The sequence below is a fragment of the Rattus rattus genome, chromosome 9 (genome assembly GCF_011064425.1).
Source record: "Rattus rattus isolate New Zealand chromosome 9, Rrattus_CSIRO_v1, whole genome shotgun sequence".
Taxonomy (NCBI): Eukaryota; Metazoa; Chordata; class Mammalia; order Rodentia; family Muridae; genus Rattus; species Rattus rattus.
Genome location: NC_046162.1, coordinates 39,538,739 through 39,610,827, shown reverse-complemented (window position 1 = coordinate 39,610,827; position 72,089 = coordinate 39,538,739). Strand labels below are relative to the sequence as shown.

At 40.3% G+C, this 72,089-nt stretch overlaps 5 protein-coding genes across 5 annotated transcripts; all 5 read right to left on the bottom strand.

Moving 5' to 3' along the window:
* Positions 1-6,320: 6,320 nt before the first annotated feature.
* On the bottom strand, positions 6,321-7,283 carry LOC116909526 (olfactory receptor 2T29-like). The gene has a single exon (XM_032913134.1). The coding sequence runs from the start codon at positions 7,281-7,283 to the stop codon at positions 6,321-6,323; it is 963 nt and encodes a 320-aa protein (XP_032769025.1).
* Positions 7,284-26,992: 19,709 nt separating this feature from the next.
* On the bottom strand, positions 26,993-27,955 carry LOC116909481 (olfactory receptor 2T29-like). The gene has a single exon (XM_032913077.1). The coding sequence runs from the start codon at positions 27,953-27,955 to the stop codon at positions 26,993-26,995; it is 963 nt and encodes a 320-aa protein (XP_032768968.1).
* Positions 27,956-44,635: 16,680 nt separating this feature from the next.
* On the bottom strand, positions 44,636-45,592 carry LOC116909477 (olfactory receptor 2T29-like). Its single transcript, XM_032913071.1, has one exon. It carries the CDS (start codon positions 45,590-45,592, stop codon positions 44,636-44,638), a length of 957 nt encoding a protein of 318 aa, XP_032768962.1.
* Positions 45,593-53,661: 8,069 nt separating this feature from the next.
* On the bottom strand, positions 53,662-54,624 carry LOC116909492 (olfactory receptor 2T29-like). The gene has a single exon (XM_032913090.1). The coding sequence runs from the start codon at positions 54,607-54,609 to the stop codon at positions 53,662-53,664; it is 948 nt and encodes a 315-aa protein (XP_032768981.1). The 5' UTR covers positions 54,610-54,624.
* Positions 54,625-70,833: 16,209 nt separating this feature from the next.
* LOC116909575 (olfactory receptor 2T29-like) lies at positions 70,834-71,787 on the bottom strand. The gene has a single exon (XM_032913195.1). It carries the CDS (start codon positions 71,776-71,778, stop codon positions 70,834-70,836), a length of 945 nt encoding a protein of 314 aa, XP_032769086.1. The 5' UTR covers positions 71,779-71,787.
* Between the last annotated feature and the right edge of the window lie 302 nt (positions 71,788-72,089).

The window sequence follows — 72,089 nt, the reverse complement described above, 5'->3', positions numbered from 1 at the left end:
AAATTCTGCACTAAACCCATCTGGTCCTTGGCTCCTTTTGGTTGGAAGACATTTAATAACTACTTCTATTTCTTTTGGAGTTATGGGTTTTTTAGATGGTTTGTCTGTTCCTGATTTAACTTTGGTACCTGGTATTTGTCTAGAATATTGTCTATTTTGTCTAGATTTTCCAGTTTTGTTGAATATAGTCTTTTGCAGTAGGATCTGATAATTTTTGGATTTCCTAAGATTCTGTTGTTTTGTCTTGCTTTTCATTTCTGAATTGTTAATTTCGATTCTCTCTCTGTGCCCTCTGGTTCGACTGGCTAAGGGTTTATGTATCTTGTTGATTTTCTGAAAGAACCAGTTCTTGGTTTTGTTGATCCTTTGTATAGTCCTATTTGTTTCTACTTGGTTTATTTCAGCCCTGAGTTTGATTATTTCCTGCTTTCTACTCCTCTTGGGTGTAATTTTTTTTTGTTCTAGAGGTTTTAGGTGTACTTTCAAGCTCCTCATGTATGCTCTCTCCTGTTTTTTTTTTTTTTTTTGCAGGCACTCAGAGCTATATGCTTTCCTCTTAACACATCTTTCATTGTGTCCCATAAGTTTGGGTATGTTGTATCTTAATTTTCATTAAATTCTAAAAAGTCTTTAATTTTTTTAATTTCTTTCTTGACCAAGTTGTCATTGAGTAGTGCGTTGTTCAACTTCCATGTATATGTGCGTGTTCTGTCATTATTGTTGTTATTGAAGACCAGCCTTAGTCCATGGTGATCTGATGGGATGCATAGAATTATTTCTATCTTCCTGTATCTGTTGAGGCCTGTTTTGTGACTGATTATATATTTATACTTAGAGAAGGTACCATGAGTTGCTGAGAAGAGGGTATATTCTTTTGTTATAGGATGGAATGTTCTATAAATCTGTTAACTCAATTTGGTTCATAACTTCTATGAGTTTCTCTATGTCTCTGGGTCCCTTTTATGTATCCAGTCTATGTGTTTTATTGTGGAATTCAGTGCATTGATGTTGAGAGATATTAAGAAATAATGATTGTTGCTTCCTGCTTTCTTATTTAGAGGTGGAATTATGTTCGTGTGTCTTTCTTCTTTTGGTTTCGTTCCAAAGAGATTACTTTCTTGCTTTTCCTGCAGGGGTAATTTCCCTCCTTGTGCTGGAGTTTTCCATCTATTTTCCTTATAGAGCTGTATTTGTACAAAGATATTATGTAAATTTGGTTTTGTTATGAAATATGTTGGTTTCTGCATCCATGTTCATTGAGAGTTTTGCTGGATATAGTAACTTAGATTGGCATTTGTGTTCTCTTAGGGTCTGTATGACAGGTCTGCCCAGGATCTTCTGGTTTTCTTAGTCTCTGGTGAGAAGTCTCTTGTAATTCTTATAGGTCTGCATTTACAGGTCTCTTGACCTATTAACTTACTGCTTTTAACATTCTTTCTTTGTTTCCTTCATTTGGTATTTTGACTATTATGTGACGGGAGGAATTTCTCTTCTGGTCCAATCTACTTGGAGTTCTGTAGGCTTCTTGTATGTTTATGGGCATCTCTTTCTTCAGGTTGGGGAAGTTTTCTTCTTTAATTTTGTTGAAGATATTTACTGGCCCTTTAACTTGGGAGTCTTCATTCTCTTCTTTACCTTTTAGCCTTAGATTTGATCTTCTCATTGTGTCCTAGATTTGCTGGATGTTTTGGGCTAGGAGCTTTTTGAGTCTTATATTATCTTTGATGGTTGTGTCAATGTTTTCTCTGGTATCTTCTGGCCCTGAGATTCTCTCTTCTATCTCCTCTATTTTGCTGGTGATGCTTCATCTATGACTCCTGGTTTCCTCCCTAAGTTTTCTATCTCCAGGGTTTTCTTCCTTTGTCCTTTCTTTATTGTTTCTATTTTCATTTTTACCTCCTGGACAGTTTTGCTCAATAACTTCACCTGTTTGGTTGTGTTTTCCTATAATTCTTTAAGGGTTTTTTTTTTGTGTGTGTGTGTGTGTTTCCTCTTTAACGGCTTCTACCTGTTTACTCTTGTTGTCCTCTATTTCTTTACAGGAGTTATTTATGTCCTTCTTAAGGTTCTCCATCATCATCAACATCATCATCATAAAATGTGATATTAAATCTAAATCTTGCTCTTCTGGTGTGCTTGGATGTCTAGCATTTGGTTTGGTGGGACAACTAGGCTCTGATGCTACCAAGTAGTCTTGGTTTCTGTTGCTTCAGTTCAGGTACTTGCGTCTCATCATCAGGTTGTCTCTGGTGTTAGCTTGTCTTCTGTTTCTGACAGTGGTTTATCCCTCCTGTAGGCCTGTGTGTCAGCATTCCTGTAGATCTCTTTTCATGTTTTCCCTTAGCCATTTTGGGAACAGAGTGCTCTGCTCTCAGGTGTGTAGGCGCTTCTGGTGACTGTCTTTCAGCTCTCCTCCCAGGCAGGAATCAGAAGGATCCTGCTCCTGACTGCTCTTAGGTCCCTGCACCTTGGGGGCACAGATGGCAGTAGGTGATTCCCTCGTGCGTTGGGAATTTGGGCAAAGGTTAGTCTTGTTTGTAAGGAGTGTCTGTACTTCTGAGGGTCCAGCTCTCTTCTTAACATCATTTTTATTCTTGTGTTTATTTATAAACCAGTTCACATATACACATTAACTATGTAGTAGTAACTAGTTACTATATTTATGGTAATATATATTTTTATGATTTCTATTGGCTATTTCACTTTTAAAGATGGCTTAAATATTTGGTATTTTTATTTAGTAGTGAGAAATCTAGATTTGTTTTCTTTTTCTTTCTTTTGGATTTTTCTTTATGGTTCTAAAGAAAATTTGAGTTCAGAGGTACATACTCTACTTCAGTTTTGGAATTTAAATTCCACTTAAGGCCACAGTTAGTATGATTTAGTAACAGCTATTGAAAGTATTGTAAACTCAACTCTTACTAATGTTTTTAGTGTATAGCATGCACGTTAACTAAATTTTTACCTTGAAAATCTATTTGGCAAAATCCAAGCCCTATAAAGCTAAGGTGTGCAAATAGAATTGGCAGGCATTATTCATAGGCAACATACACTTGTTTATTTCAAAGTTACAACAAGTTTGATGGTATGGTATACACGCAGTGCTTTCAAATAACACATACCTTTGTTCTTATAAGGTTTAAGTTTTCCATTGTGGATGTAGATCCCATTTTCTCTATTATCCATTGCCCTGTTGCTGGAGACCTAGGCTGGTCCCATGACTGAGCCAAAGTGAACAGCATCATGAGAAACACTGATGTACACTTATCTCTGTGCTGTGCTGACTTAGAGGCCAGCAGGGAAATGGGAAGAAGTTATCAAATGGTAGATCTTTAAATTCTATTCTTTTTGCTTTTGTGTGTATGGTGTGTATGTGTTTGCATATATGGGTGTGCACATGTATGTGAGGGTGTATGCATTCTTGTGTGTGTGGCTGCTCGAGATTCAGAGCTGGTATCTTTCTCAGCTCTTTGAGAAAGTCCACTGCTCATCTGAAACTGGGGCAATGACCGATGTGGCTTCCTTGTTGAATGGCGGTCCTGGCCTATGTTAAACAGAATAGGCAGAGAGCCAGCAATAGCCAGAACACATGATATTTTTTAAATGTCCAAAGTAAAGTCCACTAAAATTTCTGAATAGACTCACAGGAGCCTCCATCTACTGCACTCCTTTGTTCTCCATGGCTGGACATGAGAGTGATGGGCCCACTGTGATGTGGCTGTAGAACTATTGGTATTTATGATAGTTAAATATAAGAAGAAGTGGCAGTGTTAGTTTCTGGAAAGGATCTGACATAGAATTACCTTTCAGAAATGAAGTTTGTGATGAGACGGGGCCTTGACACTCTCACCAGGTCTTGAGGTTGGAAGCACTAAAATGGAATAGCACATCATTTTCAAGAGAGAATGTCCATTTCTGAAAGTGACATAAATGATTTATTTATGGCCACAATAATCTATGAGATCTGACTTCTCATGAATTTGCATTCTAATTTCTGTCCTTAGCCCTAGTAGTATTTGCTACATGGGAAAAGAACAGTTTTGTCAGGAAGGAAGTGAAGAAGATTCCATGTTGTTGTCTGACATCTTCTACAAGGTGGATTTTAATTTATAACTGTGGTCTGGTATAAAACCAATGCAAAAGATGGAATCAAACCACTATTAAGGAATAGGAGTTGCAAAGATAGAAACTGAAGAGCAATCTTCCTTAGCATCAGAACTATCCACTCCACATGAAATTACTGCTATGTAGCCTGACAGCCCAAGAGAATATAAAGTTAACAAGAAAGTAAATTATTTCAAATATTGTAAGTAGAAGAGCAGAGAAGAAACATGCAGGAAGCCTGGTTGAACGATGATTCCAGTTCTGGTTGATCCAGTGACCTGTTTCTCTCATTCGCTGCTATTACTTTCTTCAGTCTCACTGCCTTCTCTCTAATTTAGTTTCAGATATGACACTCATGTAACATGTCACATGTAAACCCAGTGTCAGAACAGAGAGTGGAATCAGGTCAGACCCAGATCAGAATGTCTGCGCTAGACACCACTCTTAAAGACTGCTGTCCTGCTCATCCAGACATCTATGAATGGGCTTCTTCACCACAGGTCATAAGACAGTACTTGGCCTCCTTATACACCAAGGTTTACGCTTGGCAAACACGGGACACTGCACTGAGGCTCTCAGAGAACAATGCCAAACATGTTAAAGATTCTGCACTTGGCAAACTGATTAGAGCTCCTGTGAACATGAAGCTTTGGAACATCACAGAGACAGAGCCCATATACCCTGGGCTGTCTATAATGTCCTGAGGAGTCATTCATTGCCCACTGTGGTTTCTGCCAGCATGCCTTTGACAAGCAGGTCACACCTTTGGAGTGTATTGGCTTCTTAGAATCCTAGTTTCCCTGATTCTTAGAGCTTTCCAAGTCACCAGACAGCATCTGAGAATCACAGCAGAGATTTTTCCACTTTGTTACAACCTGATTCCTGAGGTTTCCACAAGTGTAGTTGAAAATACCTTGAGTTATGGCTTAAGACTTGTTTGTGCTTTGTAACAGCTCATGAGACTTTGAAACAAATCATTGGGAGAAACGTGATCCCAAGTTCCTGGTCCGTAGTCACTCACATTTGGCTCAAGAATAAGTGATTCATCATTTCCATTGAATATACTGTGTGATTGGTTTTGGGGAATATCTTTACGTGCAAGTGCAGGTACCCTGACCATTTGAAACCCTTGGGGCAAATTGTACTGTCTAAATTTAAATCTCTTTAAAAATTATTTTAACTATACCACAATAAAGGAGGTGAAGGGATAAAACTGTATCTCATTCTTTATTTTTACATAATTTTAATTTTACATTAATTATCAAGAAGGTACACAGAATTCTTTAAATATGCCAATGATATCTAGTTACCCATGGTTAATGTTGTTAAACACTGTTCTTCTGTCCCACTCTATCTTTTATAAATTGAACACTTCATGATGATTCATTTTTCTTTTTTTTTTAGCTTTGACTTTCCTTTTTTTTTTTTTTATTAACTTGAGTATTTCTTATATACATTTCGAGTGTTATTCCTTTCGGTTTCTGGGCAAACATCCCCTCTCCTCCCCTTCTTTATGGGTGTTACCCTCCCCATCCTCCCCCTTTGCCGCCCTCCCCCCAACAATCTAGTTCACTGGGGGTTCAGTCTTAGCAGGACCCAGGGCTTCCCCTTCCACTGGTGCTCTTACTAGGATATTCATTGTTACCTATGAGGTCAGAGTCCAGGGTCAGTCCATGTATAGTCTTTAGGTAGTGGCTTAGTCCCTGGAAGCTCTGGTTGCTTGGCATTGTTGTACATATGGGGTCTCGAGCCCCTTCAAGCTCTTCCTGTTCTTTCTCTGATTCCTTCAACGGGGGTCCTGTTCTCACTTCAGTGGTTTGCTGCTGGCATTCGCCCCTGTATTTGCTGTATTCTGGCTGTGTCTCTCAGGAGAGATCTACATCCGGCTCCTGTCGGCCTGCACTTCTTTGCTTCATCCATCTTGTCTAATTGGATGTCTGAACATTTTTCAATATGACATAATGTCAAATGGTAAGACTTTTGTCCCACAAAATTAAACACACATTCTGAACTTTCATAAAATGTAACAGAGGCACAACTCAAATAAGATTTCTGAATGGGCAAGAAGTATATCAACAAAGAAAATTTAAGAATAGAGAAAGAGTTCTACAAAAAGTATGAATATGAAATGAGACATGATGGATCAGCCATAACCTCCGCATGAGACTGGGATCAACAGATGCATAGAGACAAGGAAAAGGAATATGCATTATGGGTTACTTTACAATTTCTTGGAAGAGGGAGCTCACACCCAGCCATTTCCTCATAGCCTCAGTGACATTCTTATTCCTAAAACTATATATTAATGGGTTCAACAGAGGTGTGAGTATGGTGTAAAACACAGACACTACCATGTCCTTCTCAGGGGTGTGGAGGGAAGCAGGGAGCATATAGTTATAGATAGCAGTGCCATAGAAGAGGATGACCACAGTCATGTGGGAGGAGCAGGTAGCAAGAGCCTTCTTCCTGCCCTCAGCTGAGTTCATCCTGAGAACAGTGAGGAGGATGGATGAGTAGGATCCTGAAATGACTGTCACAGGGATGAGAAGCATGAGCACACAGCACACATACATGAAGGTCTCATAGAGCCAGGTGTCTGTGCAGGAGAGCTTTGTCACAGCAAGAACCTCACAGAAGAAGTGATAGATCTCCCTCGACCCACAGAATGGGAAGGTCATGGTGACAGGGGTGAACATGAAGCCATCTAAGGATCCCAGGAGCCAACATGAAGATATCAGGAGAAGACACACCCTGTGGTTCATAAGGACATGATACCGGAGTGGATGGCAGATGGCCACATAGCGATCATAGGACATGGCAGCCAGAAGCAAGAATTCTGAACCTGCTAGTGTCAGGTAGAGAAACATCTGCATCCCACAGGCAGCAGCTGAGATCCTGTGGTTCCCCAGCACCTGGTCCATGAGCATGTTGGGGACAGTGACAGAAATGTACATCATGTCCATGAGGGACAGCTGGCTGATAAACAAGTACATGGGTGTGTGGAGGTGGGTGTCAGAGAGTATCAGCAGGATCAGGAGGGCATTCCCAGACAAGGCCATCAGGAAAACCACAAATATGACCACAGCAAGCAGGGCAGGGTGTTTGGATTGACTTACGAATCCTACCAGTGCGAAACCTGACTGTCCAGTGTAGTTGTTCATCCAGGTGTTGATGTCCATGTGTGTCTCCTAGGCAACCAAGAATGTTTATGGTTAGTGACTTCTTACTGGTATACATATAAGCCTACTGTGCTGAGAAAACTTCTGGGTCTGCAGATTTGAAAATGATAATCTACTTATAATATATGGATTTTAAAAAATTAATAATTCACATCTGTCTATGTTTGGAGCCATCAACACTCAGAGTATAGCTGACAGAGTTCATGATCATGATTTTTCCTCATGACAGATAGTGTCTTCTATCAACAAGTTTTTGATATTTGCAAGATAACTTTTTGCTCTCAACAAAAATAGTGAATTACATCAGAAAATGAACCAACAAAAACCAGTGTAAGTGAAATATAAACAAGTAAACAAATAGACATTTTGTTCAGATGTTAATGTGTGCAAAAGTTCTTCTTAAGAATCATTGTACAGCCTCTTCTCCTAGCATAATATTTCATATACTCCCCAGATTAGCATTCATTGAGGAATGTAGTTTTTAAAATAATGTGGTCCTTCTTTAAAAGGGGGAACAAGAATATCCTTGGCAGGGAAGAGAGGCAAAAGATTAAAACAGAGACAGAAGGAACACCCATTCAGAGCCTGCCCCACATGTGGCCCATACATATCAACCACCCAATTAGACAAGATGGATGAAGCAAAGAAGTGCAGACCGACAGGAGCGGATGTAGATCTCTCCTGAGAGACACAGCCAGAATACAGCAAATACATAGGCGAATGCCAGCAGCAAACCACTGAACTGAGAACAGGTCCCCCGTTGAAGGAATCAGAGAAAGGACTGGAAGAGCTTGAAGGGTCTCGAGACCCCATATGAACAACAATGCCAAGCAACCAGAGCTTCCAGGGACTAAGCCATTACCTAAAGACTATACATGGACTGACCCTGGACTGACCCCTAGTAAGAGCACCAGTGGAAGGGGAAGCCCTTGGTCCTGCTAAGACTGAACCCCCAGTGAACATGATTTTTGGGAGGAGGGTGGCAAGGGGGTAGGGTTGGGAGAGGAATACCCGTACGGAAGGGGAGGGGAAGGGATTAGGGGGATGTTTGCCCGGAAACCGGGAAAGGGAATAACATTCGAAATGTAAATAAGAAATACTCAAGTTAATAAAAAAAATAATGTGGTACTAGATTTAAGTTGAGTAATGCATACAGCCAACTTAAAATTGAATTTGAACTCTCATGCAACTTTGTTTTGATCGATGAATGGTCTCTCAATGTACATTCATATAAACATATTCACATGAAAATGTAGACAAAATAATATATTGTGTTTCTCATCCAACACTGGTTAGACAGACTTTTTTGGAAGTCCCACCTCTTCTGGTCTCTTCTTCTCTTAGTTCATCTCCTCACAGGTTGTCCATTTGCTTTAAGCTTCAGGTGACTGAGGGTTTAGCAGTCACTGCTGGTTTCCATGCCAGGGTGTGGCAGCAGCATCTCTGTGGCCTTTCAGCTGTTTCCTCATGGAGTCTGAGGACAAAGAACATAGCCCCAAGACATTCCTTCGTTGGAATGTCTTCGTTCACCATTCCTTATACCCTACACTCACAGCCTGCCTCTGTGTTAGGTGCTGAGAGAATTCCAGGGACACATTAATCTTGATTGCACTGAACAAGTTCAGTGTCCGCCAATGCTGGGAAAATAGTATATAAATTCCATTTAAGTTGGAAGGTTTAAATAGGTACAACACAGTGAGAAGTACGTTGCCACAGAATACATCCATCCTTTCTGACCAGGCCCATTGTACTTTAAAAGAGAGATTTTTATACATTTTTATTCTATTTATTCATTCTTTTATTTATTATTTCTTAACAAGTAGATAGTATATTTTGGTAAGTATAAGCAGTAGGAAGGAAATGAAATCTCCACTTTCTGAGATGCTAGCAATATTTTCAAGGGATGGGTTGTTGAGAGAGCTATCATAACTCTTAGGAACATTTTACATATGTGTCAAGATTCTAAAAATGAAAACATTAAAGCAAACCAAATCCTGAGGTCGTTGAAATATCCCGTACTGCCCGAGCTGCTGACGGAGCAGAGAAAGCAAGCTTCTTGATGCCTTCACATGGATGAAAGACATTTCTGAGACCACTGGAATGATATGGGCAGAGATACAGACAGGAAATAGACTGAGAGATAGGAAGAAATAAAGTAGATTTGCATTTTACAAATATATATTTGTGAAAGGAAACTCAGATCTATTCAATAATGTAAGCTTTTCAACACTCACCTTTGTTTATCTGCTGACTCAGTTTATGATGATGGACACAGTGAAGAAAGACAGGGAGGGAGCCACAGGCCCTTAGAAGCCTGGCACACTATCTGCTGGGTGAGTGGAGGTCAGGAGGCAGGTGAGGGGCAGGAGGTGTGCTAGGATGATCGGAGTTCTCTTTTAAGTGGGGACCACTGGCATCAGAGTGATCAGGAACAGGGTGTGAATTCAGCAACAGATTATCAGCTATCTTGTCCTTACTGCTGTGCCATTTGATGCCATGTGAACAGCTTTGTGCAATGTGAACCCTTTGCATTGCTAACAGTGAAGGCAGACCAACAACAGAGCAGCATCCCAAGACAGCAGCATCCCTGAGCCTCCCTGGTGCTTCCACAGGACTCAACACACGCTCCTCTTTTACAGAGGAGAAACTCAGGGTCTCAGGCATCTGCCTCATGTCATACAATCAGTGCCAGACTGAGTGCTTACCCTGTAAGTAGGCACAGCATGGGCACCTGCCTGGCTTCTATGGGAAACATTACTTCTGTAGAGAGGTATGGTTTTACTTTAGATCACTCACTGCATGCTTCATATGATGAAACTTGAATAAAATGAGGACAATTATTTTTGCATTATTGTAATTCTCTCTCTTATTTTTCTTTTCTTTCTTTCTTTTTTTTTTTTGGAGCTGAGAACTGAACCCAGGGCCTTGCACTTACTAGGCTAGCGCTCTACCACTGAGGTAAATCCCCAACCCCTATTGTAACTCTCAAAACTTATGCACACTTGAAATTAAACAACCCTCCCACAGACAGTTTTGAAATGAATGCATTGTCATATGAATGCTTAAGAATGCAGGAGGAAGGGTGGCTGTGGAAGAGATGACTAAAACAATCCTGGTACTTGTGAGACTGAGGCAGGAATCATCAACATACACAAGGCACACACACGTGTGTGTGTGTGTGTGTGTGTGTGTGTGTGTGTTTGTCTATGGAACACATACTGCTTCATTCATAATATAGAGAAAATTCTCAGTAAGGAAGCACTAAACAGAATCTTTAGGACCATCCTGGGTGTGCTAGTGTACACCTTTGATCCCAGCATTCGGAGGAAGAGGCATATAGATCTGTGTTTGACACCATCCTGGTCTACAGACTGAGTTCCAAGGCAGACAGAGTGACACAGACAAATGCTGTCTCACAAAACCAAGAATGATTAGGAGGAGGAGGAGGCTGATTTCTCTCCTGATAATAAAAAGACAGTAAAAATAGGGGATAAACAAGATTCTGTAAGGAAGGAACAGAGAGTCCAGTGCCCATGCTGTGCTGTGCTGTGCTGTGTTGTGCTGTCAGGTGGACTTACCGTCAGAGGCTGCTGCAGTCTGGGCCACAATGGGCAAGAGAAGGAAGCTACTTAAGTGTACAGGGAAAAGGAAGCAAGTGACGTCATTCTTGTCTGGACTAGGCTCACTGTCAGATAAAGATGTTTGTTGGCAACTCCCCTCTGGGACTTTAAAAAGAATGTTACTAGGAGAGCCAGGGATCCTACCAGAAACCTCTTCCAAAGCTTGATTTATCCTTCAATTTTGTTATAGTGAAAAATTATAAGCAGTATAAAAAATAACCCTGAATAACACCATCATAAATAAAATTCAGCCCTAACGTGAGTCAGTCATTATATGTCCAGAACTTTATTCAGTACACCATTCTCTCTCTGTCTCTCTCTGTCTCTGTCTCTGTCTCTGTCTCTCTCTGTCTCTCTGTTTCTCTCTCTCTGTCTCTCTCTCTCTGTCTCTCTCTCTCTGTCTCTCTCTCTTTCCTCTTACTCTTTGTGTTCATCCAACATTCAGGCAGCCTTCATAGGCATACACTTGGAAGCTTTGGTTTCAGCTGCTATATTGTAAGTGCAGGATAACCCGCGAACCCTCATCCTTCTTGTCCTCCTCCAAGTCCATCAGTCTATGTTCTGCTGTAAGTCACAACCCATATTCTTTAGAGCTGCCTTCAGTGTAAATGTTTGCTTCAATATAAACAGAGACCTGAAGGATACAGAACATTCTATAAATGCAAATGTCTTAGAAGAAAATGTAAATCTTGACATTGCCAACAGCTAAGCAAAAGTCCCAGGTTAAAAGTCACTCTCTGTCTTAAACTGTAGGTAATTGTGAAGGACACTGTGTAGTCGGAGCTAGTCTACACAGGGTGGAAGACAGACCCAACTCTGTACTCTTGACCTGCAGCCAAATTGTACTGAAATTTTTTCTGAATGTTAAAGGTTTCTAATCACTTTCCAACAACTTGCCACTGTTCCCATGCCATCCTCTGGTTCCACAGTATTCTGTGTTCACACGGGCCAGCTCCTGAGCTCTGCCCTCTTTGGTACCCATGGATTTAGCCTACAGATGGAAGAGTGTCTTGAATCCTTTCACATTGATTTGAGTGCATTCCTGGGTGGACATTGGCAGGGGATGGGGATAGGAATGGGGTCCTTCCCTACAACTGCTGGTCTTGGGCATCTGCATCAAATTTCATTGACAGAGGCTCTGTGGGACTGCAGGCTGTGTCCAGCACTTAAAGCGTCTAACTAGGCATTGTTAGGACACAGTTGTCTTGGGTCTTGCATGGTCTCAGTAAAGGACTGCCGGTAGTATCTGTGTATCCAGCATCTATTGCAGCTGTCAAGGTGATAATATTCAATCTCAATGCCACCAGCCTGCCCTATGCCCTACATTATGTTCTCCAGCTTGAAAATGGGAGGCTTTGTAGAGTCCAGGAAACTGATCCATGAGGATCTCTGTTAGAGAAGAGAAATAAAAATTAGTTATCATCAAACGAATCTTAAGTAATAGGAAAGTGATAAACCCATGCTGCAATCTGTTCATGTCATAGAAATGCAATAGAAAAAGAAATTTTTATAACAGACAAATTTTTATAAACAAACAAGTTTATAAAGCTTATACACAGCACAATCTGCCCACAAAAAGGGTCAGCCAGCAGATAATGGAAGTGACAAATCACAGGGAAGTTCCAAAGCTTTGCAAGGGACTCTGGGTAATTCTATGGGAGCCACAGTGTGGACACTGTGTTGATATGAGGAAATCTGCTTGACCATTGTCTCAGTGTGTGAGGTCATTTTAGCTATTACTTCCTCTGTAGGCCTAAAAGATAGTTCTCATAACCTGAGCCTTTCATATGGTTAGTCTGAAATCTAAAGAGTAAAATGTATATCTTCTTTTGACCCTGTTCTACCAGATTTTAACCTAGGTATCACCAGAAGTCCATCCCAGTGTGGGTGGAGATACCCTGCTCTACCAAGGGCCATACTGGCCAGAAGACCAGAGGGAAAACAGAAACTAAGAAACAAAACACACATCTAGCAAAGACAAACTCTGAAATCTGTGCCTCAACCTATTATCACCCCAAACCCAGATGCCTAGATGCCAGTAGAAGAACACAACCAACAGCAGTTAAGGCCATAGGTCATCACCCAAGTCCAGGTACACTACTCTTGCATGTCTGCCTATTTCAAGACAGGTGAACTCAGGAAAAATATCTTAAAATGAACTTTATGAAGATGATATAGGTTCTTAAAGAGGGAATGAATAAATTCCATAAAGAAAGCCAAGGCAGTTAAGGAAACAAACAAAATAGTTGAAGGATATTAATAAAACTACGTAAGACCTGAAAATGGAACATGGAACAATACAGAAATCACAGAGGGATTTGTGTAATTGAAAGATCTAGGTAAGTAAAGGGGAAGTACAGATGCAGACATCAGCAACAGAATACAAGAGATGGAGATGCAAGAGAGAATCTCAAGTGTTGAAGAAATTGATACATTAGTGACAGAAAATATTAAATCTAAAAAATTCCTGACACAAAATATCCAAGAAACACAACACCTAAGATTAATACTAATAGAAAAAGAATAATCCCTGTTCATATCCCAGATTATATTGTTAAATTCATAGAAGAAAGTTTTCCTAACCTAAAGAAAGAAATGCCTGTACAGGCACAAGAAGCTTTCAGAACGCCAACTCAATTGGACCAAAAAAGAAAATTCCCTGGACATGTAATAATCAAACATTAAACAGACAGAGCAAAGATATGATATTGAAAGCTATAAGGGAAAAGGTCCAAGTAACATATAAATGCAGACCAATGAGAATTACACCCGAGTTGTCAATGGTGAATCTCAGAATCAGAGTGCCTGGAAAGAAGCCCTCTATTCTACGAAACCAGTGATACTTCACCTGAGAGACTATGCTCACCATAGATGGAGAAAATAAAACATTCCACAGTAAGGTCTAATCACCTTTTAAGCACCATAGATGGAGAAAATAAAACATTCCACAATAAGGTCTAATTTAAACAATATCTGGACAGAAATCTGGCTGTATAGAAGGAGAAACCTAACCCAAGAAGGTTACCCATATGTATGAAAATACAAGAAATAAATGATCTCATATCAATAAAAACAAAATAAGGGAAGAACAGACACATCACCGCCACCACCAACACCTCCATCTCTACCACCATTATCACACCCATGATCACGACCATCACCACCACCAAAAACAGAAAGCAAACATCATTGGTCATTGAGACCTTTTTATATCAATATACTTAATTCCCTAACCATAGATACAGGCAAACAGAATGGATGCACAAACAGAAACATTTAATAGGTAACAATAAAGATTTCAAACCAAAATTAATCAAAAGAGACAGGGGAGGAACACTTACTGTCTGTCAAGGGAAAAAAGTATCAAAATGATCTTTTAAATTAGACATTGAACCCCACATATTGATTGTGGTAGGGTTCAATACCTAATGCTCACCCACAGCCTGGTCATCAAGGCAAAAAGAAAACAGGGAAATACTGGAGGCAACATTCAAAGCAAAGCAGTCAATCTTCCTGCAGTGTATTTTCCAATATGCACAGCATGCTATCTGCAGTTGAGGCAGGAGAAAATTTGTCCTGGTTGCTAGCTTGCCACATGTGAGCCAAACTCTACAAGAAGATTCTTCAATCCTCATCATGTTATTTGAGGAACAATGCGAATGCTTGTACCATACAGTCTCATTGACAAAAACCTCTAAAATTAATATTAATAAAAGAACTTTAAATGCCATATTCTGTTGAAGAGCTCTGAAGGTTTTTAAGACTGTCTGTCTATCTATCTATCTATCTATCTATCTATCTATCTATCTATCTATCTATCTATCTATCTATCACCATAAATTTGATTGTCTGACTACTAGCATTTCTTAATTGCATAAACAGTTTGTAATAACAGCTTTTAATAGAGCTAGAACTTCACATTGCATTGGTACAACACCTTAAAAAAAGAGTTGAACTATATATACATAGTATGTTGTAGTGAAATACAATCTTAAATCTATATCAATATACACAGTCCATACCAATGTAAAATTATTTGTCTTGTTGATGTTTTTTGATCTGAAATCAGATTTAATAATCTACTCATTTATCCTATTATTCCTGTATTAATCCTTTGTTCCCGCCTTTACCCCTAACACTACATAAGAGAGAAAGGACAGAGGAAAGAAAAGGAAAGAGAAAGAGAAACCCTCGAATGTGACCTCCCTTATTTTGCTTCCTCCCTGCCCAAGCATACTCTTCCCCTAAAATGGGGACAAACATCCACTGAACGACCAACCCCCCTTCACCCCCACATCTTGGGAATGGGGGTGTTGATCTCTTAACATCACTTCCTGCTGTCTGGGGTTTCATTTTCTCTTGGGGTGTCCAAAGACAATTGCCATATTGATTAGTTTTAAGAAGGCTAGCTGTAGCATGTATCGTCCAGTTTTTGCATGTTAAGAAAGTTCAGGGCTTGAATGAAGTCCTGCCTAAAACAGTCTGTGATGTTGTATGATCTAGCTAGCTGTTTAGTAATTGTCCTGGATGCAGATCTTTGAGGGAACAGAATTGAGGCCATCTGAGAATGCTGGAATAAATATGTCTCAGTATCATTTTCAGCATCCCTTTCTGCATCCCAGAGGGTGAGCCTTATTAGGACCTCTTTAAATTCACTGGTATCTGTTCATTGGTGTCTGTAAAGATATGAACTCTCACAGATAATATTCATTTCTGCATTAGCATATGTATAGAATGTGAAGTGTGGACAGAGTGGTTAAAGATGACTCTCTGCTCTCTGAGTAGATAAAGCATATATCTTTCTTTAAGAGTCAGTTTGGAATATATACCCAACAGTAAAGTAAACTTTTATCTATGCCAAAGGTTCACTTCGGCTCACACTTCCAAAGTGGATAAATTCTGTCACAGTAGGGAAGGTCTGAGGCTGGCCTGTCACATTGCATCTGCAGTCTGCAAACAGTTTGCATATGAAGTGAGGCCAGGCTATCAGATCTCGTTGGCTATTGGGGACATTTTACATTCAAAGTACAGCAGCAGAGTAGTGAACCTGTAAACCCAGTGCCCAGGAAACAGAGGAGAGACAGGAAGAAGTTGGCTAGGTAAACTAGCTCAGTCTTCAAGCTCTGCATTTATATGAAGGAACCTGCCTCAATGTGGGAGAGGAGAGCAACTGAGAGAGACACCTTTGTCAACATTTGACCTCCATATACCTAAGCACACACCAACACATATACCCACATGCAAGTGTATCCCCTACATGAACATACATATGCATAAAGAACCCAAACAAAAACAGACTCAGCATAAGACTGGTTATACCTTTTCTCACTGTTACCTGCAGGCTTCTAGTCAGAGAATCCTGGTGGCCGGGGCATGTCAGTGTCTACTGTAGCCCTGTTCACAAAAGCTATGGGGCCAATGCAGGTACCCAACACAGAATGGGCATACACAGTGGGGTTTTATTTCTGCCACAAAAAGGGAGAGACTGTTGTTACTTGCAGAAAAAAGGACACAACTGGAGATTATCCTATCAAATGAATTCAGCCAGTCTCAGAAACACTAATATCATGTTTTCAGTCATGTGCAGCTCCTGACTTGTATACAGACATGTGATATCATGTGTATATACATGTGACACATATAAAAGTAAAACCATCAAGGGGACAGATGGGACTAACAGGAGGGTAAGAGGTATGTTGATCAGAAAATGTTTTTAACTGAAAAAAAAAAAGAAAGAATTCTGATTTAGTATTCTTTTTGGCTTTGATTTTGATTTTTGAACCTGAACCTCTCTGTGTAGCCCTGGAACTCCCTATGTAGACCAGGCTGGCCCCAAACTCACAGAGATTCACTTGTCTCTGTCTCCCGAGTGCTGGGATTGATGGAGTGCAGCACCACATCTGACCATTCAAACACAAGTTTTTAAGCAACAATTCGATTTTTTTTGAAATTTTACATAACTGAGGACATTACTCAAGAACACCATTACTGTAATAACAGAGGAAAATTCATCATTGTGCATTTGATTATCATTTCTCCTGTTTCATGAATGTATTAGTGACATTTGATCTATTTGTTCTACTTACCATTTTTTTAGGTTCTTTTCTGCGTCTTAACATCATTTTTTTTATTGGATATATTTCTTTATTTACATTTCAAATGTTATTTCCCTTCCCAGTTTCCTGTCCATAAGCACCCATAAGCTCCTCATACCCCATAAGGGTGTTCCCCTCATCTACCCCCTCTTAACACCCCAGCCCTCCAACATTCCATGTCACTGGGGGTCTAACCTTGGCAGAACCAAGGGCTTCTCCTTCCACTGATGCCCAACAAGGCCACCCTTTGCTACATATGCAGTTGGAACTATGGTTCAGTCTATGTATATATAGTCTTTGGGTAGTGGTTTAGTCGTTGGAAGCTCTGGTTGGTTGGCATTGTTGTTCTTATGGGGTCTCAAGTCTCTTCAGCTCTTTCACTCCTTTTTCGGATTCCTTCAACTGGGGTCCTATTCTCAGTTCAGTGGTTTTCTGCTGGCATTTGCCTCCATATTTGACATGTTCTGGCTGTGTCTCTCAGGAGAGATCTATATCCCGTTCTTGTCAGCATGCACTTCTTAGCTTCATTCATCTTATCTAGTTTTGGTGGATACACACACACACACACACACACACACACACACACACACACACACACACACACACACACACGGCACATGAGCCACATGTGGGGCAGGCTCTGAATGGCATTCCTTCAGTCTCTGCTCTAAACTGTGCCTACATATCCCGTCTTATGGATATTTTTGTTCCCCCTTTTAAGAAGGAATGAAGCATTCTCATTTTGCTCATCATTCTTCTTGGGCATCTTGTGGTCTGTGGCTTGCATCTTGGGTAATTCACGCTTTTGGGATAATATCCACTTATCAAAGAGTGCATACCATGTGTGTTTTTCTGTGATTGGGTTACATCACTCAGTATGATATTTTCTAGTTCAATTCATTTGCCTATGAATTTCATGAAGCCATTGTTTTTGATAGCTGAGTAGCACTTCATTGTGTAGATGTATCACATTTTCTGAATCCATTCCTCTGTTGAAGGGCATCTGGGTTCTTTCCAGCTTCTGGCTATTATAAATAGGGCTGCTATGAACATAGTGGAGCATGTGTCTTTGTTGTATGTTGGAGCATCTTTTGGGTATATGCTCAAGAGAGGTATAGCTGGGTCCTCAGGTAGTGGAATGTCCAATGTTTTGAGAAATCTCCAGACTGATTTCCAGAGCAGTTGTACCAGTTTGCAATCCCACAAAAAATGGAGGGTGTTCCTCTTTCTCCACATCCTCTCCAGCATTTATTGCTGATTGACTCTTAGCCATTCTAACTGGTGTGAGTTGAAATCTCAGGGTCGTTTAGATTTGCATTTCCCTGATGACAAACATTTCTTTAGGTCCATCTCAGCCATTTGATATTCCTCAGCTGAGAATTCTTTGTTTATCTCTGTACCCCATTTTTAATAGGGTTATTTGGCTCTCTTGAGGCTAACTTCTTGAGTTCTTTGTATATTTTGGATATTATCCTATGGGATGTCAGATTGGTAAAGATCTTTTCCCAATCTGTTGGTTGCAGTTTTGTCCTAACAACAGTGTCCTCTGCCTTACAGAACCTTTGTAGTTTTATGAGGTCCCATTTGAGGTCGATTCTTGATCTTAGAGCATAACCATTGGTGTTTTGTTCAGGAAATTTTCCCCAGTGCCCATGTGTTCAAGACTCTTCCCCACTTTTCCTTCTATTAGTTTGAGTTTATCTGGTTTGATGTGGAGGTCCTTGATCCACTTGGACTTAAGCTTTGTACAGGGCAATAAGAATGGATCAATTTGCATTCTTTTTCATGTTGATCTCCAGTTGAACCAACACCATTTGTTGAAAATGCTATCTTTTTTCCCATTGGATTGTTTTAGCTCCTTTGTAAAAGATCAAGTGACCATAGGTGTGTGAGTTCATTTCTGGGTCTTCAATTCTGTTCCACTGATCTATCTGCCTGTCTCTGTATCAATACTATACAGTTTTTATGTCTATTGGTCTATAATACTGCTTGAGGTCAGGAATGGTGATTTCCTCAGAAATCTTTTGTTTTTGAGGATAGTTTTCGTTATTCTGGTTTTTTTTTTTTGTTATTCTGAATGAATTTGCAAATTGCTCTTTCTATCTCTATAAAGACTTGAGTTGGAAATTTGATGGGGATTGCATTGAATCTGTAGATTGCTTTTGGCAAAATGGCCATTTTTACTATATTAATCCTGACAATCCATGACCATGTAAGGTCTTTCCATTTTCTGAGATCTTCTTCAATTTTTTTCTTCAGAGACTAGAAGTTCTTATCAAATAGGTCTTTCATTTGCTTGGTTAAAGCCACACCGAGGTATTTTTTATTATTTGGGACTATTGTGCAGGGTGTGATTTCCCTAATTTCTTTCTCAGTCTGTTTATCCTTTGAGTAGAAAAAGGCTACTGATTTGTTTGAGTTAATTTTAACCTTGGCACTTTGCTGAAGTTGTTTATTAAGTTTAATAGTTCTCTGGTGGAACTTTTGGGGTCAGTTAAGTATACTATAATGTCTTCTGCAAATAGTGATATTTTGACATCTTCCCTTTCAATTTGTTTTCCTTTGACTTCCTCTCAATGTCTGATTGCTCTAGCTAGGACTTTGATTAGTATATTAAATACGTAAGGAGAGAGTGTGTAGCCTTGTCTAGTCCTGATTTTAGTTGGATTGCTTCAATTTTCTCTCCATTTTAGTTTGATGTTAGCTACTGGTTTGCTGTATATTGCTTTCACTATGTTTAGGTATGGGCCTTGAATTGCTTATCTTTCCAAGATTTTTTTTTTTATCATGAACAGGTATTGAATTTTGTCAAATGCTTTCTCAGCATCTAATGAAATGATCATGTGGTTTTTATCTTTGAGTTTGTTTATATAGGGGATTAAGTTGATGGATTTCGGTATATTGAACCATCCCTGTGTCCTTGGGATGAAGCCTACTTGATCGTGATGGATGATCACTATGATGTGTTCTTGGATTTGGTTTCCAAGAATTTTATTGAGTATTTTTGTGTTGATATTCATAAGAGAAATTGGTCTCAAGTTCTTTTTCTTTCTTTGGGTCTTTGTGTGGTTTAGATATAAGAGTAATTGTGGCTTCACAGATGGAATTTGGTCGTGATCTGTTTGTTTCTTTTTTTGTGCAATACTATTTGGACAGTATTAGTATGACGTCTTTTATGAAGGTCTGATAGAATTCTCCACTAAACCCATATGGTCCTAGACTCTTTTTGGTTTGGAGACTTTTAATTACTGCTTTTATTCCTTTAGGAGTTATGGGGTTGTGGTTTATTGTTCTTGATTTAACTTTGGTACCTTGTATCAGTCTAGAAAATTGTCCATTTTTCCAGGTTTTCCAGTTTTGTTGAATATAGGCTTTTATACTAGAATCTGATGATTTTTTTGAATTTCCTCAGATTCTGTTGTTATGTCTCCCTTTTTTGTTTATGATTTTGTTAATTTGGATACACTCTCTGTGACCTCTGGTTAGTCTGGCTAAGGATTTATCTATCTTGTTGATTTTCTCAAAGAACCATCTCTTGGTTTTGTCAATTCTTTGTATAGTCCTTTTTGTTTCTACTTGGTTGATTTTAGCCCTGAGTTTGATTATTTCCTGCTTTGTTTCCTTTGGGTTTATTTATTTCTTTTTTTTAAGATTTATTTATTTATTATATATAAGTACACTGTAGCTGTCTTCAGATACACCAGAAGAGGCATTTTCGGATCTCTTTACAGATGGGTTTGCAGGAATTGAATTTATTTCTTTTTTTCTCCAGCCCGGGTTTATTTATTTCTTTTTGTTCTAGAACTTTTAGGTTTGCTGTCAAGCTGCTGATGTATGCTCTCTCCCATTTCTTTTTGCATGCACTCAGATCTATGAGTTTTCGTCTTAGCACTGTTTTCATTGTGTTCCATAAGTTTGGGTATGTTGTATCTTCATTTTCATTAAATTCTAAGAAGTCTTTAATTTCTTCCTTTTCCAAGTTGTCATTGAGTAGCGTAGTTCAACTTCTATGTGTATGTGGGCGTTCTGTCATTATTGTTGTTATTGAACACCAGCCTTTGTCTGTGGTGATCTGATAGGATGTATGGGATTATTTCTATCTTCCTGTATCTGTTGAGGCCTGTTTTTGACTGAGTATATGGTCAATTTTGGAGAAGGTTCCATGAGTTGCTGAGAAGAATGTATATCCTTTTGTTTTAGGATGTAATGTCCTATAAATCTCTTAAATCCATTTGGTTCATAACTTCTTTTAGTTTCTCTATATCTCTGTTTAATTTCTGTTTCCATGATCTGTCCCTTGATGAGAGTGGGGGCTTGAAATTTCCTCCTATTATTGTGTGAGTTGCAATGTGTGATCTGATCTTTAGTAGGTTTCTTTTATGAATGTAGGTGCCCTTGCATTTGGAACATAGATATTTAGGATTGAGAGTTCATCTTGGTGTAATTTTCCTTTGATGAAAATGAAGTGTCTTTCTTTATCTTCTTTGATAACTTTTGCTTGATAGTCAATTTCATTCAATATTTGAATGGCTACTCCAGTTTGTTTCTTGGACCATTTGTTTGGAAAGTTGTTTTCCAGCCTTTTACTCTGAGGTAGTGTCTGTCCTTGTGTATGAGGTGTTTCCTGTATGTAGCAAATGCTGGGTCCTCTTTATGTATCCAGTCTGCTAGTCTATTTATTGGGGAATTGGGTCCATTCATGTTGAGAGATATTAAGGAATAGTGATTGTTGGTTACTGTTATTTTTGTAATTAGAGGTGGAATTATGTTTGTGTGTCTCTCTTCTTTTGGTTTTGTTGCAAGGAGATTAATTTCTTACTTTTTTCCTGAGGTAGTTTTCCTCCTTGTGTTGGGCTTTGCCATTTATTATCCTTTGTATGGCTGGATTTGGAGAAAGATATTATGTAAATTTGGTTTAGTCAGGGAATATGTTGGTTTCTCCATCTATGCTCATTTAGAGTTTTGCTGCATATAGTAGCCTAGGCCAGCATTTGTGTTCTCTTAGGGTCTGCATGACATCTGCCCAGGATCTTCTTGCTTTCATAGTCTCTGGTGAAAAGTCTTCTGTAATTCTTATAGATCTGCCTTTATATGTCTCTTGACCTTTTCCTTTTACTGCTTTTAACGTTCTTTCTTTGTTTTGTTCATTTGGTCTTTTGACTATTATGTGAGAGGACAAGTTTCTCTTCTGGGCCAATTTATTTGGACTTCAGTAGGCCTCTTGTATGTTTATGGGGATCTCTTTTATTAGGTTATGGAAGTTTTCATCTACAATTTTGTTGAAGATATTTACTGGCCCTTTAAATTGGGAGTCTTCCATCTCTTCTGTACCTATTATCCTTAGGTTTGATCTTTTCATTGTGTTCTGTATTTGCTGGATGTTTTGGGCTAGGAGTTTTTTTTGCATTTGAATTGTCTTTGAAGGTTGTGTCAATGTTTTCTCTGCTATCTTTTACCCTTGAGATTCTCTCTTTTATCTCTTGTATTCTATTGGTTATACTTGCATCCTGATCTCTTCCCTAGGTTTTCTATCTCCTGGGTTTCTCCCTTTGTGTTTTCTTTATTGTTTATATTTCCATTTTTAAACCTTGCATGGTTTGTTCAATACCTTCACCTGTTTGGTTGTGTTTTCTGTAATTCTTTAAGGGATTTTTGTGTTTCCTCTTTAAGGGCTTCTACTTGTTTACTTGTATTGTCCTGTATTTCTTTAAGGGAGTTATTTATATACTTTTTAAAGTCCTCCGTCATCATCAAAAAATGTGATTTTTAAATCTAAATCTTGCTTTTTCTGTGTAGTTGGGTATCCAGTATTTGCTTTGGTGGAAGAACTGGGCTCTGATGATGCCAAGTAGTCTTGGTTTCTGTTACTTTGGTTCATGTGCTTGCCTCTGACCATCAGGTTTTCTCTGGTGTTAGCTTGTCTTACTTTTTCTGACTGGTTTGACCCTCCTCTAGCCCTGTGTGTCAGCACTGCTGCAGAACTGTTTTCCTGTTTTCTTTTAGCCATTTCTGGGAACACAGTGCTTTGCTCTCAGGTGTATAGGTGCTCTAGGTGACTGTTTTACATCTCTGAGCACAGGCAGGAATTATAAGTGTCCTGCCCATGACTGCTCCTAAGTCCCTACACTGAGGGGTCTCAGTTGTTACTAGGCAATTTCTTCTTGGGTTGCTAATATGGGCAAAGGGTAGCCTCCTCTGATTTCTCAGGAGTGTCCCCACTTCTGAGGGTTCAGGTCTCCCCCTGCCACAGGATTTGGGTGTAGGGATTTGTTTGACTGGTTCAGTTTAGTTCTGGGCGCAGACCAAAACCGTAGGTACCTGTCGCTGACTGCTCCTATATTCCTGTGTCCAGAGCCACTATGCAATTTCCTCTTGGGCCAGAGTTGTGGGCAAAGGTGGGCAGAAGTGGTAGTGTGTCCTGCAGTCTCATGATGGTCCACACTTCTTGGTGTTCAGCTCTCATGGGATTTGTGAACAGGGAATTGTGGGATGGGATCAGTCCAGTTCCAGGCACAGCCAGAAACTGCAAGAGGCCTATCCCAGAGGATTTCTGCCTTTGTGTGTCCTGCATCCACCAGGCAAGTCACTTGGAGCACAAAAATTGGTCTAACCTCTGCTCTCAGGTGTGTAGGTGCTCCTGGTGCATCAGCTATCGAAGCAGGAAGGAATCTGAAGGGTCCTGCTCCTGACTGCTCCTAGGTCGCTGCACTCAGGGATCACAGATGGCAGTAGGTGATTCCCTCTTGGCTTGGTAATGTGAGCAGAGGGTAGTCTCCTCTGATTTCAGGAGTGTCTTCACTTCTGAGGGTTCAGCTCTCTCCTTAACATCATTTTTATTTCTTGTATTTATTTACAAACCATTTCAGATATACATATTAACTATGTAGTAGTAACTTGTTACTATATTTATGGTAATACATATTTGTATGATTTCTAATGGCTATTTCACTTTTAAAGATGGCTTAAATATTTGGTATTTATATTTAGTAATGAGAAATCTAGATTTGTTTTCTTTTTCTTTCTTTTTGATTTTTCTTTGTTCTTCTAAAGAAAATTTGAGCTCAGAGGTACATACCCCAATTCAATTTTGGAATTTAAATTCCACTTAAGGCCACAGTTAGTTTGATTTAATAACAGCTATTGGAAGTATTGCAAACTCACCTCTTATTAAGGTTTTTAGAGTGTGGCAAGCATGTCAACTTAACTTTTATTTTGAAAATGTGGTTGGCAAAGGCCAAGCCCTATAAAGCTAAGGTGTGCAAATAGAATTGGCAGGCATTATTCATAGGCAACATACACTTGTTTACTTCAAAGTTACAACAATTTTGATGGCATGGTATACATGCAGTGTTTTCAAATAATGCATACCTTTGTTCTTATATGGTTTAAGTTTTCAATTGTGGACGTAGAACCCATTTTCTCTATTATTCATTGTCCTCTTGCTTGATACCTAAGCTGGTCCCATGACTGAGCCATAGTGAACAGCACCAGGACAAACATTGATGTACACTTATCTCTGTCCTGTGTTGACTTAGAGGCCAGCAGGGCAATAGGAAGAAGTTATCAAATGATCGATCTTTAAATTCTATTCTTCTTGATTGTGTGTATATGGTGTGTATGTGTGTTTGCATGTATGAGTGGGCACACGTATGTGAGGGTGTATGCATTCTTGTGCATATGGCTGCTCAAGATTCAGAGCTGAAATCTTTCTCAGCTCTTTGAGAATGTCCGCTGGTTATTTGAAACTTGGGCAATGACTGATGTGGTTTCCTTGGTGCATGGGGGACCTGGACTATGTTAAACAGAATAGGCAGGGAGCCAGCAGTAGCCAGAACAGACGATATATTTTAAATGTCCAAACTAAAGTCCACTAGAATTTATGAATAGACTCACAGTAGCCTCCATCTACTGATCCCCCTTTGTTTTCAATGGCTGAATAGGAGCGCAATGAACTCAGGGTGATATGGCTATAGAATTATTGGTATTTTTAGGTGAAATAGTTAAATATAAGAAGAAAGAGGCAGTATCTGGTTATGGAAAGGAGCTGACATGTGATGACCTTTCAAATATGAGGTTTGCGATGAGAAGGTGCCTTGACACTGTGAGGTCTTGAGGTGGAAGCATTAAGAGGAATAGCACATCATCTTTAAATGATTTATTTATGTCCACAGTAATCTAGGAGATCTGACGTCTCATGAATTTGTATTCTAATCCCCCCTCAGCCCAAATAATACTTGGTATATGGGAAAGGACAATTCTGCTATGAAGGAAGTAAACAAGATACCATGTTGTTGTCTGACATCTTCTACAAGGTTTATTTTTATTAATAACTGTGGTCTGGTATAAAACCAGTGCAAAAGATGAAATCAAACTATGACTAAGGAATAGGAGTTGCAAAAATTTAGAAACTGATGAACAATCTTCCTTAAAATTAGAACTATTCACTCAATATGAAATTACTGCTATATAGCCTACATGCACAAGAGAATATAAAGCAAACAAGAAAGTAAATTATTTCAAATATTGTAAGTAGAAGAACAGAGACAAAACATGCAGGAAGCCTGGTTGAATGATGATTCCAGTTCTGTTCAATCCAGAAACCTATTTCTCTCATTCACTGCTATTGCTTTCTTCAACTTCACTACCTTCTCTCTAATTTAGCTTCAGGAATGACACTCTTGTAACATGTCACATGTAAATGCCATGTGAGATCCAGAAAGTGGAAGCAAGTCAGACCCAGATCAGAATGGCTGCACTGACACCACTCTTAAAGACTACTGTCCTGTTCATCTAGACGCCTGCGAATGGGCTTCTTCACCACAGGCCATAAGACAGTATTTGGCCTCCTTATGCATGAAAGTTTATGCTTGGCAAACACTGGACACTGTGCTAGGGCTCTCAGATAACAATGCCAAACATGTTAAAGATTCTGCATTTGGCAAACTGATTGGAGCACCTGTAAACATGGAGCTTTGGAACATCACAGAGACAGAGCCCATTTACCCCAGGCTGTCTAAAGTGCCATTAGGAGACAATCGTTGTCCATTTTGGTTTCTGCCAGCATGTCTGTGACGAGCAGATGAGACACCTTTTGGAGTGTATTGGCTTCTCAGAATGCTAGCTTCCCTGACTCTAAAAGCTTTCCGTGTCACCAGACAGCATCTGAGAACCACAGCCGAGAGTATCCCACTTTGCTACAACCCGAATCCTGAGGTTTCCACAAGTGCAGTTGAAAATGCCTTGAGATATGGTTTATGACTTGTTGGTGCTTTGTAACAGCCCATGAGACTTTGAAATAAGTCATTGGGGGAAACCTGAACTGAGGTTCCTGCGGTCATTCATATTTGGCTCAAGAATAAGTGATTCAGCATTTCCATTGAATAGAAGCTGTGTTTGGTTTTATGCAATATATTCATACGCAAGTGCAAATACACTGACAAGTTGAAACCCTTGGACCAAATTGTAGTAACCAAATTTAAATCTCTCTGAAATATTATTTTTACTATATCACAATACAGGAACTGAAGGGAGAAAACTGTATCTTGCTCTTAATTTTACGTAATTTTAATTTTACATTAATTATCAAGAGGATACACAGAATTATTTCAATATGCCAATGATCTTAGTCACTACTGGTTAACATTGTTAAACACTGTTCTTCTGTCTCACTCTATCTTTTATCAGTTGAACACTCTATCTTTTATCAATTATCACGACCATTTATTTTTCAATATGACCTAACAGCAAATGGTAAGACTTTTTTCCCATGAAATTACACCGTCATTATCAACTTCATAAAATGTAACAATGGCACAACTCAAATAAGATTTCTGAATGGACAAGAAGTATATCAATGAAGAAAATTTATGAATAAAGAAATAGTTCTACAAAAATGATGAATATGAAATGAGACATGAAGGATCATAAATAACCTTAGCATGAGACCTGGATCAACAGATGTATAGAGACAAGCTAAAGGAATATGCATTCTGGATTACTTTACAATTTCTTGGAAGAGGGTGCTCACACCCAACCATTTCCTCATAGCCTCAGTGACATTCTTATTCCTTAAACTATATATTAGTGGGTTCAACAGAGGTGTGAGTATGGTGTAAAACACAGAGGCCACCATGTTCTTCTCAGGAGTGTGGAACGAGTTAGGTAGCATGTAGGTATAGACAGCAGCTCCATAGAAGAGGATGACCACAGTCATGTGGGAGGAGCAGGTGGCAAGAGCCTTCTTCCTACCCTCTGCTGAGTTCATCCTGAGAACAGTGAGGAGGATGGATGAGTAGGATCCTGAAATGACTGTTACAGGGATGAGAAGCATGATCACACAGCACACATACATGAGGGTCTCATAGAGCCAGGTGTCTGAGCAGGAGAGCTTTGTCACAGCAGGGACCTCACAGAAGAAGTGATAGATCTCCCGCGATCCACAGAATGGGAATGTCATAGTGACAGGGGTGAACATGAAGCCATCCAAGGATCCAAGGAGCCAACAGACAGATAACAGGAGGAGACACACCCTGTGGTTCATAAGGACAGGATACCAGAGTGGATGGCAGATGGCCACATAGCGGTCATAGGACATGGCAGCCAGAAGCAAACATTCTGAACCTGCTAGTGTCAGGTAGAGGAACATCTGCATCCCACAGGCAGCAGTTGAGATCCTGTGGTTCCCCAGCACCTGGTCCATAAGCATCTTGGGCACAGTGACAGAAATGTACATCATGTCCATGAGAGACAGCTGGCTGATAAAAAAGTACATGGGTGTGTGAAGGTGGGTGTCAGAGAGTATCAACAGGATCAGGAGGGCATTCCCAGACAAGGCTATCAGGAAAACCACAAATATGACCACAGCAAGCAGGGCAGGGTGTTTGCATTGACTGAAGAATCCTACCAGGGTGAAATCTGATTGCCCAGTGTAGTTGTTGATCCAGGAGGTGAGGTCCATGTGTTTCTCCTAGGCAACCAAGAAGGTTCATGGTTAGTGACTGCTTAGTGATATACATAAAATCCTACTAGCTGAGAAAATTTCTGGGCCTGTAGATTTGAAAATGATAATCTACCTATACTGTGAGAAATTTAAAAAATTAAAAATTCACATCTGAAGGGGTTGGGAATTTAGCTCAGTGGTAGAGCACTTGCCTAGCAAGCGCAAGGCCCTGGGTTCGGTCCCCAGCTCTGAGGAAAAAAAAATTCACATCTGTCTGTGTTTGGAGCCATCACCACTCCAGAATAGAGCTGGCAGAGTTCATGATTGTGGTCTTTCCTCATGGCAAATAGTGTCCTCTATCAACAAGTTTTTAATATTTGTAAGATAACTCTTTGCTTTCAACAAAAATAATGAATTACAGACAAAAATGAACCAGTTCCAACAAACACCAGTTTAAGTGGAATGCAAGCAGGGAAACAAACAAACACATTATTCAGATGTTAATGTATACACAAGTTGGTCTTAAAAAACATTGTAGAGCTTCTTCTCCTAGCATAATGTCGCTTGTACTCCCCAGTTTAGCATTCTCTGAGGAATGTGGTTTTAGAATAATGTGGTACAGCATCTTAGTTCAGTACTGCATACAGTCTATTTCAAATTGAATTCAAACTGTCCTGTAACATAGTTTTGATGGGTAAATGGTCTTTCAATGTACATTTATATAAACATATTCATATGAAATTGTAGACACAATAATACACATAATGTGTTTCTCATCCAACACTGGTTAGACAGAGTTAATTGGAAGTCCCACCTCTTCTGTTCTCTGCTTCTCCTAGTTCATCTCCTCACGGGGTGTCCATTTGCTCTAAGTTTCAACAGGAGACTGAGGGTTTAGCAGTCACTGCTGGTTGACAGGCCAGGGTGTGGTAGCAGCATCTCTGTGGACTGACAGCCACTTCCTCATGGAGTCTGAGGACAGAGAACACAGCCCCAAGATGTTCCTGAGAGCAGCTCCCCATTCCTTCACCCCACACTCATCCTGCCTCTGTGTTAGATGCTGAGAGAAACCCAGGGACACATTGACCTTGATTGCACTGAACAAGGTCCGTGTCCATCTATGCTGTGAAAATAGTACATAAATTCCAATTAAATTGGAAGGTTAAGGAAGGTACAACACAGTGAGAAGCAGCATCCCACAGAATGAATCCATCATTTCTGACCTTGCCCACGGCACTTTAAAGGAGAGATTTTTAAAGGTTTTCATTCTATTCATTCATTCATTTATTTATTATTTCTGAATGAGTAGATAGTACTTATTTTTGTAAGTAGAATTAGTTGGAAGGAAATGAAGTCTCCACTTTCTCATATGTTAGCAATATTTTCAAGGGATGGGTTGTTGAGATAGTGATCACAACTCTCAGGAACATTTTGCATCTGTGTCCGATTCTAAAAATGAAAACACCGAAGCAAACCACATACTGAGGTCATTGAAATGTCACGTACTGCCTGAGCTGCTGATAGAGCAGAGAAAGGCAAGCTTCTAATTGCCTTCATATAGATGCCATTCAGATCTGAGACCTCTGGGAAGAGATGGACAGAGATACTGACAGATAATAGACTGAGAGATAGGAAGAAATAAGGTAGATTTACATTTTAAAAACATATATTTGTGAAAGGAAACTCAGATCTATCCAACAATGTCAGATTTTCAACACTCACCTTATCTTTAACTGCTGACTGATGGTGGACACAGTGAATAAAGACAAGGATGGTGCCACTGGCTCTGAGAAGCCTGGCACACTATTGGATGGGTGAGTAGAGGTCAGGAGGCAGGTAAGGGGCAGTAGGTGTGCTGGGAAAGTCAGAGCTCTTTTTTCTGTGGGGACCACTGGCATCAGTGAGATCAGGAATGTGGTGTGAAGTAGGCAAGGGATTATCAGCTCTATTGTTCTTACTTCTGTGCCATTTCATGCCATGTGAACAGATCAGTGCATTGTGAACCCTTTGCATTACTAACAGTGAAGGCAGAGCAATGACAGTCCAGCATCCCAAGCCCGCAGCATCCCTGAGCCTCCCTGTTGCTTCCATGGGACACACCACACTCTCCTCTTTTACAGAGCAGAAGCTCAGGGTCTCAGGCATCTGCCTCATGTCATACAATGAGTGACAGAGTGAGTGCTTACCCTGTGAGTAGGCACAGAGTGGGCAACTGTGTGGTTCTATAGGAAACATTACTTCTATAGGGAGGTATGGTTTTATTTTAGATCACTCATTGCATGCTTCATATGGTGAAACTTGAATAAAGGGAAGACAATTATTTTTGCATTATTGTAACTCTCAATACTTACCCACACTTGAAATTAAATATCCCATCCACAGAGAGTTTTGAAATAAATGCATTGTCATATGAATGCTCAAGACTGCAGAAGGAAGGGTGGCTGTGGAACAGATGACTACAACAATCCCGGTACTTGTGAGACAGAGGCAGGGATCATCAACATACGCAAGGCAAGACTTGAGTTTTTGTGAACACTGTGTGTGTGTGTGTGTGTGTGTGTATGTGTGTTTGTCTATGGAACACATACTGCTTCATTCATAATATACAGAAAATTCTCAGTAAGGAGCTCTAAAAGGAATCTTTACGACCATCCTGCATGTGCTAGTGCACACTTTTGATCTCAGCACTGGGAGGAAGAGGCATGTAGATCTGTGTTTGACACCATCTTGGTTTACAGACTGAGTTCCAAGGCAGCCAGTGTGACACAGACAAATGTTGTCTGGAAAAACCAAGACTGATTAGGGGGAGGCTGAATTTCTTTCTCCTGATAATAAAAAGACAGTAAAGGATAGAGGATAAAAGAGATTCTGTAAGGAAGGAATAGACAGTCTAGTGCCCATGCTGTGCTGCGCAGACTCTCCTGTCAGGTGGACTTACCGTCAGATGCAGCTGCAATCTGGGCCTCAATGGGCAAGAGACAGAAGCTACTTAAATGCACAAGGAAAAGGATGCAAGTGACGTCATTCCTGGCTGGACTCTGCTCATTGCCAGATAAAGAATTTGTTGATTACTCCCCTCTGAGGCTTTAAAGAAGAATGTAACTAGGAGAGCCAAGGAACCTACTGGCAACTTCTGCCAAAGATTGTTTTACCCCTCAGTTTTGTTATAGTGAAAAAAATCATAATTAGTATTAAATAATAACCCTGAATAACACCATCATAAATAAAAATCAGCCCTAACATGAGTCAGTCATTTTTTGTCCAGAACTTTATTCACTACACAATCCTTTCTCTCTCTCTCTCTCTCTCTACCCTCTTACTCTCTGTGTTCATCTAAACTTCCAGCAGCCATCATAGGCATGCACTTGGAAGCTTGGGTTTCATCTGCTGTATTGTAAACACAGGATAACCCTGAACCCTCATCCCTCTTGTGCCATCTTGTCCTCCCCAAAGTCCATCATTCCATGTTCTGCTGTAAGTCAAAACCCATATTCTTTAGAGCTGCCTTCAGTGTAATTATTTGTTTTAAAACAGAGACCTGAAAGTTTATAGAATGATCTATAAATGCAAATATCTTAGATGAAAATGTAAATCTTGATATTGCCAACAGCTGAGCAAAAGTCCCAGGTTAAAAGTCAGTCTCTGTCTTAAACTTAGGCAATTGTGCAGACACAGTGAAGGACACTGTGTAGCCAGAGCTAGTCTACACAGGGTGGAAGACAGAGACAACTCTGCACTCTTGATCTGCAGCCAAATTTTTTTTGACCTTTTTCTGAATGCTAAAAGTTGCTGATCACTTTCCAATAACATGCCATTCTTCCCATGCCTTCTTCTGGTCACACAGGCCACCTTCTGAGCTCAATCCTTTCAAGTCCCCATAGACTCCTGTGTTTGAATGCTTGGCACACAGGGAGTGACACTATAAGTAGGTGGGCCCCTGACAGAATAGGTTTAGCCTTGTTGGATGAAATGTGGCACTGTTGGTTGGGCTCTGTGGGCTTCCAGTGCTCAAGCACTTCCTAGTTTGGAAGAGACAGCTCCTCCTTACTGCATCTAGATCACGATATAAGACCTCTCAGCTCCTTCTCCAGCACCATGTCTGCCTAGATGCTGCCATCCTTCCTGCCATGATGATAATGGACAAAATCTCTGAAACTGTAAACCAGCCCCAATTAAATGTTGTCCTTTAGAAGAGTTTCCTTGACCCTGCTGTTCCCTCACAGCAATGAAACCCTGAGTACTATAGCATCCTTACCTGTAACTGCTCATCTGGGGCTGCATCGACTTTGGTTGACAGAGGATCTCTGGGACTCCAGGCTCTGTCCAGTAAATAAAGCAGCTAACTAGGTATTGTTAGGACACAGTTGTCTTGGGTCCTGCATGGTGTCAGGAAAGGACCACCAATAATTTCTGGGTATCCAGCATCCAATGCAGCTGTTGATAATATTCCATCTCGGTGCCACCAGCCTGCTCTATGCCCTGCATGAAGTTCTCCAGCTTGGAAATGGAAGGCTTTGTAGAGGCCTGGGAACTGATCCATGAGGATCTCTGCTGGAGAATAGAAATAATAAGTAGTGTCATCAAACAAATCTTATGCAATAAAAATTGGTAAACGCATGCTACAGTATGTTCAAATAATAGAAATGCAATAGAAAAAAAATTTTTATAACAGAAGCTTACACACAGCATAATCTTCCCACCAAAACACAGGGTTAATAAGTAGAAAATGAAAATGACAAATCACAGGGGAAACCCAAAACCTATGCAAGGGATTCTGGGTAATTCCATGGGAGCCACAATGTGTAGACTGTGTTGATATGAGGAAATCTGCTTACTAGTGTTTGAATGTGTGAGGTTATTTTAGCTATCACTTCCTCTCTAGGCCTAAAAGATTTAGCTTTTCAAATGGTTAGTCTGAAATCTAAAGGGTAAAATGTATATCCTCTTTTGACTCTGCTCTACTGGATTCTAACCCAGGCACCACCAGAAGTTCATCTGAATGTGGTTGGTGATACCCTGCTCAACCAAGGGCCATACTGGCCAGAAGACCTGAGGGAAAAGAAAAACTAAGAAACAAAGCATGAATCTAACGAAGATAAACTCAGAAATCTATGCCTCAATCTATAATCACTCAATTCAGATGCCTAGATGCCAGTACAAGACCAGAGCCAAGATTCCATAGAAATTATCGACACAACTGTCAAAGGTAATGTAAAATGGAAAAGGCTACTAGTCCAAAACATTCAGGAAATTGAGGATTCAATGAGAAGATCACAGCTAAGGATAATAGGTATAGAAGAGAGTAAAGACACCCTGTTCAAAGGACCAGTAAATATCTTCACCAAAATCATAGAAGAAAACTTCCCTAACCTAAAGAAAGAGATGCCCAGAAACATAAAAGAAGCCCACAGAACTCCAAATAGATTGGACCAGAAAAGAAACTCCTCCCGTCACATAATAGTCAAAACACCAAATGCACAAAACAAAGAAAGAATATTAAAAGCAGTAAGGGAAAAAGTCAAGTAACATATAAAGGCAGACCTATCAGAATCACACCGGACTTCTCACCAGGGACTATGAAAGCCAGATGATCCTGGACAGATGTCATACAGACCCTAAGAGAACAGAAATGCCAGCCCAGGTTACTGTATCCAGCAAAACTCTCAATTAACATAGATGGAGAAACCAAGATATTCCATGACAAAACCAAATTTACACAATATCTTTCTACAAATCCAGCCCTACAAAGGAAAATAAATGGTAATGTCCAACATAAGGAGGCAAGCTACACCCTAGAAATAGCAAGAAACTAATCCTCTTGCAACAAAACAAAGAGAAGAAAAGCACACAAACATAATCTCACATCCAAATACGAATATAACAGAAAGCAACAATCACTATTCCTTAATATCTCTCAACATCAATGGACTCAACACCCCAATAAAAAGACATAGATTAACAAACTGGATACGCAATGAGGACCCTGCATTCTGCTGCCTACAGGAAACACACCTCAGAGACAAAGACAGACACTACTTCAGAGTGAAAGGCTGGAAAATAACTTTCCAAGCAAATGGTCGGAAGAAGCAAGCTGGAGTAGCCATTCTAATATTGAATAAAATCGATTTTCAACTAAAAGTCATCAAAAAAGATAAGGAAGGACACTTCATATTCATCAAAGGAAAAATCCACCAGGATGAACTCTCAATCCTAAATATATATGCTCCAAATACAAGGGCACCTACATACATAAAAGGAAACCTACTAAAGCCCAAAACACACATTGTACCTCACACAATAATAGTAGGAGATTTCAACACCCCACTCTCATCAATGGACAGATCATGGAAACAGAAATTAAACAGAGACATAGACAGACTAAGAGAAGTCATGAACCAAATGGACTTAACTAATATTTATAGAACATTCTATCCTAAAACAAAAGGATATACCTTCTTCTCACCACCTCATGGTACGTTCTCCAAAGCTGACCATATAATTGGCCATAAAACAGGTCTCAATAGATACAGAAAGATAGAAATAATCCCATGCGTCCTATCAGACCACCATGGGCTAAACCTGGTCTTCAACAACAATAAGGGAAGAACGCCCACATATACATGGAAGTTGAACAATGCTCTACTCAATGGTAACCTGGTCAAGGAAGAAATAAGGAAAGAAATTAAAGACTTCTTAGAATTTAATGAAAATAAAGGTACAACATACCTAAACTTATGGGACACAATGAAAGCCGTACTAAGAGGAAAACTCATAGCTCTGAGTGCCTGCAGAAAGAAACAGGAGAGAGCATATATCAGCAGCTTGACAGCACACCTAAAAGCTCTAGAATGAAAAGAAGCAAATACACCCAGGAGGAGTAGAAGGCAGGAAATAATCAAACTCAGAGCTGAAATCAACCAAGTAGAAACAGAAAGGACCATACAAAGAATCAACAGAACTAAAAGTTGGTTCTTTGAGAAAATCAACAAGATAGATAAACCCTTAGCCAGACTAATGAGAGGACACAGAGAGTTTGTCCAAATTAACAAAATCAGAAATGAAAGGGAGACATAAGTACAGAATCAGAGGAAATTAAAAAAAAATCATCAGATCCTACTACAAAAGCCTATATTGAACAAAACTTGAAAATCTGTAGGAAATGGACAATTTCCCCTAGACAGATACCAGGTACCAAAGTTAAATCAGGAACAGATAAACCAGTTAAACAACCCCATAACTCCCTAAGGAAATAGAAGCAGTCATTAAAGGTCTCCCAACCAAAAAGAGCCCATGTCCTGATGGGTTCAGTGCAGAATTCTATCAGACCTTCATAGAAGACCTCATACCAATACTATTCAAACTATTCCACAAAATTGAAACAGATGGAACGCTATGAAGCCACAATTACTCTTATACCTAAACCACACAAAGACCCAACAAGAAAGAGAACTTCAGACCAATTTCCCTTATGAATATTGACGCAAAAAATACTCAATAAAATTTTGGCAAACTGAATCCAAGAGCACATCAAAACAATCATCCATCGTGATCAAGTAGGCTTCATCCCAGGCATGCAGGGATGGTTTAATATACAGAAAACCATCAATGTAATCCATTATATAAACAAACTGAAAGATAAAAACCACATAATCATTTCATTAGATGCTGGGAAAGCATGTGACAAAATTCAACACCCCTTCATGATAAAAGTCCTGGAAAGAATAGGAATTCAAGCCCCATATCTAAACATACTAAAAGCAATATACAGCAAACCAGTAGCTAGCATCAAACTAAATGGAGAGAAACTTGAAGCAATCCCACTAAAATCAGGGACTAGACAAGGCTGCCTACTCTCTCCCTTCTCATTCAATATATTACTCTAAGTTCTAGCCAGAGTAATCAGACAACAAAAGGAGATCAAAGGAATACAGATTAGAAAAGAAGTCAAAATATCACTGTTTGCAGATGATATGATAGTATACTTAAGTGACCCCAAAAGTTCTGCCAGAGAACTACTTAACCTGATAAACAACTTCAGCAGCGTGTTGCATTATAAAATGAACTCAAACAAATCAGTAGCCTTTCTCTACTCAAAGGATAAACAGGCTGAGAAAGAAATAAAGGAAACAACACCCTTCATAATAGTCCCAAATAATATAAAATACCTCAGTGTGACTTCAACCAGGCAAGTGAAAGATCTGTATGACAAGAACTTCAAGCCTCTGAAGAAAGAAATTGAAGATATTAGAAGATGGAAAGACCCATCATGCCCATGGATTGATAGGATTAATATAGTAAAATAAAAAGCAATCTACAGATTCAATGCAATCCCCCAAAGTTCGACTCAATTCTTTATAGAGATAGAAAGAGCATTTTGCAAATTCATTCAAAATAGCAAAAAGTTCAGAATACTGAAAACTATCCTCGAAAATAAAAGAACTGGGGGAATCACCATCCCTGATCTCAAGCAGTATTACAAAGCAATAGTCATAAAAACGATAGTATTGATACAGAGACAGGCAGATAATGGAACAGAATTGAAACCCAGAAATGACCACCTACCTAAATTGATCTTTGACAAAAACTAAACCATCAATGGAATAAAGAAGCATTTTCAACAAATGGTTCTGGTTCTCAGCATGTAGAAGAATGCCCGTCGATCCATTCTTATCATCCATACAAAGCTTAAGTTCAAGGGAAATACCTCCACATCAAACCAGATACACTCAAACTAGTAGAAGAAAATGAAAATGGGTAGAGTCACAAACATATGGGCACTGGGGAAAATTTCCTGAACAAAACCAATGCTTTAAGATAAAGAATGAACAATTGGCACCTCATAAAACGCAAAGCTTCTAAGGCAAAAGGACATTTTAGGACAAAACAACAACCAACAGATGGGAAAAGACTTTGCAATCCTTCATCTATTAGAGGCTAATATAAAAATATACAAAGAACTCAAGAAGTTAGACTCCAGAGAAACAAATAACCCTATTAAAAAATGGGGTTCAGAGCTAAACAAAGAATTCACAGCTGAGGAATGCCGAATGGCTGAGAAACACCTAAAGAAATGTTCAACATCTTTAGTCATCAGGGAAATGCAAATCAAAACAACCATGAGATTCCATCAGTCAGAATGGCTATGTTAAAACTCCGGTGACAGCAGACGCTGGCGAGGATATGGAAATAGAGGAACACTCCTCCATTGTTGGTGGGATTGCAAACTGGTACAAACACTCTGGAAATCAGTCTGGCGTTTCCTTAGAAAATTGGACCCAGCTATACCTCTCCTGGGCACATACCCAAAAGATGCTCCAATATACAATAAAGACACATGCTACACTATGTTCATAGCAGCCTTATTTATTTAAGCTAGGAGCTGGGAAGAACCCAGATGCCCTTCAACAGAATAATGGACTCAAAAAATGTGGTACACCTACACAATGGAGTACTATTTAGCTATCAAAAACAATGACTTTATGAAATTCATAGGTAAATGGAGTGAACTAGAAAAGGTCATCCTGAGTGAAGTAACCCAATCTCAGAAAAACACATTTGGCATGCACTCATTAATAAGTGGATATTAGCCCAAATGCTTGCATTACCCAAGATGCAATCCACAGACTACATGAAGCTCAAGAAGTAGGATGACCAAAATGCAGATGCTTCCACTTCTTCTTAAAAGGGGAAAAATATTCATAGGAGGGGATATAGAAGCAAAGTTTAGAGCAGCTACTGAAGTAACAGCCATTCAGAGCCTGTCCCACATGTGGCTCATATAGCCCATATATAAACAGCCACCCAAACTAGATAAGATTGATGAAGCTAAAAAGTGCATGCTGAAAGGGACTGGATATAGATCTCTCCTGAGAGACACATCCAGAGCATTTCTATTACAGAGGTCAATGCTATCAGGAAACCACTGAACTGAGAACAGGACCCCCTTTCTGGGAATTAGAGGAAGGATTGAAAATGCTGAAGGAGCTTGCAACTCCATAAGAACAATGCCAACCAACCAGAGCTTCCAGGGACTAAACCACTACCAAAAGACTATACATGGACTGCATTTTTAGCAGAGAATAGCCTTGTTGGGGCACCAGTGGAAGGGGAAGCCCTTAGTCTTGCAAAGGTTGGACCCCCAGTGCAGGGGAATGTTGTGTGTGTGTGTGTGGGGGGGGTGGTAAGGGTGGTGGATGTGGGGAACACCTGTATGGGGGAGGGGTTTGGGGTGAGGACTTATGGACAGGAAACTGGGACAGGGAATAACATTTGAAATGTAAATTAAGAAATACATCTAATAAAAAAAGACAAAACCAGAAAATTCCAACAGCAATGACAGCATTCTATAAAAATGATCTTCAGTTCACATCTTGCACAAAGCAATCCACAGAGAATGCAAAGGCAGTAGCCACTTCCTCCAAAGAAGCAGAGCTAATGTGGGAATTACTAATATCTGAAATTTCATGGTGTAAAGCATCAATGCTCATAGCTGTGGATGAATGGCTCGACAAACCTCTAATACCCTTTTGAACACTTCCCCATCCACGAGTAGACTTGTTATAAGACAGGAGAGGAACACAGATCCATCTAAACAAAGAATGGTACTGTATTGATAATCTAACCTTAATATTTTTAATTTCCTGTCCCACATAAAGAACTGCCTTTTCTAGGGCATTTAACCTTTCTTTAAACCCTCTATTTATCTTTTATTGAATCAATAAGGCAATACTAACCTTCTTAGATAGTTGATCCACCTGATGAGCAGAGTGGACCGCTCTAACCAAAGAAGTGATAGATAAGGCAAAAGAAGAAATTATACCAACCAGAGCAGTAATACCTAGAATTAAGGTGGCCACAAAATGCCTACCTCTACAAAGTATGGAGGAGGCACGATGAGTGGCCTCTATGCCAGGATCAGAAAACCATGTTCCATTAACATTGACAGGCAAAAGGACATAAAGAGGCTGTTTTAATATGACAAAAACATTTTTCCTTGTAACAGTAAGACAATTAGATAATTGACAGTTTATGCAAGTAACATGATAAATACCATGACCATCCTGACAAGGGAGAAATCGCCACGCTCTTCAGAGGAAAAACTGGAGAAAGGAGCAGCCGCACAGGCTAAAACGGAAGCAGAAATCCTCTTAACCTCAGAGCGAGGTCTAATAAGGGTTACTTTATGAGTAGCAGCAAAAAGACGCTATAGATCAGGCTGAACAGGAAGCAAGTGGGGATTAAAAATTGGGGGAAAGGTAGGGGAAGCCCATCCAGGGGCAAACCAGGCATTAGCAGGGGAGGTCGGTAAGGAAGCATCTCCCTTGGTAACCTGTACTGTTTCAATTGCATAGTATAATCATGTTCTGGACTACTAACAGACCAATCTAAAAGTTTAAAAGTTTGAGCTGTAGGGTTAAAGGGAGTAAAGTACGCAGCTTTGGAGAGAAAACCCCAAGACCACCATTTAGGGTAGCCATTAATAGCAATATTCTCCCAGACAGAGATCAGCTCCTCGCCATTCTGACAAGCAGACAAAAAGGAAGGCAAAGGAGGTGAAGAAGATGGACGAGAATAATGAAAGCCATCTTTAGAAGGTAAAAACAATTTTAGAAACCAAATGTCTCGCCAACTGGTGGAATCGTCACCACAAGCATATTTCAGAGGAGTTGGAGACCTTGAGATTAACTCTTTCTCCTCTAAAGAGAAACACCCTTCAATGTCATTTTTAACAGTAAAGCACATGGGAAGGGAGTCAGTGATTCCGGAATAGTTGTAGCTGGTCAAAGTTCATTCTTTCAAATAAGAACTACTTTCTCCTCCAAGCAACGCAGTATTGTTAGCAGTCACCTTGACAAGGCCAAAATCCCAAGTGGCCACATGAAACAAGAGAGGATCAGGTAAATAAGCCCAATAGGAGTCTTGCTTGGGCAGCAGTGTAGGGAAAAAGCATTACCTGGGTGAAGAGAAGTGAAAGCGTAGTAGGAGAAGATTGGAGGGAGTGACTGGGAGGCGGAGAGAAATCACACTATCTCTTGCAGCAGAGACCAATTCTTGAAGCTGATCCCAAGTTGGCAACAGCGTGGTGGACGAGCGACCATGTGGCTGAAGCCTGGCAAAAGCAGAAGAGAGGCGCTGCTCAGAGTTGTCTGGAGTCATCAGGAATGAGGCACGCTCCGCTCTCTCATCTTTCTCAGTCGGTAGTTGAGACGAGACTTTCTGCTTTTCTGCATTGGGATTATACAATCTGATGAGGCAGTCAGGAATCCAGACTGGTGACTCGGCATCCTGTGGAAAGACACAAGCATACTCCCTTCCAGAGGAGAGAAGAACACCTATTCCCTTCCACGTAGATGAAAGGACATCTTTCCACAGAACTAATGGATGGTGATGTTCCATAGGATCCCAATGGTGCTGTACTGCAGATTTACCTTGAGAATCTTTATTCAAATAATTGAGTGCAAAAAGAGCACGATTCAATAAATAAGTGGGGGAGACATTTTAATTCTCCTCCCTGTAACTTAGCCATTTGTGTCTTTAACAATTGGTTAGATCTTTCAATAATTGCCTGCCCTTGAGGATTATATGGAATGCCTGTAGTGTGTCTAATAATAAATTTAATACAAAAGTTTGCAAAGGCTTTAGATTGATAAGCAGGACCATTAGCAGTTTCAGATGCAACAGCATGCCAAGGAATGCAAAACAAGCAAATAAATGCTGCTGTACATCTTTGACTGCTTCTCCTGTCCTGGCTGTGGCAAAAATAACTCCAGAAAAGGTATCAACAATAACATGAACAAAGGATAACTTTCCAAAAGATGAAACATGAGTTACATCCAACTGCCATAGGGCTCCAGGCTTGAATCCTTGAGGGTTAACTATAGGCAGAGAAGTTGGAAATGTTTTGAGGTGAGGTAAAGGAGATCTTAAAGGTCCTGGGGGGAGGGTGGTATTGGGGGGAGAATGGGGAGGGGAACACCCATATAGAAGGCGAGGGGGAGGTGTTAGGGGGATGTTGGCTCGGAAACCGGGAAAGGGAATAACAATCTAAATGTAAATAAGAAATACCCAAGTTAATGAAGATGAAAAAAAAAAGAAGAATATTTTCCTTTGATCTAAAGGTTCTATAGAGAAGGCAGAGGAAATATGACTTGTAGTAAATTCAGAAAATGTAGAGAGTACTTTTTGGAAGGTGATATAACGCTTGCTCCATAAAGGAGACGCAGGCTAATGAGAAGGAGTCAGAAAAATTTAACAACCGCTCAAATTGACCGATGGTGTAAGGTATTCTAATTACTTCAAAATTTTTACCCAATCTCCCCCTAATCCTTCTTCTACCCTTCACAATTATCTGAGCTACTAAACCATAATAAGGAGTCAAAACTTTTGGGGAGGAAGCAGGCAAATGGACCCATTCTAAAGGTCCTTGTTCTTGCCAGATAAGCCCAGTGGGTGTTAGGGAAATATGTAGGATAACAAATTCACAGGCCTCATATAAATCAATTCTTACAATGAGTTGTGCCTGGATGGCCTCCTCAACCAACTGCAGAGCCTTTTGTCCCTCTGGAGTTAACACTCGGAGAGATTTGGGACTACTATCTCCCTTTAAAATATCAAAAAGTGGCTATAATTGGCCAGTGGTAAGCTATAAATAAGGTCTAATCCAGTTGATTTCTCTGACCAGTGAGAATCAGAATGAATAACTCTCCCCAAATAATTACATGGGGGAATCCTTTAAAATTTTTTCAGGAGCCACGTTTAACCCATACTCATGTAAACTTTGTATAAGATTATCCCAAGCTTGATTTTAAAAAGTCAGGGAAGAATGAGCAATCAAAATATCATCCATAGAATGAAAAAGCAACAACTCAGGAAACTGCTGACGAGTGGGAGACAAAGCCATATCCACAAATGTTTGACACAAAGTGGGACTATTTTTCATTCCCTGTGGGAGCACTTTCCATTGAAAACGCTGGTTTGGCCTTTGTAAATTTGTTGAGGGTAAACTAAAGGCAAAGGCTTCCTGTCATCTGGATGCAAAGGGATAGTAAAGGAACAATCCTGCAAGTCTATAACAGACAGAATATCCTTTGGGAATCATTGTGGGAGCTGGCAGTCCTGGTTGTAGAAGAGCAGAGAGGGAACATGCAGGAGGCCTGCTTGAGCCAGGATTCCAGGTCTGGTCAATCCAGAAACCTGTTTCTCTCATTTGCTGCTATTGCTTTCTTCAACTTCACTGCTTTCTCTCTAATTTAGCTTCAGGTATGACGCTCCTGTAACATGTCACATGTAAACCCAGTGTCAGATGCAGAGAGTGGAATCAAGTCAGACCCAGATCAGAATGGCTGCACTAGATACCTCTCTCAAGGACTGCTGCCCTGCTTATCCAGACACCTGCGAATTGGCTTCTTCACCACAGGTCGTAAGACAATACTTGGCCTCCTCATGCACCAAGGTTTATAGTTGGCAAACACGGGACACTTTGCTGAGGCTCTCAGAGAACAATGCCAAACACATGTTATAGATTCTGCACTTGGCAAACTGATTGGAGTTCCTGTGAACATGGAGCTTTGGAACATCACAGTGACAGAGCCCATTTACTATGGGCTGTCTACAGTGTCCTTAGGAGCCATTCATTGTTCACTGTGGTTTCTGCCAGCATGTCTGTGACAAGGAGGTGACACTTTTGGAGTGTATTGAGTCAGAATTCGAGCTTCCTTGACTCTAAAAGCTTGCCATGTCACCAGACAGCCTCTGAGAACCGCAGCAGAGATTTTTTCCACTTTGCCACAACTCGAATCCTGATATCTCCACTAGTGTAGTTGAAAATGCCTTGAGTTATGATTTATGACTTGTTTGTGCTTTGTAACAGCCCAGGAAACTTTGAAACAAGTCATTGTAGGAAACCTGAGCCCAAGTTCCTGGGCCATGGTCATTCATGTTTGCCTCAAGAATAATAAGCAATTTCCCTTTGAATGAGAACTGTGTTTGGTTCTGAGTGTTACATTTATGTGCTATGAGGGCAATTTGAAACCACTGAGGTATGTGAACTATCCATATTTGAGTTTCTTTCTTTCAAAAAGTATTTTTATTTCTTTTTTCTTTTCTTTTTTTTTTACATTCCAGATTTTATTTCTCTCCTCATCCACCCTCCAACTTTTCCATATCCCTCACACCCCTATCTCTATGAGGATGTCCCCATTCCACCACCCCACCTGAACTCTAAACTCCCTGGGGCCTCCAGTCTCTTGAGGGTTAGGTGCATCTTCTATGACTGAACCCAGACCCAGCAGTCCTCTGCTGAGTATGTGTTGGAGGGCTTATTTCAGCTGGTATACGCTGCCTGGTTGGTGATCCAGTGTCTAAGCCGTCTCAAGGGTCCAGGTTAATTGAGACTTCTGGTCTTCCTACAGGGTTGCCCTCCTCCTCAGCTTCTTCTAACTTTTCCCTAATTCAACCAAAGGGGTCAGCAGCTTCTATTCAATGGTTGGGTGAGCATATCTTCATCTGACTCTTTTAGCTTCTTGTTGGGTCTTTTGGAGGGCAGTCATGATAGGTCCCTTTTTGTGAGTGCTCCATAGCCTCAGTAATTGTGTCAGGCCTTGGGGCCTCAGCTTGAGAGCTGGATCCTGCTTTGGACTTGTCACTGGATCTTCTTTTCCTCAGGCTCTTCTCCATTCCCAGGCCTGCAGTTCTTTCAGACAGAAAAAATTATGGGTCAGAGTTTTGGCTGTTGGATAGCAACCCCATCCCTCACTTGATGCCCTGCCTTTCTGCTGAAAGTGGATTCTACAAGTTCCCTCTCCCCACTGTAGAGCATTTCATCTAGGGCCCCTCCCTTTGAGTCCTGAGGGTCTCTCACCTCTTGGGTCTCTGGTACATTCTGGAGGGTGCTCTCTACTCCCTACCTCTGGAGATTGCCTGTTTCCATTCTTTCTGCTGGCACTCACTGCTTCAGTCCTCCCCACATCCCCCTCAGTACCAGATCATGTTCCCCTCCCCCCTGCCACTTTCCCTCCCAAAACACTCCCCATGTGGTTACTTTCTTCTTCCTCCCAAAGTGGGACTTAGGCATCCTCACTTGGGCCCTACAGCTTGTTGAATTTTTTGAATTCAGTAGACTGTATCTTGGGTATTCTGTACTTTTTTGGACTAATATTTACTAATTAGAAAGTACATACCATTTATGCACTTTTGGCTCTTTTAAGTATTATTTTTACTATATCATAATACAGGAGCTGAAGGGAGAAAAATATAACTTGTCGTTTATTTTTAATCTAATTTCAAATTTACATAAATTATCAATAAAATACAAAGAATTTATTCGATATGCCATGTCTCAATTCGCCTCTTGTAAACATTGCTAAACACATTTTAAAAACTTATTCTATGTTTATCAGTTGAACATATTATGATCATTTATTACTCATGACATAAATTTGGAGTGATAAGAAAATGCATAGTACTACAAAATAAAATAACCATTATTAGCTTCAAAAAATGTAACAAAGAGAGAATACAAATAGAGTTTGTGAATGGGGAATTAGGTTAATGAAGAAATTTTAGGAATCGACAAATGATTCTCTAAAAAGGAATGAATATGAAATGAAACAAGAAGGATGAGGAATAACCTCAGTATAGAATGGGAAAAACAGATGTGTAGAGAAAAGGAAAAGAAATATACATTCTTAATTGTTTACTTCATTGTTTCTGGAAAGAGGAATTTTCACCCAACAATTTCTTTATAGCCTCAGTGACATTCTTATTCCTAAGACTATAGATTATTGGGTTCAACAGAGGCGTGAGTATGGTGTAAAACACAGACACCACCATGTCCTTCTCAGGGGTATGGAATGAGCTAGGTAGCATATATGTATAGACAGCAGCACCATAGAAGAGAATGACCACCGTCATGTGGGAGGAACAGGTAGCAAGAGCCTTCTTCCTGCCCTCCGCTGAGTTCATCCTGAGAACAGTGAGGAGGATGGATGAGTAGGAGCCTGAAATGACTGTCACGGGGATGAGAAGCATGAGCACACAACACACATACATGAGGGTCTCATAGAGCCAGGTGTCTGAGCAGGAGAGCTTTGTCACAGCAGGGACCTCACAGAAGAAGTGTTGGATCTCCCGAGATCCACAAAATGGGAATGTCATAGTGACAGGGGTGAGCATGAAGCCATCTAAGGATCCCAGGAGCCAACAGACAGACAACAGGAGGAGACACACCCTGTGGTTCATGAGGACAGGATACCGGAGTGGATGGCAGATGGCCACATAGCGGTCATAAGACATGGCAGCCAGAAGGAAAAATTCTGACCCCACAAGTGTCAGGTAGAGGAACATCTGCATCCCACAGGCAGCAGCTGAGATCCTGTGGTTCCCCAGGACCTGGTCCATGAGCATCTTGGGCACAGTGACAGAAATGTACATCATGTCCATGAGGGACAGCTGGCTGATGAAAAAGTACATGGGTGTGTGGAGTTGGGTGTCAGAGAGTATCAACAGGATCAGGAGGGCATTCCCAGATAAGGCCATCAGGAAAACCACAAATATGAGCACAGCAAGCAGGGAAGGGTGTTTGGATTGACTAAAGAGTCCCACCAGATCAAAATCTGACTGTCCAGTGTAGTTGTTCATCCAGGTGGTGATGTCCATGGGTGTCTCCTAGGCAACCAAGAAGCTTTGAGGTTCACTAACTATTGATAGGTGCACAAGGCTATTATGTTAAAAAGTCTCCTGGCTGCTATATTTGAAAATGATAATCTGCCTATAATTTAAGACAAAAATTATATTGCCTTAACAAAGCAATAATTCACAGATGTGGCTAGAGACATCGTCACTCAGAGTAGAGACAACACTGATCTTTGCTGATGACAAATATGTTCTTTATGAATAAGGTCTTCAAATTTGCATAATGATTTTTTCATTACTAACAAATATAGTGAAAACAACAAACCACAATGAAAGTGAATTGAAAACAAGGAAATAAGTAAACACATTAATTATTCAGAACATTAACACACAAGTTATTCTTCAGAAGCATTGCAGAACTGCTTCTAAGATTATCACAATATGGGACATGCTCTCCAGTTTAGCATGCATTGAAGAACGTGGTCTTAATATGGTACAAGATCTTATTGAGTGCTGTATACAGCCCATTTCAAATTGAATTCAAACTGTCCTGTAACTTTGTTTTGATAAATAAATGATCTTTAAATGTACATTCATATAAATGTATTCATATGAAATTGTAGACACAATAATACACGTAATGTGTTTCTCATCCAACACTGGTTAGACACAGTTAATTGGAAGTCCCACCTCTTGTGGTCTCTGCTTCTCCTAGTTCATCTCCTCACAGGCTGTCCATTTGCTCTAAGCTTCATCAGGAGACTGAGGCTTTAGCAGTCACTGCTGGTAGCCAGGCCAGGGTGTGGCAGCAACATCTTCGTGGACTGTCAGCCACTTACTTTCTTATGGAGTCTGAGGGCAGAGAACAGAGCTCTAGGATGTTCCTGAGAGCAGTTCACCATTCCTTCACCCCACACTCACCCTGCCTCTGTGTTAGATGCTGAGAGAAACCCAGGGACACATTAACCTTGGTTGCACTGAACAATGTCAGTGCCAACCCATGCTGGGACAATAGTACAAGAATGTAAACTAAGCTTGAAGGTTTCAATAGCCACAACACAGTGAGAAACAGCATCAGACACCATGTATCCAGCCTCCTGGACCAGGCTCAGAAATGCCTCTTCCACATGCACTTCTTAAAGAGAGATTTTTAAAGTTTTTTTTTTAATTTCTAAACTAGTAACATAATTTTGATTTCCCTAAGCAATAGGAAGAAAATTAAGTCTCTTGCTGAGATGTTAGCAATAATTACAAGAGACGGGCCGTGAGATAAAAAGCACAAGTCTCTGGAACATTTATATAACAAAGGGACAAAAGCAAACCTGTTCCTGAAGCCTTTAAAGTGCCTCGTTCTGCCCAAGCTGCTGCTGATATGGAGAACACAGAGAGGTTCTTGGTGCCTCATATAAATGCCAGGTAGATTTGAGACCTATGGGAAGAGATGGACAGAGATAGAGACAGAAGATAGAGTGAGAGATAGGAAGTAACAAGATAGATTTCCATTTTAAAAAGAAGTGTTCATGAAAAGAAACTTAGATCTTTTAAAAGTTTAAACCTTTTAATGTTCAGTTTATGTTTTTATGCTGACCCAGTTTGTAGTTTTGATGGTGAACAAAGACTGGGGAGGGAGCCACAGACTCTGAGAGGCTCTGAACACTGTCTGCTGGGTGAGTGGAGGTCATGAGGCAGGTGAGGCGCAGGAGGTGTGTTTTCAGGGTCAGTGCCCTGTGTCAAGTGGTGTCCACTGGCATTAGTGTCCCCAGGCAGCAGTGAGCATGGGGTCTGCAGAAGGTAAGGGATTATCAGCTCTCTGGTTCTTACTGCTGTGCCATTTGATGCCATGTGAACAGCTTGATGCAATGTGAACCCTTTGCATTGCTAACAGTGAAGGCAGAGCAATGACAGAGCAGCATCCCAAGCCAGCAGTGTCCCTGAGCCTCTCTGGTGATTCCGTTGCACCCAGCACACTCCCCTCTTTTATAAAAGAGAAGCTCAGGGTCTCGGGTATCTGCCTCATGTCCCACAACCACTGACAGAGTGAGTACTTACCCTGTGAGTAGGCACAGAGTGGGTGCTTGTCTAGGTTCTACAGGAAACATTACTTCTTCAAGAACATATACTTTGAATTTGTGTTACCCACTGTCTGCTTCATATTGTGGAATGTAAACAAAATGAAGACAGTTAATTTTGCATTATTGTAACCATTAAAAATTACCTACGCTTGAAATTAAATAAACCACCAAAAGACAGTTTTGAAAACAAATGTCCTGCCCTAGGAGTAATTAAAAATGCAGAAGGGTGGCTGTGTTTCCAGATGACTTACAGTCTAACATTTGTTAGTCTAAGGCAGGGGGAACAAAGTATAGTCAAGGCATGTCTTGTGGGTATCTGTCAGTGCGTGCGTGCGTGCGTGTGTGTGTGTGTGTGTGTGTGTGTGTGTGTGTGTGTGTAGTACAATTGCTTCATTTCTATTATAGAAAAATTCTCAGTAAGGTAGTACTGAACAGAATCCTTAGGAAGAAGCTGTTTGTGGTAGTGGACAGCTTTAATCCCAGCCCTGGGATGGAGAGCCATATGTAAATCAGAGTTTTAGGCCAGCCTGGTCTACAGAGTGAGTTACTGGACAGCCAGGGCTCACCAAACAAAGAAAGAGAAGGAGAAGTGGAGGGGAAGAAGGAGGACGATGAGAAACTGGAAAAAGAAGAGGAATAAAAGAGGAAGAAGCCGAGTTTCTTTCCTCCTTATATGTAAGACAGTAAAGAATAAAGAATAGAAGAGGTTCTGTAAAGAAAGAACAGACTGTCTAGTGACCATCCTGTGATGTACAGACTCTCGTCAGGTCTACTCACCAACAGATGCATCTGCAGCTGTAGTCTGAGCCGTAAAGACCAAGGTCCAGCAGCTGGTTAAGTGCACAAGGAACAGGAGCCATGTGACGTCATCCCTGGGTGTATACTGCACATTCCCAGATAAAGATTTTGTTAATACCTCCCTTCTGGGACGAAAAGAAGAATGCAAGAACCAGGGAGGCTACCAGATACCTCTGCCAAGCCAGATTTACCCTTCTGTTTTATTATAGTTAAAAAATAACCAGTATTAAAAATAACCCTAAATATCATCATCTTCAAGAAGAATCAGCCCCAATCAGTTACTGTATGTCTGGGACTTCGTTCACTCTTCAGAATTCTCTCCCCACACCCTCTTACTCTCTGTTTGTATATTTATATAAACTTTCAGTTGCCTTTGTGACATACTATCTTTCATAGGTGTGGACTTGAAAGCTTGATGTTCATCTGCTAAACTATAAACACTGGCCCTTACAGTGCACGGCATGCTAAAAAAGTCACACCCTTCTATAATCTGCAGACAGTTGTGCAGACACAGTGAAGGACACTGTTCAGTCAGAGCTAGTCTACACAGGGTGGAAGACAGAGCCAACTCTGCACTCTTGATCTGCAGCCAAATTGTATTGAACTTTTTCTGAATGCTAAAGGTTTCTGATCACTTTCCAACAACATGCCACTGTTCCCACGCCATCCTCTGGTCCCACAGTGTCCTGTGTTCACACAGGCCAGCTCCTGAGCTCTGCCCAGGGATTTAGACTACAGATGGAAGAGTGTCTTGAATCCTTACCCACTTGATTCAAGTGCATTCCTGGGTGGACATTGGCAGGGGACGGGGAAAGGAATGGGGTCCTTCCCTATAGCTGCTGGCCTTGGGCAGCTGCATCAAGTGTGGTTGACAGAGGTACTGTGCAACTCCAAGCTATGTCCAGCACCTAAGGCAACTGACCAGGCATTGTCAGGACTCAGCTGTGTCAGGTCCTGCATTGTTTCAGGAAATGACCACCAGTAGTTTCTGAGTATGCAGCATCAAATGCTCAGTGAAGGGTACATGCAACTGCCAAGGTGATGATATTCCATGTCAATGTCACAAGACTGCCCCATTCTGTGCATGAAGTTCTCCAGTCTGACATAAGAAGGCTTTGTAGCATCCTAGAAACTGACTCATGAGGATCTCTTTTGGAGAAGAAAATATTTAGTGTTATCAAGCAATCAAATGTAAAAAAGTGATAAAGTGATAAGCTCCAATAAGAACAAGTCATAGAAATGTAATAAAACATTTTTATGTAAAAAATGATAGTGATAAGCTCTAATATGAACAAGTCATAGAAATGTGATAAAAACAGAAATTGCTATAACAGAAGTTCATATACAGCACAATCTCCTACAAATACACAGGATGAACCAGTAATTAGTGGAAATAACAAATCTATTTGCCCCACACAGGAGTAGCTCAAAAGCTTTGCAAGAGACTCTGGCCAATGCCATAGGAGCCACAATGTGGAGATTGTGCTGGCCTGGATTTTGGGTGTCCATGTCCGAGTCTGTGAGGTTGCTTTAGCTATTACTTGCCCAAACCTAAAAGATAGGGCTTTTCAAAGGTCTTAGTCAAGCTTTTACTGCTATGATCAGACACCATGGCCAAGGCAACTCTTTTAAAGACCACATTTAATTGGGGCTAGTTTAGTCTACTATCATCAAAGCAGTAGCATGGCAGTGTCTGGGCAGGCATGATATAGGAAGAGCTGGGAGTTCTACATCTTATCCTGAATACAAACAGAAGACTGACTTGCAAGGAACTAGGATGAGGGTCTTAAAGCTCATACACACAATGATGTACTTCCTCCAACAAGGCCACACCAAATCCAACAAGGCCACAACTCCTAAGTGTGCCACCCTCTGGGCCTCACACATTTAAACCATCACAAAAGCTTAGTGTAAAATTGAAAGGACAAAATGTATGCCCATTTATTGATCCTGCTTTACCAGATTCAAACCTGGCCACCAACAGAAATCCAGCTCATCTTGGGTAGATAGACCCTGTTCAACCATAGGCAACAATGGCCAGAAGACCAGAGCGGAAACAGAGACCAAGAAACAAAGTACACATCTAATAAAGACAAACACAGAAATCTGTACCTCAAAGTGTAATCTCCCCAAATGTAGATGCCTACATGCCAGCACAAGAACAGAACCAACCATAGCGAAGGTAATATGTCACCACCGGAGCCCAAGCATACTATTATAGCAGGCCTGATTATTTCAACACAAGTGAAGGCCAAGAAAAATACCTTAAAACAAACTTTAGGTAGATCATATAGGTCCTTAAAGAGGGAACTGGAAAAGTCTAGACAGTCAAGGAAACAAACAAAACAGTTGAAGGATATGACTAAAACTGCTCAAGACTGGAAAAAGGAACTTGAAGCAATAAAGAAAACACAGAGGGATTTGTGGAAATAAAAGATCTAGGTAAGCAAACAGGAACTGCTTACAGATGCAGGCATCACCCACAGAAAACAGGGGATGCAAGGCAGAATCTCAGCTGTTGAAGATATGATAGAAAAATTTGATACATTGGTGACAGAATATATTAAATCTAAAAATTCCTGACACAAACATTCAGGAAAAGCCAAACCTATTTCTAAGGGATAGAAATAGGAGAATAATTTCAATTTAAAGGCCCAGAATATATTTTTGACAAAGTCATAGAAGAAAATTTTCCTAACCTAAAGAAGGAAATGCCTATAAAGGTACAGGAAACTTACAGAATAGTAAGAGATTTATTGGTTCAGGAAAGGAAGTCTACCTGCCACATAATAATCAAAACACCAAATAGACAGAACGAAGAGACAATATTAAAAGCTGCAAGAGAAAAAGTCCAAGTGACATATAAAGGAAGTCCTATTAGAGTTACACTCGACTTCTCAATGAAGACTCTCAAAATCAGAAGTGCCTGGACAGAGGTATCCAGTCTGTATGAAACCAGAGATACCAGCCAAGAGACTATACCAAACAAAATTTATGAGGCCACAATCAACCTGATGCTCAAGCCATACAAATATTCAACAGAATAAGAGAATTACTAATCAATTTTCCTTAGGAACATAAATTTAAAATAGTCAATAAAATGTTTGCAAACCAAATCCCAGAACACAATAAAAACATCATCTATCACGACCAAGTAGATTTCATCCCAGAAATATCAGGATGGTTCAACATTAGAAAATTAGTTAAATATAACTCATGAAATAAACAATCTGAAAGAATAAAACACACATGACCATCTTACTAGGTGCTAAAAGAGCTTTTGACAAATCCAACACCCTCTCATGACATAAATATGATGGAGATTAGGGATTCAAGGGACATACTTCAACACAATAAAGGCCATTTACAGCAAGCCTGTAGCTATCACCAAATTAAATGGAGATAAACTCAAAATAATGCCACTAAAATCAGGAACAAAGCAAGGCTGCCTACTCTCTCCATATATATTCAACACAGTGCTTAAGACAATAAGACAGTTGAAGGAGATTAAGAGGATACAAATTGGAAAGGAAGAAGTCAAAGTATTACTATTTGCAGACGATGTGATAGTATACATAAGCGACCCCAAAATTTCTACAAGAGAACTCCTACAACCAATAAACCCCTTTAGCAAAGTGGCTGGATAAATAATCAACTATCAAAAATCAGTAACCCTCCCATATATAAACATAGAAAGGGCTGAGAATGGAAGCAGGGAAACAACACCTTTCACAATGGCCACAAATGATATAAAGTATCTTTGGGGTAACGCTGATCAAGCAAGTGAAAGACTTGTGACAAAAACTTCAACCCTTTGAAGAAAGAGATTGGAGAAGATGCAGGAAGGTGGAACCATCTCCCTGGTCCACCATCTTGGACAAGTAAGATCAGCCTAGGGAAAGTAGCCGTACTGTCAGAAGCAGTGAAAAGATCCAAAGTGATATCCACGAAGACAGCAACATAAGTTTTGTGGGCCAGGAAACGACAGCACTCAACTTCAAATGGAAAGAAGCAACAATGACAAAAACAAACAAGCACCACAGGACAGCTACTACCATCCTGTACAAGATAAGAACTTCTGCAGGAATCACCATCCCTGATGTGAAGCTGTACTACAGAGCTGTAGTCACCAAATCCACCAGGTGTTGGTAACCCAGATAGAAATTCACACACCTATGGACCACTGAGTTTTAATAAAGAAGCCAGAAAGACACATCTTTAACACATAGTGCTGGTCTAACTTGGTGTTTGTAAGCAGAAAACCCCAATAGATCAACATTTATCAACCTGCACAAAACTAAAGTCCAAGTGGATCAAAAACCTCAACATAAAACTAGATACATTGAACCTGATAGAAACCCGATAGAAAGTGGGGATAGCCTTGCACCCATTTGCACAGGAGACAACGTCATAAACAGAACATAGATAGTATACACACTTAAATCATCAATCTATAAATGGGACCTCATGAAACTGAAAAGCTTCTATAAGGCAAGGCCATCACCAATAGGACAAAACAGTAGGCTTTGCAATGGGAAAAGGTTTTCACTAAGTCTACATCTGATAGAGAGCAAATATCAAAAATGGACACTCACTTGTGGCTCAAAAAAAAAAGTGATTCCTAATTTTCTTTGAAGTGAGAGGTCTATTGGATTTTGAGGGATTCATTTAAATGCAAACACAGCGACACTGACAATTTAAAATGCTCAGGGAAACTTGAACTATCCAGATTTAAATTCTTTTAACCTTATTTTTTTACTACAGCACACCACAGGAGCTGAAGAGAGAAAACTCTATTTTGCTCTTTATTTTCATCAAATTTCAAATTTACATAAATTATCAATAAAGGACACAGAATTATTTCAATATGCCTATTATGTCAACTCATCACTTGTTAACTTTGTTAGCCAATTTTCTTTCCATGCTCTATGTTTTACCAGTTGCACAGTCACAGGCAGTATGACATGACTTTTGAATGATAAGATTATTGACACGAAAAATTAAGTAGCCATCACCAACTTCATAAAATGTAACATTTACAGAATACATATTAAGAGTATGAATGCACAAGAAGTAAATTAATGAAGAAAATTTTAGAATAGAGAAAGAGTTCTATAAAAAGGGATGAATATGAAATGAGGCCTAATGGATCAGGAGTAACTTCAACACAAAGACTGGATCAACAGATGCATAGAGACAAGGAAAAGGAATATGCATTCCAGATTACTTTACAATTTCCTGGAAGAGAGTGCTGACACCCAGCAGTTTCTTCATAGCCTCAGTGACATTCTTATTCCTAAAACTATAGATTAATGGGTTCAACAGAGGTGTGAGTATGGTGTAAAACACAGACACCACCATGTCCTTCTCAGGGGTGTGGAACGAAGTAGGGAGCATGTAGGTATAGACAGCAGCACCATAGAAGAGAATGACCACAGTCATGTGGGAGGAGCAGGTGGCAAGGGCCTTCTTCCTGCCCTCTGCTGAGTTCATCCTGAGAACAGTGAGGAGGATGGATGAGTAAGATCCTGAAATGACTGTCACAGGGATGAGAATCATGAGCACACAGCACACATACATGAGGGTCTCATAGAGCCAGGTGTCTGAACAGGAGAGCTTTGTCACAGCAGGAACCTCACAGAAGAAGTGATGGATCTCCCGAGATCCACAAAATGGGAAGGTCATGGTGACAGGGGTGAGCATGAAGCCATCTAAGGATCCCAGGAACCAACAGACAGACAACAGGAGGAGACACACCCTGTGGTTCATGAGGACAGGATACCGGAGTGGATGGCAGATGGCCACATAACGGTCATAAGACATGGCAGCTAGAAGCAAAAATTCTGACCCTCCCAGTGACAGGTACAAGAACATCTGCATCCCACAGGCAGCACCTGAGATCCTGTGGTTCCCCAGCACCTGGTCCATGAGCATCTTGGGCACAGTGACAGAAATGTACATCATGTCCATGAGAGACAGCTGGCTGATAAAAAAGTACATGGGTGTGTGGAGTTGGGTGTCAAAGAGGATCAGCAGGATCAGGAGGGCGTTCCCAGACAAGGCCATCAGGAAAACCACAAATATGACCCCAGCAAGCAGGGTAGGGTATTTGTATTGACTGAAGAATCCAAGCAGGATGAAATCTGAAAATTGTCCAGTGTAGTTGTTCATCCAGTTAGTAATGTCCCCGAGTGTCTCCTAGGCAACCAAGAAGCTTTGAGGTCAGTGACTGCCTATTGATGAGTGCACAAATCTATTATGTTAAAAAGTCTACTGTCCTCTACATCTGACAGTGATAATGAACCTGTAATTTAAGGAACTTGACAAAGTAAGAATTCCCAGGTATGGGTACAGTGTCATCACTCAGAGTAGAGCTGACACAGTTCATGGCCATGATCTTTGCTGATGACATACAGGTTCTCTACCAATAAGTTCTTCAAATTTACATAATGATTTTTCATTACTAACAAAAATAGTGAAAGCAAACAAAACACAATGAAAGTGAAATGAAAACAAGGAAATAAGCACACATATTCTTCAGAACATTAACACACAAGTTATTCTTCAGAAGCATTGCAGAACTGCTTCTAAGATTAACACAATATGGGACACGCTCTCCAGTTTAGCATGCATTGAAGAACGTGGTTTTAAAATAATATGGTACAAGACCTTATTGAGTGCTGTATACAGCCCATTTCAAATTGAATTCAAACTGTCCTGTAACTTTGTTTTGATAAATAAATGATCTTTAAATGTACATTCATATAAATGTATTCATATGAAATTGTAGACACAATAATACACGTAATGTGTTTCTCATCCAACACTAATTAGACACAGTTAATTAGAAGTCCCACCTCTTCTGGTCTCTGCGTCTCCTAGTTCATATCCTCACAGGCTGTCCATTTGCTCTAAGCTTCATCAGGAGACTGAGGCTTTAGCAGTCACTGCTGGTTGCCAGGCCAGGGTGTGGCAGCAAAATCTTTGTGGTCTGTCAGCCACTTACTTTCTCATGGAGTCTGAGGACAGAGAACAGAGCTCTAGGATGTTCCTGAGAGCAGTTCACCATTCCTTCACCCCACACTCACCCTGCCTCTGTGTTAGATGCTGAGAGAAACCCAGGGACACATTAACCTTGATTGCACTGAACAATGTCAGTGTCCACCCATGCTGGGACAATAGTACAAGAATGTAAACTAAGCTTGAAGGTTCAACAGCTGCAACACAGTGAGAAACAGCATCAGACACCGTGTATCCAGCCTTCTGGACCAGGCTCAGAAATGCCTCTTCCACATGCACTTCTTAAAGAGAGATTTAAATTTGTTTTTTAAATTTCTAAACTAGTAACATAATTTTGATTTCCCTAAGCAATAGGAAGAAAATTAAGTCTCTTGCTGAGATGTTAGCAATAATTACAAGAGAGGGGCCATGAGATAAAAAGCACAAGTCTCTGGAACATTTTATATAACAAAGGGACAAAAGCAAACCTGTTCCTGAAGCCTTTAAAGTGCCTCGTTCTGCCCAAGCTGCTGCTGATATGGAGAACACAGAGAGGTTCTTGATGCCTCATATAAATGCCAGGCAGATTTGAGACCTATGGGAAGAGATGGACAGAGATAGAGACAGAAGATAGAGTGAGAGATAGGAAGTAACAAGATACATTTCCATTTTAAAAAGAAGTGTTCATGAAAGGAAACTTAGATCTATTAAAAGTTTAAACCTTTTAATGTTCAGTTTATGTTTTTCTGCTGACCCAGTTTGTAGTTTTGACAGTTATCAAAGACTGAGGAGCGAGGCACAGACTCTGAGAGGCCCTGAACACTGTCTGTAGGGTGAGTGGAGGTCAGGAGGCAGGTGAGGGGCAGGAGGTGTGTTTTGAGGGTCACTGACCTGTGGTAAATTGTGTCCACTGGCATCAGTGTCCCCAGGCAGCAGTGATACCAGGAATGTGGTATCTGGAGAAGGCAAGGGATTATCAGCTGTCTGGTTCTTACTGCTGTGCCATTTGATGCCATGTGAACAGCTTGGTGCATTGTTAACCCTTTGCATTACTAATAGTGAAATCAGAGCAATGGCAGAGCAGCATCCCAGGCAAGCAAAAGCTGTAAGCCTCCCTGTTGCTTTCACGGGCCTCACCACACTCTTTTCTTTTATACGTGAGAATCTCAGGATCTCAGACATCTGCCTCTTTTCAGACAACCACTGACAGAGTGAATGCTTACCCTGAGAGTAGGCACAGACTGGGCACCTACCCGGGTTCTATGGGAAACAATACTTCTTCAAGAGCATATACTTTCAATTTGTGTTACCCACTGTCTGCTTCATATCGGAATATGAATAAAATGAAGACAATTACTTTTGCATTATTGTAACTGTCAAAAATTACCTACACTTGAAATTAAATAGATCGCCCAAAGACAGTTTTGATAACAAATGCCTTGTCCTATGAGTAATTAAAAATACAGAAGGGTGGCTGTGTTGCCAGATGACTACAACAGTCCTAGCATTTAGGAGTCTGAGGCAGGGGGATCAACAACATAGTCAAGGCATGTCTTGTGGGCATCTGTCAGTGTGTGTGTGTTTGTGTGTATGTATGTGTGTGTATGTCTGTATGTGTATGTGTATGTGTATGTGTATGTGTGTGTGGTGTGTGTATGTGTGTGTGTGTGGTGTGTGTATGTGTGTGTGAATGTCTGTGTCTGTCTGTGTGTGTCTCAGTGTATGTGTGCAGGTGTGCTTGTGTGTCTGTGTGTGGATTACAATTGCTTCATTCATATCATTGAAAAGTTATCGGTAAGGAAGTACTGAATGGAATCCTTAGGAAGAAGCTGGGTGTGGTAGTGTGCAGCTTTAATCCCAGCCCTGGGATGGAGAGGCATATGTAGATCAGAGTTTTAGGTCAGCCTGGTCTACAGAGTGAGTTACTGGACAGCCAGGGCTCACCAAACAAAGAAAGAGGAGAAGGTGGAGGGGGAGAAGGAAGAAGAAGAGGAGGAACAGGAAGAAGCCGAATACCTTTCCTCCTTATAATGAGTAAGACAGTAAAGAATAAAGAAAAAAGGTTCTCTGAAGAATGAACAGACTGTCTAGTGACCATCCTGTGCCATGCAGACTCTCCTGCCAGGTCTACTCACCACCAGCTGCAGCTACAGATGTATCCTGAGCTGTATGGACCGAGGTAAGGCAGCTGGTTAAGTGCACAAGGAACAGCAGCCACGTGACGTCATCCCTGGCTAGACTCTGCACATTTCTAGATAAAGCTTTTCTTAATTCCCCTGAGGGACTTTAAATAAGAATGAAAGCAAGAGAGTCAGGGATGCTAACAGAATCCCATGCTATAGGCTGAGTTTTACTCTTTAGTTTTGCTGAAGTGAAAAATCATAGTGAGTATTAACAATAACTTGGAATATTGTAATCATAAGTAAATATTAGGTGCAACATGATGATTGTATGTCAGTTATTATATGTCTGGGTTATTGTTCATTGTACAGAATTCTCTCCTCCTCTTCCTCCTTTTCTCTCTCTCCCTCCCCCACCATGTGTTCTATAAATTCCAGTAGTTTTTGTGACATTTTTCTTATGTGTGAACTCAGAAACTAGGGGTTCAGCTGCTATTTTGTAAATCCTGACTCATTTTTTCATTAATATTATCTATTTACTCACTTAACATGATCACAGAAACCCCTCTCCTCTCTTCCCTGTCCCACCATCACAAGTCCATCTCCCCATTATCCCCTCTTCTCCTCAGATATGAGAAATCCCACCTTGGGCACCGTTCCACCTTGGGGCATCAAATCAGAACAGAACTAGGCACATCTTCTCCCACTAAGGTCAGAAAAGGTAGTATAATTGGGGAAGGGGATTCAATAGTAGACAACAGAGTCAGAGACAGCCTCTACTCCACTTGTTAGGGGACCCACATGAACACCAAGCTGAAAATCTGCTAAAAATGTATGAGGCCTAGGTCTAGCTCCTGCATGCTCTTTGGTTGGTGGTTCAATCTCTGTAAGTCCTCATGGGTCCAGGTTATTTGACCCTGTAGGTCTTCTTGTCATGTTCTTGACCCATCCAGCTAGCATGACACTATCCCCCTACTCGTTCACAATACTACCCAAGTTCTGCCTCATGTTTGGCTGTGGGTCTCTGTATCTACTTCCATCAACTGCTGAGGGAAGCCTCTCAGGATCCAGTTATGCTAGCCTCCTGACTGCAAACATAGCAGAATATCACCAATAGTGTCAGGGGTTGACTCTCTCTACTTGGGCCAGTCGTGGGTTGGACATTCCCTCCATCTATGCTCCATCTTTAATCTTGTGCATCTTGTGGACAGGACAAATTTTGGGTTGAGAGTTTTGTGGGTGAGTTGTTGTCCCTCTCCTTCTACTGGAAGTCCCACCTTACTTCAGGAGGTGTCCCCTTCAGTCATCATATTTCTAGCTACTAGGAGGCTCAGCTAGGGTCACCCCCTTAAACTCTGTGGCATCTTACCTGTCCCAGGTCTCAGTCCCAGAGATGCCCCCATCAATTTCTGTTCTTTCTCCCAGCCATTGCTTGCCCCTCTTCCCCACACCTGATAGCCATCACCGTTCCCCCCTCTCCCACTGTTTTCTTCATCTATCCACATCCATAAAATGTCTATTTTATTTCCCCTTCTGAGTGTCTGACTGCCCATGGTCCTTGCTTAAAGGTCATGATTATGTTGTCCACAGCGGGCATAGAGGCAGGAAGGGAGCAGCTCTATTCCTGCCGTCTCAGATCTCTGAGATTCTCAGGGTTTGAACATGCTTCCTCCTCAGCAGTGCTATACACATTTGGTGACTCTGTCAGTGTGTCCTACATCTCTACCCCATTTTTAAATTGAGTTATTTGGTTTGTTGGTGTCCAATCTTTTGAGTTCTTTATATATTTTGATTATTAGTCTACTGTTGGATGTAGGGTTGATAAATATCTTTTTTGCAAACCTAATTGTTTATTAAGCTATATTGAAATATTGTGCTCAATATTTATGGTGCACATTCATATGGTGAGATTTCGTTCAACCTCTATCTTTTTTCCATTGGATGGTTTTGGCTCCTTTGTCAAAAATCAAGTGACCATAGGTGTGTGGATTCATTTCTGGGTCTTTAGTTCTATTTCACTGGTCTATCTGTCTGTCTCTGTACCAATACTATACAGTTTTTTTAAAATCACTATTGCTTTGTAATACTGCTTGAGTTCAGGGATAGTGATTCCCCCTGAAGTCCTTTTATTGTTGAGGATAGTCTTAGCTATCCTGGGTTTTTTGTTATTCCAGATGAATCTGTAAATTGTTCTGTCTAATTCTATGAAGAATTGGATTGGACTTTTGATGGGGATTGCATTGAATCTGTAGATTGCTTTTGGTGAAATGGCCATTTTTACTATATTAATCCTGCTAATCCAGGAGCATGGGAGATCTTTCCATCTTCTGAGATCTTCTTCAATTTCTTTATTCAGAGGCTTGAAGTTCTTATCATATAGGACTTTCACTTACTTGGTTAAAATCACACCGAGGTATTTTATATTATTTGGGACTATTATAAAGGGTGTCATTTTCCTAATTTCTTTCTCAGCTTGTTTCTCTTTTGTGTAGAGGAAGGCAACTGATTTATTTGAGTTAATATTATACCCAGCCACTTTGCTGAAGGTCTTTATCAGGTTTAGTAGTTCTCTGGTGGAACTTTTGGGATCACTCAAATATACTATTATATCATATGCAAATAGTGATATTTTGACTTCTTCCTTTCCAATCTTTATCCCCTTGATCTCCTTTTGTTGTCTGATTGCTCTGGCTAGGACTTTGAAAACTATATTGAATAAGTAGGGAGAGAGTGGGCAGCCTTGTCTGGTCCCTGATTTTAGTGGGATTGCTTCAAGTTTCTCTCCATTTGGTTTAATATCAGCTACTGATTTGCTGTATATGACTTTTACTATGTTTAGGTATGGCCTTGAATTCCTGTTCTTTCCAGGACTTTTATCATGACGGGGTGTTTAATTTTTTCACATGCTTTCTCAGCATCTAATGAAATGATCATGTGGTTTTTTTCTTTCAGTTTGCTTATATAGTGGATTACGTTGATGGTTTTCCATATATTAAACCATCCCTGTATACTTGGGATGAAGCCTACTTGATCATGATGGATTATTGTTTTGATGTGCTCTTGGATTCAGTTTGCAAGAATTTTATTGAGTATTTTTGTGTCGATATTCATAAGAGAAATTGGTCTGAAGTTCTCTTTCTTTGTTGAGTCTTTGTGTTTTAGGTATAAGAGTAATTGTGGCTTCATAGAAGGAATTCGATAGCGTTCCATCTGTTTCAATTTTGTGGAATAGTTTGGATAGTATTGGTATGAGGTCTTCTATGAAGGTCTGATAGAATTCTGCACTGAACACATCTGGACATCAGCTCTTTTTGGTTGGGAGACTTTTAATGACTGCTTCTATTTCTTTAGGAGTTATGGGGTTGTTTAAATGATTTATTTGTTCCTGATTTAACTTCGGTACCTAGTGTCTGTGTAGGAAATTGTCCATTTCCTCCAGATTTTCAAGTTTTGTTGAATATAGGCTCTATTTCATTAGGAGTTATGGGGTTGTTTAAATGGTTTATCTGTTCCTGATTTAACTTCATACCTGTGATTTGTCTAGGAAATTGCCCATTTCCTACAGATTTTCAAGTTTTGTTGAATATAGGCTTTTGTAGTAGGATCTGATGATTTTTTTAATTTCCTCTGATTCTGTTGTTATGTCTTCCTTTTCATTTCTAAATTTGTTAATTTGGACAAACTCTCTTTGTCCTCTGGTTACTCTGGCTAACGCTTTATCTATTTTATTGATTTTCTCAAAGAACCAATTTTTGGTTCTGTTGATTCTTTGTGTATTCCTTTTTGTTTCTACTTGGTTGATTTCAGCTCTGAGTTTGATTTTTTCCTGCCTTCTACTCCTTCTGTGTGTATTTGCTTTTTTTTGTTCTAGAGCTTTTAGGTGTGCTGTCAAGCTGCTGATACATGCTTTCTCCTGTTTCTTTCTGCAGGCACTCAGCGCTATGAGTTTTCCTCTTAGCACAGCTTTTATTGTGCCCCATAAGTTTCGGTATGTTGTACCTTTATTTTCATTAAATTCTACAAAGTCTTTAATTTCTTTCTTTATTTTTTCCTTGACCATGTTATCATTGAGTAGAGCATTGTTCAACTTCCATGTATATGTGGGCGTTCTTTCCTTATTGTTATTGAAGACCAGCTTTAGACTGTGGTGGTCTGATAGGATGCATGGGATTATTTCTATCTTTCTGTATCTGTTGATACAATTGTTGAGGCCTGTTTTATGACCGATTATATTGTCAATTTTGGAGAAAGAACCATGAGGTGGTGAGAAGAAGGTATATCGTTTTGTTTTAGGATAGAATATTCTATAAATATCTGTTAAGTCCATTTGGTTCATGACTTCTCTTAGTCTGTCTATGTCTCTGTTTAATTTGTTTCCATGATCCCTCCATTGATGAGAGTGGGGTTTTGAAATCTCCTACTATTATTGTGTGAGGTGCAATGTGTCTTTGAGCTTTAGTAAGGTTTCTTTTATGTATGTAGGTGCCCTTGTATTTGGAGCATAGATATTTAGGACTGTGAGTTCATCTTGGTGGATTTTTCCTTTGACGAACTTGAGTGTCCTTCCGGATCTTTTTTGAAGACTTTTGGTTGAAAATCGATTTTATTTGATATTAGAATGGCTACTCCAGTTTGCTTCTTCAGACCATTTGCTTGGAAAGTTGTTTTCCAGCCTATTACTCTGAGGTAGTGTCAGTCTTTGTCTCTAAGGTGTGTTTTCTGTAGGTAGCAAAATACTGTGTCCTCATTGCATATCCCATTTGTTAATCTGTGTCTTTTTTTTTGAGGGAATTGAGGCCTTTGTTGTTGAGAGGTATTAAGGAATAGTGATTGTTGCTTCCTGCTATATTTGTATTTGCATATGAGATTATGTTTGTGTGCTTGTCTTCTCTTTGTTTTGTTGCAAAATGATTAGTTTCTTGCTTTTTCTAGTGTGTAGCTTGCCTTCTTGTGTTGGGCTTTACCATTTATTATCCTTTGTATGGCTGGATTTGTAGAAAGATATTGTGTAAATTGGGTTTTTTCTTGGAATATCTTGGTTTCTCCATCTATGTTAATTGAGAGTTTTGCTGGATACAGTAACCTGGGCTGGCATTTGTGTTCTCTTATGGTCTGTATGACATCTGTCCAGGATCTTCTGGCTTCCATAGTCTCTGGTGAGAAGTCTGGTGTAATTCTAGTAGTTCTGTCTTCATACATTTCTTGACCTTTTTCCCTTACTGCTTTTAATATTCTTTTTTTGTTTTGTGCATTTGGTGTTTTAACTATTATGTGACGAGAGGAGTTTCTTTTCTGGTCCAATCTATTTGGAGTTCTGTAGGCTTCTTGTATGTTTATGGGCATCTCTTTCTTTAGGTTAGGGAAGTTTTCTTCTATGATTTTGTTGAAGATATTTACTGGTCCTTTGAGCTGGTAGTCTTCACTCTCTTCTATATCTGTTATCCTTAGCTGTGATCTTCTCATTGTGTCCTGGATTTCCTGTATGTTTTGGGCCAGTAGCTTTTTCCATTTTCCATTATCTTTGACAGTTTTGTCGATGATTTGTGTGGAATCCCCTGGTCCTGATATTCTCTCTTCTATCTCTTGTATTTGTTGGTGATGCTTGTATCTATGGCTCCTTGTCTCTTCCTTTGGTTTTCTATATCCAGGGTTGTTTCCCTTTGTGCTTTCATTATTGCTTCTATTTTCATTTTTAATTCCTTCACCTGTTTGATTGTGTTTTCCTGTAATTCTTTCAGGGACTTCTGTGATTCCTCTCTATAGGCTTCTACTTGTTTATTTGTGTTTTCCTGCATTTCTGTAAGGGAGTTCTTTATGTCTTTCTTGAAGTCCTCCATCATCATGATCAAATGTTATTTAAAATCAAGATCTTGCTTTTCTGATGTGTTTGGATATTCAGTGTTTGCTTTGGTGGGAGAATTGGGCTCCGATGTTGCCATGTAGTCTTGGTTTCTGTTGCTTTGGATCCTGCACTTGCCTCTCGCCATCAGGTTCTCTCTGGTGTTACCTTGTTCTGCTATTTCTGACAGTGGCTAGACTGTGTGTCAGGAGTGCTGTGTAGACTTGTTTTCCTGTTTTCTTTCAGCCAGTTATGGGAACAGAGTGTTCTGCTTTCAGGCTGTCTACTGACCTTCAGCTGTTCCTGTGGGTGTGTGTCCTGAGTCCACCATGCAGGTCACTTGGAGCAGAAAAGTTGGTCCTACCTCTACTCTCGGGACTGAAGTCGCTCCTTGGTGCTGGGTTTCAACTCTCCATGAGGGCAGAAACCAGAAGGGCCTGCCTCGTCTTTTCTAGGGTCTCTAGAATCAGACATGCGGGCAGAGAGTAGTCTCCTCTGGCTTCCCAGGCATGTCTGCCCCTCTGAAGGTCTAGCTCTCCCTCCCCCGGGATTTTGGTGCAGGGAGCTGTTTGAATGGGTCCCTTCAGATCTGGGTGCAATCTGGACCCCAGGGCACCTGCAGCTTGAGTACCCCTATCTTCCTGTTCCCAGAGGCCCTATGCAATTTCTTCTTGGGCCAGGGATGTGGGCAAGGGTGGGTAGTACTGGAGGTCTCTCCTGCCCTGCAGTTTCAGGGGTGCCAACCTGTCTGGCGATGAGCTCTCTCTCCTATGCGGTTTGGAACAGGGAGCTGTGGGCTGGGATCAGTGAGGTTCAGGCTCCAGCTAGAAACTATAAGTGTCCAGTCACAGAGGAATTTGGCCTTTGTGTGTCCTGAGTCCAACAGGCAGGTCACTTGGAGCAGAAAAGTTGGTCTTACCTCTGGTCTCTGGCCTGAAGTCACTCCTCGGGGGTGGATTTCAGCTGTCCGTGAGGGTAGCAACCAGAAGGGCATGCCACGCTTTTTGTCGGGTCCCTGATACTGTTGTTATGTCTCTCTTTTCATTTCTGATTTTCTTAATTTGGATACACTCTCTGTGTCCTCTGGTTAGTCTGGCTAAGGGTTTATCTATCTTGTTGATTTTCTCAAAGAACCAGCTCCTGCTTTTTTTTCTTTTTTTGATTCTTTGTATAGTCCTTTTTGTTTCTACTTGGTTGATTTCAGCTCTGTGTTTGATTATCTTGCCTTCTACTCCTCTTGGGTTTATTTATTTCTTTTTTTTCCCTCTAGATCTTTAAGGTGTTCTGTCAAGCTGCTGACATATGCTCTCTCCTGTCTCTTTTTGCAGGCACTCAGAGCTTTGAGTTTTCCTCCTAGTACCACTTTCATTGTGTCCCGTAAGTTTGGGAATGTTGTTTCTTCATTTTCATTAAATTCTAAGTCTTTAATTTCTTTTTTTATTTCTTCCTTGTCCAAGTTTTCATTGAGTAGAGCATTGTTCAACTTCCATGTATATGTGGGCTTTCTGTCATTATTGTTGTTATTAAAGACCAGTCTTAGTTTGTGCTGATCTGATAGGATGCACGGGATTATTTCTATCTTCCTGTATCTGTTGAGGCCTGTTTTGTGACTGATTATATGGTCAATTTTGGAGAAGGTTCCATGAGGTGCTGAGAAGAAGGTATATCCTTTTTTTAAGGATGGAATATTCTGTAAATATCTGTTAAATACAATTTGTTCATAACTTCTGTTAGTTTCTCTATGTCTCTGTTTAATTTCTGTTTCCATGATCTTTCCAGTGATGAGAGTGAGGGGTTGAAATCTCCTACTTTCATTGTGTGAGGTGCAATGTGTACTTTGTGTTTAAGTAAGGTTTCTTTTATGAATGTAGGTACCCTTGCATTTGGAGCATAGATATTTAGGATTGAGAGTTCATCTTGGTGGATTTTTCCTTTGATGAATATGAAGTGTCCTTCCTTATCTTTTTTAATGACTCTTGGTTGAAAGTCAATTTTATTTGATATTAAAATGGCAACTCCAGCTTGTTTCTTTGGGCCATTTGCTTGGAAAATTTTTCCCAGCCATTTATTCTGAGGTAGTGTCTGTCTTTGTCTCTGAGGTGTGTTTCCTGCATGCAGCAAAATGCTGGGTCCTCTTTTTGTATCCAGTCTGTTAGTCTATGTCTTTTTATTGGGGAATTGAGTCTGTTGATGTTGAGAGATAGTTAGGAATAGTGATTGTCGCTTCCTGTTATTTTCGTTGTTAGAGGTGGAATTATGTTTGCTTGTCTCTCTTTTGGTTTCATTGCAAAGAAATTATATTCTTGCTTTTTGTATGGTGTAGTGTCTCTCCTTGAGTTGGAGTTTTCCATCTATTATCCTTTGTAGGGCTGGATTTGTAGAAAGATATTGCATAAATTTGGTTTTGTCATGGAATATCTTGGTTTCTCCATCTATGTTAATTGAAAGTTGTGCTGGATACAGTAACTTGGGCTGCAGTTTGTGTTCTCTTAGGGTCTGTATGATATCTGTCCAGGATCTTCTGGCTTTCATAGTCTCTGATAAGAAGTCTGATGTAATTCTTATTGGTCTGCCTTTGTATGTCACTTGACCTTTTTCCTTTACTGCTTTTAATATACTTTCTTTGTTTTGTGCATTTGGTGTTTTAACTATTATGTGACGAGAGGAATTTCTCTTCTGGTCCAATCTATTTGGAGTTCTGTAGGCTTCTTGTTTGTTTATGGGCATCTCTTTCTTTTGGTTAGGGAAGTTTTCTTCTATAATTTTGTTGAATGTATTTACTGGTCCTTTGAGCTGGCAGTCTTCACTTTCTTCTATACCTATTATCCTTAGGTTTGATCTTCTCTTTGTGTCCTGGATTTCCTGTATGTTTTGTCCTAGGAGCTTTTTGCGTTTTACATTTTCTTTTGATAGTTGTGTCAATGTTTTCTATGGTATCTTCTGCCCCTGAGATTCTCTCATCTATCTCTTGTATTCTGTTGGTGATGCTTGTATCTATGGCTTCTTGTCTCTTCCTTTGGTTTTCTATATCCAGGGTTGTCTCCCTTTGTACTTTCTTTATTGTTTCTATTTCCATTTTCAATTCCTCCACCTGTTTGGTTGTGTTTTCCTGTAATTCTTTCGGTGATTTTTGTGTTTCTTCTCTAAGGGCTTCTACTTGTTTACTTGTGTTTTCCTGCATTTCTCTAAGGGAGTTCTTTATGTCTTTCTTAAAGTCCTCCATCATTATCAAAAAATATGATTTCAAATCTAAATCTTGCTTGTCTGGCCTGTTTGGATATTCAGTATTTTCTTTGGTGGGAGTACTGGGCTCTGATGATGCCAAGTAATCTTGGTTTCTGTTGATTAGGTACCTGTGCTTTCCTCTAGCCATTGGGTTTTCTCTGGTGTTTGCTTGTCTTGCTGTTTCTGGGAATGACTTGGCCCTGCTGTAGGCCTCTGTGAAAGTACTCCTGTAGAACTATTTTCCTGTTTTCTTTCAGCCTTTCCTGAGAACAAGTGCTCTGCTCTCAGCTGTGTGTGTGCTCCTGAAGACTGTCTTCCAGCTCTAGGTGTGGGCAGGAATGAAAGAGTCCTGCCCCTGATTTCTTGTGTAGGTTCTTGCACCCAGTGGGCACAGTTGGCACTATGTGATTTCCTCTTGGGTTTGGACTGTGGGCAGAGGGTATTCTCCTCTGACTTCTCAGGAGTATCCACACTTCTGAGTTTCCAGCTCTCCCCCCATGGGATTTGGGTGCAGGGAGCTGTTTTGCTGGATAAATTCAGTCCTGGGCGCAGACCAGAACCATGGTTACTGGTGACTGTCTGTTCCTATATCCCTCTGTCCAGAGGCACTGTGCAGTTTCCCCTTGTACCAGGGATGAGGGCTGAGGTGTGCAGAAGTGGCAGTCTGTCCTGCAGCCTCAGGATGTCTGCACTCCTGGGTGGTCTGCTCTCTTCCCCACGGGATTTGGGTGCAGGGAACTATGGGATGGTATCAGTTCACTTCCGGGTAGAGCCAGGAACAAGAAGTTCCCTGACTCAGAAGACTTCTGCCTCTGTGTATCCTGAATCTACCAGGCAGGTCACTTGGTAGCAGAAAGGTGGGTCTGACCTCTGCTCTCAGCTGTGGTGGCACTCCTGGAGACTGTCTTCCAGCTCTAGGCACAGGCAGGAATCAAAGGGTCCTGCCCCTGATTGCTCATGTAGGTCCTTGCACCCAGTGGGCACAGTTGACACTATGCACTTTCTCCTTGGGTCTGGATTGTGGGCAGAGGGTATTCTCTAACTTCTCAGGAGTATCCACACTTCTGAGGTTCCAGTTCTCTCCCCAATGGGATTTGGGTGTAGGGAGCTGTTTTGTTGGATCAGTTCAGTCCTGGGCGCAGACCAGAACTATGGGTACCAGCAGCTGTCTGTTTCTATATCCCTCTATCCAGAGGCACTGTGCAGTTTCCCCTTGGACCAAGGATGTGGCCGAGGTGTGCAGAGGTGGCAGTCTTCCCTTGAGGCCTCAGGATGTCTACACTCCTGGGTGGTCCACTCTCTTCCCCATGGGATTTGGGTGCAGGGAACTCCAAACACAAGATTCTAAGCACCAAATTCTATTTTTTAAAATTTCATATAACTGAGATGATAACTACAGAACACATTACTGCAACACGAGAGGAAATGTCATCATTGTCATTTGGTTGTCATTTCTGCTGTTTCAGTATGCATTAGTGACATTTGACCTGTCTGTCCTGGTTATTCTTTGAGGTTCTTCTCCATGTCTTAGCATCATTTTTATTTCTTGCATTTGTTTATAAAACTATTTCACATGTACACATTAACTTTTAGCTTCTACATTTATGGTAATATATATTTTATGATTTCTCTTTGCTTCATGTCTTAAAGTGGCTTAAGTGTTTGGTATTTTTATTTAATAACGACAAATTTAGATCTCTTTACTCTTTTTATTTGCTTTGGTCTTCTAAAACATTTTGTATTCAGAAGTACACACCCAACTGCATTTTTGGAATTTAACTGGCATCTGTGGCTACAATAACTGTGATTTTATAGCAGCTATTGAAATTATTGTGAGCTCACTGCTTACTAAATTTTCTAAACTATAACATGTGTATTAACATAATTTTCACCTTGAAATTCTAGTTGGCAAAAACAAGCTCTACAAAGCCAAGGTATGCAAACAGAAAGGACAGGAACTATTAATGAATAGCACACATGTGTTTATTTCAAAGCTACAACAACTTAGATGGCATAGGATCCATGCAGTATTTTCAAACAACGCATACCTTTGTTCTTACATGGTTTAAGTTTTCCATTGTGGATGTAGAACCCATTTTCTCTATTGTCCATTGCCCTGCTGCTGGACACCTAGGCTGGTCCCATGACTGGGCCATAATAAACAGCACCATGACAAACACTGATGTACACTTGTCTCTGTTCTTTCCTGACTTAGAGGCCAGCAGGGAAATAGGAGGAAGTGATCACATGGTAGATCTTTAAATTCTATTCTTCCTGATTGTGTGTATATGGTGTGTATGTGGTGTGTATGTGTGTTTGCATATATGAGTGGGCACATGTATGTGAGGATGAATGCATTCTTGTGCATGTGGCTGTTCAAGATTAACAGCTGGTATCTTTCTCAGCTCTTTGAGAAAGTCCACTGGTGATATGAAACTGGGGCAATGACTGATGTGACTATACAAAGAATCAACAAAAACCAGGAGCTGGTTCTTTTAGAAAATCAACAAGATAGCTAAACCGTCAGCCAGACTAACCAGAGGGCACAAAGAGTGTACCCAAATTATCAAAGTCAGAAATGAAATCTGAGGAAAACAGAATCTGAGGAAATTAAAAAAAATCATCAGATCCTACTACAAAAGTCTATACTCAACAAAACTGGAAAATCTGGATGAAATGGACAATTTTCTAGACAGATACCAGGTATCAAAATTAAATCTGAAACAGATAAACCATCTAAACAACCCCCATAACTCCTAAAGAAGGAGAAGCTGTTATTAAAAGTTTCCCAAAAAAAAAAAAAAAAAAAAAAAAAGCCCAGGACCAGACGGGTTTACTGCAGAATTCTATCCGACCTTCATAGAAAACCTAATACCAATACTGTCAAACTATTCCACAGAATATAAACAGAAGGAACACTACCCAATTTCTTCTCTGAAGCCACAATTATGCTTATAGCTAAATCACAGAAAGACCAAATAAAGAAAGAGAACTTCAGACCAATTTCCCTTATGAATAGTAACAGAAAGATGCTCATTGAAATTCTTGCAAACTAAACCCAAGGACACATCAAAACGATCATCCATCGTTGTAAAGTAGACTTCATCCCAGGGAGGCAGGGATGGTTCCAAATTTAGAAATCCATCAACGTGATCCACTATGTAAACAAACTCAAAGGAAAAGAAGACCATGATCATCTCAGTAGATGATGAGAAATTTAACACCCCTTCCTGTTAAAAGACTTGGAAAGATCAGTAATTCAAGGCCCATACCTAAACATAGTAAAAGTAATATACAGCAAACCAGTAGCCAACATCAAACTAAATGGAGAGAAAACTTGAAGCACTCCCACTAAAATCAGAGACTAGACAAGGCTGCTCACTCTCTTTCTTATTCAATATAGTTCTTGAAGTTATAGCCAGAGCAGTCAGACAACAAAAGGAGGTCAAAGGGAGAAAATTGGAAAGGAAGAAGTCAAAATATCATTATTTGCCGATGATATGATAGTATACATTTTATGAGACTTTGGAACATGTCCTTTTGGGGGAACCTTGAGTTCGGGTTCCTGGGGCATGGTCTCTTACATTTGGCTTAAAAATAAGGTATTCCTGGTATCCTTTGAAGAGAAGATGTCTTTGGTTTGGGGGCATGTATTAGTATGCAAGTACAGCTACACAGACTATTTGAAACACTGGGGCACTTGAACTCTCCAGTCTTAAATTTCTTTTAACCATTATGTTTATTTATCATTATACAGGAGCTAAAGGGAGAAAACTATATTTTGCTCTTTTTAAAAACTAATTTCAAATTATCAAGAAAATACAGAGAACTAACTCAATATGTTATTTATCTCAATTCACCCCTAGTTCACATTGCTAAGCACATTTCCTTCAACTCAATCTGTGCTTCATCAGTTGAACACATCATGACCATTTATTGCTCAATATAACATACTTGTTGAATGGTAAGACCCTACAAAGTACCAAAAGTAAAAAAACCATTGTTAACTTCACAAAATGTAACCAAGACATAATACAAATAGAGTTTGTGAATGGAGGAGAAGTATGTTAATGAAGAAATTTTAAGGATAGAGAAAGAGTTCTTCAGAAAAGGATGAATATGAAATGAGAGAAGAGAAATCGTGAATAACCTCAGCATGAGACCTGCATCAACAGATGTATAGAGACAGGGTAAAGGAATACATAATCCAGATTACTTTACAATTTCTTGGAAGAGGATGCTCATACCCAACAATTTCTTCACAGCCTCTGTGACATTCTTATTCCTAAAACTGTAGATTAGTGGGTTCAACAGAGGTGTGAGTATGGTGTAAAACACACACACCACCATGTCCTTCTCAGGGGAGTGGAGAGAGTTAGGTAGCATGTAGGTGTAGATAGCAGCGCCATAGAAGAGAATGACCACAGTCATGTGGGAGGAGCAGGTGGCAAGGGCCTTCTTTCTGCCCTCTGCTGAGTTCATCCTGAGAACAGTGAGGAGAATAGATGAGTAGGATCCTGAAATGACTATCACAGGGATGAGAATCATGAGCACACAGCACACATACATGAGGGTCTCATAGAGCCAGGTGTCTGAACAGGAGAGCTTTGTCACAGCACGGACCTCACAGAAGAAGTGATAGATCTCCCGGGATCCACAGAATGGAAATGTCATGGTGACAGGGGTGAACATGAAGCCATCTAAGGATCCCAGGAGCCAACAGGCAGATATCAGGAGAAGACATACCCTGTGGTTCATGAGGACAGGGTACCGGAGTGGATGACAGATGGCCACATAACGGTCATAAGACATGGCAGCTAGAAGCAAAAATTCTGACCCTCCTAGTGACAGATACAAGAACATCTGCATCCCACAGGCAGCAGCTGAGATCCTGTGGTTCCCCAGGACGTGGTCCATGAGCATCTTGGGCACAGTGACAGAAATATACATCATGTCCATGAGGGACAGCTGGCTGATAAAAAAGTACATGGGTATGTGGAGGTGGGTGTCAAAGAGGATCAGCAGGATCAGGAGGGCGTTCCCAGACAAGGCCATCAGGAAAACCACAAATATGACCATAGCAAGCAGGGTAGGGTGTTTGGATTGACTGAAGAGTCCCACCAGGGTGAAACCTGACTGTCCAGTGTAGTTGTTCATTAAGGTTGTAATGTTCCTGGGTATCTCCTAGGCAACCAAGAAACTTTGAGGTTAGTGACTATCTACTCTTCAACATGGAAACCTACTGTGTTGAGAAAGTTCTCTGGGATTGTAGATCAGAGAATGATAACTGTGTAAAAGTTAGGAGATTTGAAAACACAAGAATCATATTTTTGGTTAGAGTCATAACAACTCATATTAGAACTACCACAGTTCATGGTGGCAACCCTTCGCATGACAAATAGTGTTCTCTGTCAACGAGTTCTTCAAATTGGTGGGCTTTTTTGCTCTTAATAAACTGAATTACTGAC

Excerpts from the sequence above, each read along its gene's own strand:
- LOC116909492 (XM_032913090.1), bottom strand. The coding sequence starts at position 54,609 with ATGAACAACTACACTGGACAATTTTCAGATTTCATCCTGCTTGGATTC.
- LOC116909481 (XM_032913077.1), bottom strand. The coding sequence starts at position 27,955 with ATGGACCTCACCTCCTGGATCAACAACTACACTGGGCAATCAGATTTC.
- LOC116909477 (XM_032913071.1), bottom strand. The coding sequence starts at position 45,592 with ATGGACATCACCACCTGGATGAACAACTACACTGGACAGTCAGATTTT.
- LOC116909526 (XM_032913134.1), bottom strand. The coding sequence starts at position 7,283 with ATGGACATCAACACCTGGATGAACAACTACACTGGACAGTCAGGTTTC.
- LOC116909575 (XM_032913195.1), bottom strand. The coding sequence starts at position 71,778 with ATGAACAACTACACTGGACAGTCAGGTTTCACCCTGGTGGGACTCTTC.